The sequence below is a fragment of the Oncorhynchus kisutch genome, linkage group LG1, assembly GCF_002021735.2.
Source record: "Oncorhynchus kisutch isolate 150728-3 linkage group LG1, Okis_V2, whole genome shotgun sequence".
Lineage (NCBI taxonomy): Eukaryota > Metazoa > Chordata > Actinopteri > Salmoniformes > Salmonidae > Oncorhynchus > Oncorhynchus kisutch.
The window spans coordinates 34,799,440-34,871,162 of NC_034174.2; the positions used below are offsets into that span (position 1 = coordinate 34,799,440).

Here is a 71,723-nt window from a genome sequence, read left to right on the forward strand (position 1 = left end):
TGACATTTACTCCTGAGGTGCTGACTTGTTGCACCCTCGACAACTAGTGTGATTATTATTATTTGACCATGCTGGTCATTTATGAACATTTGAACATCTTGGCCATGCTCTGTTATAATCTCCACCCAGGACAGCCAGAAGAGGACTGGCCACCCCTCCTAGCCTGGTTTCTAGCTAGGTTTCTTCCTAGGTTTTGGCTTTTCTAGGGAGTTTTTCTTAGCCACCGTGCTTCTACACCTGCATTGCTTGCTGTTTGGGGTTTTAGGCTGGGTTTCTGTACAGCACTTTGATATTTCAGCTGATGCAAGAAGGGCTATATAAATACACTTGATTTGATGAGGCCATTGGTGATTTTAAAACAGCTAGAGTGCGATGTCTGATGGTTGAAGACTGAGGTTGGATCAATATTGTAGTCACTCCACAATAATGACTTAAATGTCAGTGAAAAGAATACAAATATACAAAACTTGCATCCTGTATGCAACAAGGCACAAAATTAATATTGCAACAAAAAAACAGCAAAGGAATACACTTCATGGCCAAAATGCAAAGCCTTGTGTTGGATTTGACCTCAACATAACACAATAATGAGTAACTGCCTCCTTATTTTCAAGCATTGTGGTGGCTACATCATGGAATGGGTATGCTTGACATCGGCAAATAGAGTTTTTCTGGATAAAAATGAAGGGGGTGGAGCTAAGCACAGGCAACAAATCAAATCAAATCAAATTTATTTATATAGCCCTTCGTACATCAGCTGATATCTCAAAGTGCTGTACAGAAACCCAGCCTAAAACCCCAAACAGCAAGCAATGCAGGTGGAGAAGCACAGTGGCTAGGAAAAACTCCCTAGAAAGGCCAATACCTAGGAAGAAACCTAGAGAGGAACCAGGCTATGTGGGGTGGCCAGTCCTCTTCTGGCTGTGCCGGGTGGAGATTATAACAGAACATGGTCAAGATGTTCAATGTTCATAAATGACCAGCATGGTCGAATAATAATAAGGCAGAACAGTTGAAACTAGAGCAGCAGCACAGTCAGGTGGAAGTTGAAACTGGAGCAGCAGCATGGCCAGGTAGACTGGGGACAGCAAGGAGTCATCATGTCAGGTAGTCCTGGGGCATGGTCCTAGGGCTCAGGTCAGTTGAAACTGGAACAGCAGCATGGCCAGGTGGACTGGGGACAGCAAGGAGTCATCATGTCAGGTAGTCCTGGGGCATGGTCCTAGGGCTCAGGTCCTCCGAGAGAGAGAAAGAAAGAGAGAAGGACTAGAGGAAAACAAACTAGAGGAAAACCTGCTTCAGTCTGCTTAACACCAGAGACTAGCAGGTGACTTCACATTTCAGCAGAAAAATAACCTACAACACAAGGCCAAATCTACCAAGAGGACAGTGAATGTTCCTGAGTGGCCAAGTTAGTTTTGGCTTAAATCTGCTTGAAAATCTATGGCAATACTTTTTTTTCTGCTTGAGAGTCTAGCCATGGTCCCCAACATCTTGACAGAGCTTGAAGAATTTTTTAAATAATAAATGGGCAAATATTGCACAATCCAGGTGTGTAAAGCTCTTATAGACTTACCCAAGAAGACTCACAGCTGTTATCACTGCCAAAGGTGTTTCTAACATGTATTGACTCATGGAGCTGAATACTTATGCAACGACTATATATATTTTTTTAAATTTCTATTCAACTTTTTTCTTTCAGTCTTTTTTGTAGATTTGTTGACAAAAAAATAATTAAATCTATTTATCTCTTTGCAACACAACAAAATGTGAAGAAGTCCAAGGGGTCTGAATACTTTTGCAAGGCACCCACAGAATCTGAGAAAATTGGAAAATAAAAAACCAGGTGTGAATTAAATATAAAAGACAAATGGAAAAATAAAGTAGAAATGACATTTTTAAAATACAAAAAGCAATTACTAATTGGACTTTATAGTAAAGAGAAAAATCAATACAAAAACAGAACACTAATAATGGCAAAGGATAGCACAGCACATGGTCTTGTTTTTTTCCTGAAGGAGCACAAAGAAATACACACACCTAGAGTGAAGTTATCCCATCTTTTTCCTTACCCTCCTTCCTCTACAAGTCTCTTATATTCTATGAGGGGAAAACCCAATCTGGGTTAGAGTGGGGGGGAATAGTCAACACTTCCATTTATCAGTTTAAATAATTGATACAAAAAGGATCACCTTAACACATCCATAGAAAGGGCTTGTCGTGAATCATGCTCAGCCTGAGGCTGAGCTGTTTGAGGGTGGTGGGGTGTCAGCAGGGGCGGTGGAAGGGCTAGAGTCTTGGACTGGGGGTGTAGGGGTTGGTTCAGGGGCAGAGTCATGTTTGGAAGGATCCTTTTCAGATGGCCCTCCCTGGGTCTCCTTGTCATCCTCCTGGGGGTAGAGTTCTGGGTATCTCTGCATACACTCCTGCATGCCCCTGAATTGCTCCAGGCACTCTGAGCCCTTCACCTCCTCCTTGCTGTAGTGGAAACAGGAGAAGGCCTCCTTAAACGATGCTCCACAGGGACCGCTGGCCATCCCTCCCAGACAGGGGCAGTTCCAGTTGATCTCCCCATTGGGTAGGATCAGACCTTGGGAGGAGACAGAGAAAAAGGGAAACAGATACTAATTATACCACAAAAAGAGTGCAACTCTATTAGGTTACTGGTTATCACAGAGGGCAGCAAGTTTGGCCAATGTCACAACAAACCCATGAAAACATGTAAGGCATGGGGCATGTCCTCATGTCAATCTAGTTAGCAATTGAGCTAATCTGGGCCTAATGTAATCCAATTGAGAAGCACTACTTCTCTCTACTCACCTCGTTCTTCATAGGGGTCATCAGGATCCTCCTCCACCAGCTCAGCGTTGCTCGGCGCTTCATGTTCCTCCTTAGTCACAAAGATGACACGGTCCTTACCTGGTGTGGAGAGGATAGGCAGATATCAGTGAGAATAGTCTCCGCTGACTCAAGTGGCATGAAGTGGATTGTGGACTGGAGTTAGTCAACCCTAATATGTCCAATCAAATACACTTATACACAGTCAAATGTGATGTAAATGAATGGCCAGCCAATTTATATTTCAGGTGATTTTAGCTGTGTAAACTTTCAGAAATTAAAACTTATTCAAACACAATTATACCAGTATTGTACTTGTCTTTGATTCGTCTAGAAACTATATCTGATAATGGTTGCGATTATACTATTCAGGAATGTATTATTTTTGTCATTTTCTCCCAGACAAAATGTAATTTCCATCACGTCATTAAACATCCATTTTGGAGAAGTCCTCCAATAGAATCTACAGGGTGACACATACCTTTTATTTTACTGTCAAATGTCCCGTGAACTTCTCCACCTGCCCCTCTGTATTTCCCTTCAGCTTGGTTTTCCCACTCAAACCACCATGTCTGCTCACCAGCATCAAAGTCAGATGTTTCAAGCTCTTTGGCTTGACAAAGGGAGCACTCTCTATACATGCACTCTTTCTTCAGGTTCTCTCAGCACAAACACTCAATAACTTTCTCAATGTTGCTGCAGCTGATCCCTTTGTGATACTGTAGTTTGTCAGCCATGAACTGGAGGTTGGCATGGGTTTTGCAGAGGCATGTGTCCCCCATCTTGGACTGCTGGCTTGACAACCCAAAAAGGACATATTTTGCAGAATTCACAGTGGGAAATTAAACTTCTGATCAAGGTTCTGAATTGTGCCATTCAAGAAGCGCTTCTGCTTTTTGTTCTTGTTCCTCGTTAGTGGGTCCTTTTCCCTGTTGCTCTGCTGTTGTCATCACGTTCATAGAATCTAGTAATTTTCTCTTCTGTGGCAGTGCCAATTCTGTTACACTGATTTTTCCTGGAGTATTGAAGACTTGGATGGCCTGTTTTCAAATTGTCATTGCTTTTGCTAAAAATCCAAATTCTGTTTGTGGCTTTGACCAAGCCATACTTTGCCTCAGTGTTTTTGAAGCAACTTGTTTGTCCTTGGCACTGGACATTTCTTTTATACTTTTGTTTTAACTCCGCAATGATGGCATTTTGAAACAATAAAATCCTTCAAGTTCTTCGGAGGTCTCTTCATTTGCTGTTTTGTCTTTGGGGAATCTTGTCTCTCCATTTTGTTAATACCTTTTTTTGTATTTCTCAGCTTTCCGTAAAGCATTATCAAGTTTGACGTTTGTCATACTAAGATCTCTGTATGCTTTTGAGCGACCTCTTACAACCTTTTTCCTTATAGCAAGTATTCGACTTCTCATTCCTGTTGCAGACGATGAGGAAGGGGTATCAAGGTCTGCATCAGCGGCAGGTAAGTTAGGGGCAGGTATGTTAGCCTCATGTTCTGGCTGCAAGTCATCTGGTGACTGAGGTGTGTTGCCTGATAAGTAGGTCTCCATTGCAACTGTTCTCTTTAAAGTCTGTCTTCTATTCCATTGGTTGCATTTTCATTACCTTCTCTTGTTTATTTGTTCTTGCTTTGTAAGCTCAGAGTGAGACTTCACTTCTCCCTTTTCTTCCAGTATCTCTCCCTGACTTTTTGCAGATGTTCCTGGTATCGTATATAATAATTTTCTATTTTGTTTCTATATGGTTTGTGACCTCTGTGCTGTTTTATGTGGTATCTTCTAAGAATAAAGTCAAACACTACTTAGTTTTCAACTTGTGCACACCGTGGAGCATTTTCTAGATTAAATTAATTTAAAACATTATTAAATAAGCTTAAAGAAAAAAAACAAGTAAAGTAAAAACAAGATCATGGATGTGTCATTTCCACCACACTTAAGTTTGTGATGGAAATGACTGATGGAAATGACACTTCTACAGTTTCTGAAGAAAATTGACAGACTGCTAGCATGCTTTGGTTAGTATTACAGCTAGCATATAGTTTATACTAAATACATAAAATATACATTTTTCTCCAACTTCTGGAAATCACATATGGAACAACTGTCCACTGCAGCCATGTGCTTCAGTGTCACTGTTTCCTTGGTAACCAAAGTAACATTCTATTGAAAAATACTTTATTAAATTAGGTATTTTGTCCTTAGTGGTGGAAATGACACCACTCCAAAAGGTATAAAACAACAACAATATAAAAGGGCATTCTCACAAATATTGATATAGATTTTATTTAATTGACTGTATTACATGACATTATATAAATGTGTAATTATTAATGTTCTCATAGAAAAACAGTAGAAGTTTAAAAATCGGTCAGGGACAAGGGTCTGACAAATTGAGGTATTGAGGTAAAATGCATCTGAAAAGTAGCTAAAATACTTGATAGAGAGGTGTTTTAAAAAGTATGGGGTGATTAGTGTGAACTTAACTTACAAATATTTGTTAGATTTTTTATAAAATCCCCAAAATTGACCCGAGGACATAGAAGTGCCCGTAGTTGTAGAATCACCCATTCATAAGTTATCACACCGAGAGCAGTCCGTCTACTTGTACTGAAACACACACACCATGTCTGAAATCAGCGACATAGATTTAGAAAATATATCTCTGGCTGAACCTGGTTCTACAAGCATTGGAGATAAAACAATGCCTCGTTCTAAGTAGAATCATAATTATAAAATACAATGATCGAGCAACGTTAGCTAGCTAACTACTGCATCTAACCAGTTTGAAGAGAAGCGGTAATTCATTCACACAGCACGTAACGTTACCTTCCTCCTTGACTGAGGACATTTCTTCGGTGTGGTGTCTACTGACGTGTAGTGCCCTTCAAGGTGTCCCTGCGGTGCCGAGTTTCCCGACTGATGTTATACTACTTTATCAATTACAAAAGGAGAATAATTTGGTATTGTATAGCTAGCTAGCTGTTTCACAACTACTTCATCGTTCACATAACCCACGTTTTTTGTGTCAGTGCATCTGAGGACGTAAGAACGAAGGACCCATTTTAGCTGCCCCTCTTAGTTCCTGACATAAATTCTTAGGGAATAAGTTGTAGTCCAAACACTTAAGACACACCCTCGTCATATGCCCTTGGGGGAATCGCCGCAGCCATATTTGTCGTCAGTCCAAATGATTAGCCAAGCAAGGGAAGTTTGCAACTTAAGCCCCTTAGCCCTCGTTTCTAATGGAGTTTGCGAGTGTACAATTATGTTCACGCCGGGCCTGAAACGCCCCTAATTCGATTCGCGATTATTGTAAATCCGCTAAAAAAAGTCCGCAAACGTTAATACGGAGTTAACATACGCGTGTAACTAAGGCCGATTTAAGCTTGATGCAATATGGCCTAACAGAGGCCAAATCAAGCTCTACCACATCACTGTGCGCCTCACAAATGTTGTAACAATGTGTAGGGCTCCATATAGCTCCGCACTGACATGATTGGTTGACGGTAGGTGGGGGCAGTGCGTCCTGTATAAACACAAACACCCTTGAAAACGTCCTTCACAACAGCTCTGCTTCTCGAAGTGCAAGAAGTATGAATGCCCTGACTTATGTCGAGGCCACATTGCAGTAAATACTGTATGGCAAATTCGATGCTTGAATGACCATACATTGGCTTTTAATGGCCATAAATTGTCAACCGATCATGTCAATGCAGAGCTATGTGGAGCCCTCCGCATTGTTAAAACGTTTGGGAGACGCACGGCGATGCGGTCACAACCCTCCATACAGAATCTTCGGGCCACATGGCCATATCAAGCATAGATCGGCTTTAATGTACAGGTATGACTTAAAATGCTGTCATACGGTCTCTGCGGAAGTCAGGGCATACTTAATGCGTTTCGTGGAGCAGAGCTGTTAAGGAAGTGGGTTTGTGTTTATACAGAACCTTCCGCCTCCACCTAACGTCAACCAATCATGTCAATGCGGAGCTATTCAGACCCTCGTTATAATATTTGGGAGGTGTACGGAGCTCGATTTGGCTCAGCAATTGCGTCACACCCTCTGTAACAGTTTTGCTTCCATCCCTTTCCTCGCCCCTACCTGGGCTCGAAATAGGGACCCTCTGCACACAGACAAGTTACCCATCTGTCCACAAAAGCTGCGGCTCTTGAAGAGCAAGGAAGGTCTCAGAGCGAGTGACGTCAACCGATTGAAACGCTATTAGCGCGCACCCCGCTAACAAGCTAGCCAATTTCACATCGGTTACACCTCGGAGCCTCAACACCAAGCATAAATCGGCTTTAAGGGACAGAGATCCACAGTCCCCTCCCCGATTTCATCGTGAGTGACAATAAACTTGACTGAAGTAGCTAGATACAAAAAGTTGGTTTACACCATAGACCATGAGTTTACACTTCTAGATATTGGAAAGTTATTTTCATCATGTGACACAAAGCTACTTTGCTCTAAGTGTGTTGTGATGGATTTATCCAGACAATATTTCAAGTTGTTAGTGTAATCTTTACAAAGAAAATACAACTTTTCCCTAAAATGAGTTTTTATTGAGAAAGATCTTTTTTTTCCCGGAAAACATTTGTTCGGAACAGCATACTATTATTTTTTTTTACATATTAAAAAAAAGTATTTTACACTGTTGATGGATTCAATGCATGGCATATATACAGAAAACCAAAATCCACGACATGTGAAAGTGTTTAACACAGTCATGCTCAAAGCAGACAAAAACACACAAAATAAATCTTTCCTCACCCAATCTTACCCAACAACGTGGGCAACAGGTATGAATGTGGCATATATACGATTACCTCTCCCTAAACGCACGTCCAGTTTCAACATTAAGGCCCTTCTGCTGAGTGGTTCACTTGATAAACTCTTCCACTGCTGCACACTTTTTGACAAAGCTGGACCACACAGAGCCCTACACTCTACCTGATCCTATATTGGATCACTGCTTTAAAACAGTCACGTCTGGCAGACAAACATGGTTATGTTCTAAATAGTTCTGAGCCTGGACCAAAACTTCCTTTGCTACTCAGTGAAATGAGTGGCCATCAGGTCAACACCCCAGATAAAGATTGTACCAAAGAGCCCAGCTGTGAAGGTATACTGTACACTCGTACTCATCTATATCCTCCGGGTAATAGAGATGATGGAAATTAATGTATATACTGTGTATACTGTATACTGTGTTGGGTTGTATGAAAGAGGTCCAATAAGAGAGGGACTGCCCTCATCCCAGTGTAGCACACATGATTGCATACATGAGCCACAGAGCTCTTCTCTCAGTCTGAAAAGGAACCCCCCCCCCTGTGGATCAGACCATTTTATATAGATATGAAACACTCCAGATGACTCTGAGAAGGCTAACCAGTCCCAGGCATCAGGCAAACTGAGTTGAGAGATTGATCTATGTGTTATGACTCAAAGGGGGTGCAGGCCAAGGGTTGTGAGCAGGCCATGGGTTGTGAATGTCAGGATGTAGTCAGTCCCACCACTTTGCTACACAAACCATTCTGTTCGAGCTGAACCTTCTCTAGGCCATGTCAGGGGGAGATGCCAGAAAGCACCCGGGAAATGACAGATTAATTATGCAGATTTAAAAAATCTAAATGGACATAAATTATGGGAATAATAATTATAGATGGAGATTTGGTGGGACTTGGTCTGATCTGTCCATGTGCATTAAGAGGGTTGTTTCGTCACAGGTGTTGGCAGCCAGGTGTCTGTCTAGAAGAGCAGGGCTCCCATGCTGCCCATTTCACTCTGCTCCTTGACAAAGATCTCAAAGTACTGGTAGATGATGGTGACGGCCAGCAGGATACCGGTTCCCGAGCCAATAGCACCCAGGAAGTCTGCCATGACAGAAAGGCCACCGATACAGAGACCACCAAAGGCAGCTGCTGTGGGGATGTACCTTGAACACACAGAGTAGTAAAGCACCAATCATTACCTGAAGAAAGTTTGGAATAGTGTAATAATAAACCGTGGTAAAGCTATGATGATGTGGATTGTTATGGCTAAAGGTTAGAGAGATGGCTGAGATTGTTCACCTGTTGAGTTCATGGACCATGGAGGTCTCTCTGTGTCCCCTCATAACCATCTGTTGCTCCTTTAGCTGCTTAGCCACCTGGGAGACAAAACACACTGTTTACATAACATCTACAGGTCCACTGACACACGCTGCCCACAAAAGCCCTGGAAATGTTTAGTTAATAAGATTTCTACATCAAAACAACTTGAGTAATTTGAATTAAATCGAATTAGTTGATGAATACATAGTCTAACAAATGTACAGCACATGTGGTAGCAGGACTTACATCTTTGGCAGATGAGCCAGACACCTCGATCCAGGTCTTGGAGAAGAAGGCACAGGAGCCCAGCATGAAGCAGATGTAGATGGCAGCATGGATTGGGTCATCTAGGACCGAGCCAAATGACTCCGGGGGAGAGAAGTAGTAACATAGCCCACCCACTGGGTAGGCACGGGCTGGACCACCTGAAGACGTATCCTACAAACACACACGTCTGGTCATCTCATATAGTCTGTGCCGCTGGATATGTTCATGTGACAAACATGTCAAATGTAGTTAAATTGAGTTTAGACATGGTAGTTCAGATATGGTAGAGCAGGGATAAAAAATAAAGGGTGTGTACTTACTGACCAGGTGCCCAGCAGGTTAACCAGGAAGTTACCACTGAATCGTGTGGAGAGCATCTGAGAGATCACGTACAGGTTGGACACGAGGGCAGACTGGAGGATGATGGGAATGTTGGAGGTGTAGAAGAGCTTGATGGGATAAGTGTTGTATTGGCCACGGTAACGGGCAGACTTGATGGGCAGATCCACCCTGAAGCCCTGTGGAGAGATGGGAGGAAGAGACGGACATGGTGAGATACAGTGTACATTTATAAAGTCTAAATGGACATTACTAAAAAGGTGAAGAAAAAAACTACCACATTGTGTTGTTTTTTGAGTAACTAATTATCTGACACTAACAAATGTGTTCAACTCCTTTAACTGGTTTTAGGACAGACAATGAAGGAAGAGCGTTACTGACCTGGAAGTATATGACTACACCAAAGACAAAGACAGTGGCGAGGAGGTTCATGAGGTTGGGCAGGTTCTGGCGGTAGAAGGCCTCTCTCAGGGCGCGCACCTTGTCTGTTCGCGTGGCCAGCAGGTGGAAGAGAGCAATGATAGCCCCCTCAAACTCTGTGCCTGAACACAAGACAAGATACTCAAACATCAGCCTCACATCTAGAGACCAACTGGCCATACTCCTGGGGCGTTTCAAGGCCAAGTCTGGATCTATAGGAGCCCTAGTTGTTCTTATATGAAATTACTACTTGGAAATTAGTAAGTCTGTCCTAAATGTACACCCAGACATGGCACATCAGTTTCAATGCCCCATACCTCTGCCAGTGTTGACGGTGGTGGGGCTAAAGGCCTTCCAGACGATGGTCTCACAGATGTTGGTGGCGATGAACAAAGAGATACCAGAACCCAGACCATAGCCCTTCTGCAGCAGCTCATCCAGCAGCAGCACGATCAGACCGGCCACAAACAGCTGGAGGGGGAGACAGATGGGTTAGAAAGACAGAGACAAACCACTCGCACTGGAGCCATATTTGACTTCCTTTAAATATACCTATTCTTCCTACATTCCATGAAGTAATCTGAGAGGGTTGGATTGATTCAAGAATATGATGTGAACCTTGCTCTATATTAGGACCAAGCCTGGATCTGATAGGGGAGATAAAGAGTAGGGCTAAGAATATGACTCAGAGGGGTGGGGAGGAGGGCCCACCTGGATGATGATGAGAAGACAGATCCCAGCGCCCATATCGGAGGGGTCTCCATACATGCCAGTCATCACATACACGATGGCCTGACCAATGGTGATGATCATACCAAACACTGTAGGAGATGGCAAGGGGTTAAAGAATCTATGGCTTCATTCACAGTAATGCTTGTGCTTGATAGAATCAAGTCAAAGATACTCAAACTAGGAACAGGAAGTGGGGCTTGTGGTCTTACATTTCTGTGCTCCATTGAAGAGGGCCCTGTCTTTGGGTGTGTCTCCCACCTCGATGATCTTAGCTCCAGCCAGGAGCTGCATGATGAGGCCTGAGGTGACGATCGGAGAGATACCCAGCTCCATCAGGGTACCTTGAGGGAGAGACCCAGGGGACGTTAACAGGAGAGCAGAGCCATAGAGATGTTCAGCCATTCATTCATAAATAACACCATTCAAGTTGGAGATAAAGTTATCCCTCCAATTGATCAAATCAACATTCATTAAACACTATCAATTCCCACACTGTTACTAATTAGTTGATATGTCCCTTGATTGACTTATCAATTCATTTATTCACCGGTTACTCTAATTTGATGTCTCTACACTGCAATAGTGACAACCCACCTCTGTTGGAGGCCAGAATCACTCTCATCCAGTAAAAGGGATCTGCAGAGTCTGATGACATGATGCCAAACAGGGGAATCTGGATGATAGACGTGACAGACATTCAGGTGTGAGGTTTTTATTTATTTAATTCTACTCGTTTAACATGCTAGAAAATATTGTGTGAACAAAAAGGCAGATATTTACCTGGCAGCACACAAGGAAAATGAAGAGAGTGATGGCTGTCCATAGTACCTTCTCTCTGAACTGGATCTGTTGAACAACAATTACAGCAAGACATGGAAGCAAATTGACAGCATTAACAACATAACACATACAGAGGTTATAAAGTTTAAAGTAAAACGATTCTTGTCATGAAGTAAATACTGTACCTTTCTTTCGGGTTTCTGGATTTCAGGTAATACAGCGCAGAAGGGCTTTATTACCTCCAGGAATTTGACTAAAAAACAGACAAAGGGAGGGATGTTATTGGTTCCCCATAATAAACAGAAATCAAGGGCAGTGAACCTATTTATAGGGGGACGTGGCATAGCGATACATGCATAACTAGAGGTTTGCATCTTTGGATATGAGCGAATTCACTATGAAAACAGATCGCACTATCAAAATAGTTAAATTCAACATTTTGCATACCAGCTAAAGGGTTTCAGTTAGCATTTGCTGCTTATGATATGGAGCTACTTATGGGGCAAACACTGACTGTTAGCTGTGCGTCGTCATCAGTAGTCTGGTTGTCTGCTTCAAGTTTAGCTAGCTATGTTAGCATAACCCCTGCAAGATAAACCTGCAAAGTTACCGAGCTCTGAGATATCAATGATCATGTAACAATGGTAGATATTAAAAAGTTATCAATGTAGCTGACTGGGCATTTAATAATACGAAGTAACTAACAAATATGTACAGCTGTTAGCTAGCTAGCTAATGTAATGTTAGCTAGTTAACTAGCTACTTGCTATCAACTGACACTGACAGCTAACGTTAGCGAGCTAAATTAGTTAACCTTAATTAGCTAGCTAACTTTAGTCTAACCGTTAGTTTCTTCACAAATAACAAAGCTAACCATTTCATTGCAGTCATTGTTGTTGAAGACATGAGTTCAAAATATGTTTAAACACAGAGTATTCGTCGTCAAACTAAATGTTAGCTAGCTAAATGCTTGCTAGCTAGCTAACGTTACAATGAAAATGGCCTCCATAAATAGAACCAATCATAAACAATTCTCATTGCTTGCATCTGATTCAAATGTTTCCTGTTTATGTGAAATCGTCCTTTAGCTAGCTACTTCATTCTAGGGGATACTCACTGCCCATGATGATGTCCCAAGCGTTACGTTGTTAGTGTATGGTCCCCGTGTCAGACAGTGGGTCTCTCCAGTTTTCGTTCTGACTACGGGCAAAAAGCTCTGCGCTTGGAAAGAAAGCACTTTAGAGACACGTCACCACTACACAGGCGCTTCAACACGTCAGTTCAACAGAAAGTGGGTGTATCTTTAGTTTCTAGAGTTAAAAGTAAACTGAAAACTATGCGGTAGGGTCAATATTTTCCTTCTGTCTGCCCAGGTCGTTGTAGCACAGTACTGGCCCTCAAAGCATATGGCTAGATGTGTGTCGGCCAGCTTTTTCATAACCCCACTGTCTCCATGAAAAATGTGATGACTTTGATAGATTCTTATTATGACGAAGAGACATAAAATACAAACATTGACACGCCGTTGGCAAGAAACAATAAAGATATTACTTCCTGCAAACAAATGTAAGCGAATGGGCACATAACCCATTCAAACCGTGCTGCATTATGGGGACACATTTTTTTCGACTTGCAACTACATGTCCACTGCAGGAGCTTTACAAAAAGAATGTGATCTAAGGTCATGAAGTTTTGACTGCAGTCGACTGCCAGTTTCTGCAGTTGCTCTTCACCAACTTCATCCTGTAGCCATTACCTGCATTGTGGGAGGTTCTATTGTCAACCGATCATTAGAGTGTGAACCGTGGAACCAACTTTGCTTTTCATGTATGTATACAGTCTTTCTCACCAATTGATTGTACAATGTACACATGTATATTTTCAGTTTATGATTGTGTGATATGGGTGTTGGCGACATGTTTATTTTGACATAATAAAGAAAAACTTTTATAAACAATGGGAACAATGCCTCAGATCCCCAAAATGTTCTACAGCTGCAACATCGACATCATCCTGACTGGTTGCATCACCGGCTGGTATGGCAACTGCTCGGCAACCGACCTCAAGGCGCTACAGAGGGTAGTGCGTACAGCCAAGCTTCCTGCCATCCAGGACCTCTATACCAGGCGGTGTCAGAGGAAGGCCCTAAAAATTGTCAGACTTCAGCCACCCTAGTCATAGACTGTTCTCTTTAATACAGCATTGCAAGTAGTACCGGAGCGCCAACTCTAGATCCATAAGGCTCCCTTAACAGCTTTTAACCCCAAGCCATAAGACTGCTGAACAGTTCATCAAATGGCTACCCAGACTACTCGCTGTTTATTATCTATTCATAGTCACTTTACCCGTACTTACATGTACATATAACCTCAATTACCACTACTATCTTGTACCCCCGCACATTGACTCGGTACCAGTACCCCTGTATATAGCCTCGTTATTTTATTGTGTTAATTTTTTTACTTTAGTTTATTGCGTAAATATTTTCTTAACTCTTATTTTTCTTGAAACGGCATTGTTTGTTAAGGGCTTGCAAGTAAGCATTTCACAGTAAGGTCTACACCTGTTGTATTCAGCGCATGTGACAAGTCAAAGTTGATTTGATGTTGCATCGACTGTTGGAAAACCACATCAGTGTCTGACTTTTGGCTGTCGCAGCTGCATCTCCCCCAGCTTCACTCCTCGACTTTCATCTACAGTCGGTTGCTTTCGCCTTACCAGTCAAACGAGCCCAATGGCCTGTGTGCAAGAGTATCAAAACCTTAATGTATCATGGGTAAATTGTGACTGACTGACTGATCTACAAATCATAATGAGTAGTTATTTATGATGCAAAGTTCTTTGTAGATCAGTCAGTCATTCTGCAGTCTCCTGCACTGTCTTCTGCAATGTCGAAGAAGCCCAATCACTAGCCATGTTCGAGAGGATCAAATACATAATGTATCATGGGTAGATTGTGACTGACTGACTGATCTACAAATAATAAGGAATAGTTATTTATGCTGCAAGATCAGTCAGCACTATTGGCTGCAATGCCGAACAAGCCCACTGTATTTCAATGAAGCACTCAGTTATGGGGAATTCAACGGTTCTGTTCATTCTAGTGTACTTCAACAAATGTGGTTTGTCTGGCAACAATCAGCTGGGGGGTTGCTTTTCTGAGAGCCTCAGAGTAGTCATCAAAGTCACCAACAGGCAACAGCACCACACTTCCATCCTCATTATTACAGCAGTACATCTTTTTTTTAATGTATTTTTTCACCTTTATTTAACCAGGTAGGCCAGTTGAGAACAAGTTCTCATTTACAACTGTGTCCTGGCCAAAATAAAGCAAAGCAGTGCTACAAAAACAACAACACAGAGTTACACATGGGATAAACAAACTTACAGTCAATAACACAATATAAAATCTGTGAAAATGTAGAAGAGTAGGGAGGTAAAGGCAATAAATAGGCCATGGAGGTGAAATAATTAAAATGTAGCATTAACACTGGAGTGATAGATGTGCAGATGATGATGTGCAAGTAGAGATACTGCGGTACAAAAGAGCAAGTAACAATATGGGGATGAGGTAGTTGGGTGTGCTATTTACAGATAGACTCTGTACAGGTACAGTGATCGGTAAGCTGCTCTGACAGCTGATGCTTAAAGTTAGTGAGGGAGACATAAGACTTCAGCTTCAGTGATTTTTGCAATTTGTTCCAGTCATTGGCAGCAGAGAACTGGAAGGAAAGGCGGGCAAAGGAAGTGTTGGCTTTGGGGGTGACCAGTGAAATATACCTGCTGGAGCGCATGCTACGGGTGGGTGTTGCTATGGTGACCAGTGAGCTGAGATGAGGCGGGGCTTTACCTAGCATAGACTTATAGATGACCTGGAGCCAGTGGGTTTGGCGACAGGTCACAGTGGTGGGTAGTATTTTGGGCATTGGTGACAAAACGGATGGCACTGTGATAGACTACATCCAATTTGCTGAGTAGAGTGTTAGAGGCTATTTTGTAAATGACATCGCTGAAGTCAAGGATCGGTAGGATAGTCGGTTCTACGAGGGTATGTTTGTGAAGGAAGGAGGCTTTGTTGCGAAATAGGAATCAGATTCTAGATTTAATTTTAGATTGGAGATGCTTAATGTGAGTCTGGAAGGAGAGTTTACAGTCTAGCCAGACACCTAGGTATTTGTAGTTGTCCACATATTATAAGTCAGAACCGTTCAGAGTAGTGATGCTAGTCGGGCAGGAGGGTGCGGGCAGCAATCGGTTGAAAAGCTGTTGGAGGCCTCGGAAGGAGTGTTGTATGGCATTGAAGCTCGTTTGGCACAGTGTTAGCACAGTGTCCAAAGAATAATCTAACAGATTCTAACCAAGCCATCTTTCAGTGGATAGACCTGGCAGTTTCAGGGTCAGTGACAGTGTGTAAATACAGTGGCCTGCTTCCCCCCCAAAATTACCAAGAAAACAGATACAAAATTATTTTTCTTTAGTCTCTGTGTTTCATACATTTCATTCAATTCGCAAGAGGCTGAATGTATTTCATCGGAGAAAGCATCCGAATGAACGAAACAGCGCCCCTCTGTCTCAGTATGTGTAGCGTATCTACATTATCTGATGCTTTTTGGTCAGAAAGAGTATGACATTGCTGCCGCCCATAGCATTGAATGCAAGGGAAGACGACAAGCATTTGGCTTCCCTTGATAAATAATAATAAAATCATAGCCAATCAGCATTGAGCTACACTGAGTGAGCTCATCTGTGAATGGTCCTGTTGCACAAACAAACAAAACAACATTTTAAGGGAAGCCAGTTTGGATTTTGCTTCAGACCAATCACATCACAAGCCAAACATCATTATTGACAGGAGAAATCTCATCTCTATATGTTGTTGTCCTCCGGTGGCTAGCTAGCGAGCTAAAATCGTCCATCTCCTAAATTAACCATGGATGGATATAAGGGTTTGGACTTGTGGTTTTACTTAATTCACCATATTGTCCAATGATTATAACAGGGATTCTGATCCAACCATAAATAAATTATATTGTACCCCTGGACTGAGAGGGTTGAAGTTCAACATGTAGCTAGACGTAGTATGCGAATGTTAACTAGCCGACCTGGCGCATTGTTGCACATGAAAGAAAGTTAGGCTAGCAAGCAATTTTTTTAACCAGGTAGCCTAGAAAAAATAAAAACCAAAAGCATGTACTGTATGACAGAGTCATAGACCGTTTAGGCAACATGAAAGAGGAGGATGGCATTTCTCTACAAGTATTGTGAGTCAACATGTTTTTTCTTCTTGCACGCACGCACACACACACACACACCGCACACACACACACCGTGCACACACACACACCGTGCACACACACACACACACAGAAATCAGTACCATCAACAGTCACATCATATTTAGCTTACTTTGATTGGACTAAATCGTTTTTTATATTTTTTAGTTGTATATATTAGACTAAGCATAGGTGATAAGATTATGATCAAATGTTGAAGTTGAAATGATGCTGGAATAGTGGATGCAGCTCCTGTTTTCTTTGCGACTTGCGGTAACTCTCTGTGGTTCTAAATCAATAGTCATTTAGTAGTCCGAAAATGTTGTAAACATTACCTTTCTTGACCATGTTGTAGGTCATGTAACTGTTTGTTACATGCAATATGTTTTGTGGACTTCACCGAACAGATGCTGCTCTCCGGTTTTGTAATGAAACAAAAGTCTGGTTGAATTTATTCTGCCACTGTGTCTTCTTATTGTCTTGGCCTGAGGCCTACAGTATATATCACAGTGTCGAGGCATATGAACTAACAGGTTACACATAGGTTGTAATATGGCTTTTTTACCCTGGATTGGCTTCCCCGGTGATTTTACCCAAACACCGCTAGCTACTGTTAAAATGCTTGATGTGTATATTATTATGGGTTATACATACAATACTGATGTTGTTTAAACATGAATAAATAAGCCCAATAATGCTTACAAACAATAATTGAATAATGGGACATTAGCAGTTAAAGGGAAATGTAACATTATTTTTGACTTTATATTCATCCTCTCCAGCACCACCCTAACATCAACATTTGTGAAAATTGTACAGTTTCTATGTTTTGTAGTAAAAAAATATAGAGCAAGATAAATGTTTCCAATGACATTATAAACCAATTAGTAAATTGGTCAAGATCACACGATACACACCGATGATGTCATTGGAAACACTTATCTTCCTCTACCGTTTTTACTACAAAACACAGAAACCAGTGGAGGCTATTGAGGGGAGGACGGCTCACAATAATTGCCAGAACGGAGCAAATGGAATGGCATCAAACACTTGGACAATATGTGTTTGATGTATTTGATACCATTCCACTGATTCCTCTCCAGCCATTACCACGAGCCCATCCTCCCCAATTAAGGTGCCACCAACCTCCTGTGGTAGAAACCCTCCATAGTCATATATGTTAATGTTGGAATGTTGTTGAAGATGATGAATATGAAGTTGAACAATGGTGAAGTTTCCCTTTAAAGAAGCAGATTGTCGTTGTTACTCCAAAAGTTACATTTGTTTCCATACAACTTTCTTCCTGAAGGCGTCTGCATACTAGGTAACTCGGCTAGGTGATAACTCGGCTAGGTGAAGTAAATGTCTTTGCCTCGCATGCTCCATTAAAAGACCTTCACTTGAAAAACTAGGGGGGGAAAACGGGGTTGGTCGAGCCAATGGCTAGCTGAATGTGCAAAGTTGACGAGAGGGAAGATGAATTACTTCCCGGTGTCTGTGATGCCTGCCATTTGGTGCGACGCAGACTAGGTGGAGATTGTGATGAAACAGAGAAGACACTGTCTGTCCTGCTGAGTTTTGATGCAATCTTTACCCAACAAAGTCAAGTTAGGATCTGTCAGTTATCCCGTGAGAGCTATTGTCCAGAACCCATTATGGTGTTTTAGGTGCTAAGCATATGGTCATGTTGCAGCAGTGTCTAGGAGGGCACATTCCTGTATGTGAGAAGTGTGCAGGAGGGCATGAGCAAAAATGAATGTGTAGTATCTGTGGGAAAGGTTGTGTGTGTTAACTGTTCGGGGGAACTATGGTGTTGGAGAGCAGAAGTGTCCGTTGAGAGAAAGGCAGGTCGAGGTTTCCAGGATAAGAGGTGTCTTATACTGAGGCAGTGAAGAGAGTAGGAGAGGAAGATGGGTCCAGGGCGAGGGATCTTAAGAGGTTACTTGTCAGTAGATCGAGGCCAATAGAGTGGTAGGAATAACATGTGCTTTGGTAAGGTTGGCTTCTTAGTGTTCATCTCCATGGTTATTAACTGTAACGCAGAAATGAAACATACATCTCAGAAAATAGATGTTGTGTTGGCAGCTGCAGACTAGTACTTTGGTGTACAAGCTTTTACTGCAGAGGAGTTACAAGATGTGTTGAACGATAGAGTCCCGTCCTCCCAGGCTCCCGGTCTGGTGTAAGATCAGGGCCATGTAGTGGAATACTGGTGAGGTTTTAATGGTTGTAGGGTTAGTTGGTAGGGCAATTTTTCTTCCCTTTTCCCCTCCCTTTTTTGTGTCTCAAAGTGTAATGAATTCACACTCCAGAACAGTTGGTGGAACACAGGGCTAGATAAGATTTATAGACGAATAACGAGCCTCACTTTCCAGTACAGTAGGTGGCGCTGTGTGCACTTTTCAGTTATTTGCGATCCGTCATTTAAAGAATAACAAGACCAATGGGAACAAATGAGTCATAGTGGGCAGCACCAGCAAGAAGGTGGGCAGGGCCAAGCATGAGCTAGCGAGATCCTTTTGGCGCGTTCTAGCCTCCTCTTTAAAATGCATGTGTGCAATAATTCATTTTGCCTTGACACTCCTTTTAAAACATTTGAATTTTTGCAAAGGGTAATGTTTTCAAAACTTAGTCCACTCTGTTCATAACAGATTATTATTTTGGAACAAAAAACAATTGAGAAAATGTGCAGAATGTCGGCCAAAATGCACCTTGTTCCATCTCCCACTGCAAGCCAGTGGGCTTCCTCTCTCTACCATATGTGGTATTGAGTGGAAACGCAAAGAGGATGCTTCACATTTATACATCCGGTGAAATATCTGTCTCATTGTTCTATCTATGACTAATCCATTGTTAGTTAGCTCAATGTTCTTGTTATATCTGTGACCACAAGCTAGTGAGCTCAGTGCAACAAACACTTAATCGAAGAATCCCAACTGTTGTCCAATCACCAACGAAGGGGTGTAGACTTCAGCTACCGAACTTCGGCTTGCCGCAGGAAAAAATGTGTGCGTGAACATCCAAATAAATCGTATTATTTTTAAAAATAAAATATACAGAAAAATGAGTATACATACAAGAAGTATGCAAACAGACAATGATAACATATGCTAGGGGGTACAACAAACTACAGATTATACAAAGACATTAAAAGATACACACAATTGATTGTTTTAACAGCTTTCTTTATAGAAGAATGTAGAATGGTCTTAATGTACTGTTCAAATTCCTTATAGAAAACACGGAAGTGTTCATTCATGAATTTACATTTATGAATATTACATTTTTCCATTAGCACAATTAGATTGATGAGGTAAAATTGTTTTTCTTTATCCTTATTATAGTTAAGGAAACGGAGCTGCACATTCTCCCATAAAAAACAAAAGTCATCAAGATTATTAGCAATTACAAAACTATGAATATCTTTCCGTCATTTCATTACATGTAGACAATGACAAAAATAAATGCAAAACTGTTTCTGGATGCTCAACCCAAAAAGTACAGTTAATGTTAATGTCTTTTTTGAGTTTCTTCATGTAATGATTCGCAGGGTAATACTTATGGATCATTCTGAAAGAGACCTCTTTGACCTTGTTAACGAGCAGGTATTTGTGTTGTAATAACCAGACTTTTTTCCAGCAGATATTATTGACAAATGTATTCCAGTAAGTTGTAACATAAGGAATGGACACAATATCAATTTGAAATAAAGCATGTATAGATCTGTTGTTCTGAGGGAGCACATCCAAAGAAACATTTGCCGAAGACCAAAACGAGCAACAACGTCACAAAATGTCGTCATAATACACTACAAGTCAAAAGTTTTAGAACACCTACTCATTGAAGGGGTTCTCTTTGCTTATTTGAGCTGTTTTGGGTCATTGTCCGTGTTTCTTGGCCCAAGCAATTCTCTTCTTATTGGTGTCCTTTAGTAGTGGTTTCTTTGCAGCAATTCAAGCATGAAGGCTTGATTCACACAGTCTCCTCTGAACAGTTGATGTTGAGATGTGTCTGTTACTTGAACTCTGTGAAGCATTTATCTGGGCTGCAATCTAAGGCTGGAAACTCTAATGAACTTATCCTCTGCAGCAGATGTAACTCTGGGTCTTCCATTCCAGTGGTGGTCCTCATGAGAGCCAGTTTCATCGTAGCGCTTGATGGTTTTTGCGACTGCACTTGAAGCAACTTTCAAAGTTCTTGAAATGTTCGATATTGACTGACCTTCATTACCTTAAAGTAATGATGGACTGTTGTTTCTCTTTGCTTATTTGAGCTGTTCTTGCCATAATATGGACTTGGTCTTTTGCCAAATAGGGCTTCTGACTACCTGGCATGATGACTCCTTGCTGTCCCCAGTCCACCTGGCCGTGCTGCTGCTCCAGTTTCAACTGTTCTGCCTGCGGCTATGGAATCCTGACCTGTTCACCGGACGCGCTACCTGTCCCAGACCTGCTGTTTTCAACTCTCTAGAGACAGCAGGAGTGGTAGAGATACTCTTAATGATCGGCTATGAAAAGCCAACTGACATGCTGGTGCTGACTTGCTGCATCCTCGACAACTACTGTGATTATTATTATTTGACCATGCTGGTCATTTATGAACATTTGAACATCTTGGCCATGTTCTGTTATAATCTCCACCCGCTTCCTCTCTAGGTTTCTTCCTAGGTTTTGGCCTTTTCTAGGGAGTTTTTCCTAGCCACCGTGCTTCTACACATGAATTGCTTGCTGTTTGGGGTTTTAGGCTGGGTTTCTGTACAGCACTTTGAGATATCAGCTGATGTACGAAGGGCTATATAAATAAATGTGATTTGATTTGATTTAAAAGGAATGAAATTCCACAAATTAACTTTTAAGAAGGCACACCTGTTAATTGAAATGCATTCCAGGTGACTACCTCATGAAGCTGGGTGAGAGAATGCCAAGAGTGTGCAAAGCTGTCATCAAGGCAAAGGGTGGCTACTTTAAAGAATCTCAAATATATTTGGATTTGTTTAACACTTTTTTGGTTCCATGATTCCATATGTGTAATTCCATATGTGTAATCTCATAGTTTTGATGTCTTCACTATTTTTCTGCAATGTAGAAAATAGTATATACAATAACTTTTTCAGGTGGGAAGCAAAAGGACGCCTTTATATGAATCATATCAATCAAGGACATCAGCAGTCCACATGTTTTCTGCCACCAGCAGGTGTCCCCATCACTCTACAATGCAAAGGGATTATGTTGTCAAATAGTACTAAATATATCCAGCAGGAGGCAGACTGGGTCTGTAATGTAATATTGTGGCTCAAACAGTTGCGAAATAGGAATATGTGAAATGTGGAAATGCGTATGTAGTTATGAAATGTGGAGTAGGTACAAACACCAAATGACACAAACAGTTGTGTGATGATTTCTTGGAATTACTTGTTATGTTCAAATGTGACAGGATATTTTAGTCAGAGAATGACCTATTTATTTTAACGGCTTGTAGTTTCCCAATATCAAGATGTATCTGGGTGAGTATGTAGTATTGTGCAATATATTGATATCATGCTACAGCTAATTGAACTGAACATTGTATTAACACACATATTTATTGACCATTGTATTACCATGTATATGTTGGGACATGCCTCACAAGGTAAGAAAGGGGCAACACTTTAACTTCTGCAGACATTTGAACGTAAATGCAAAAATATGCACAAAGCATTGTTTGTTCAGAGTGGTGACATAATCAGCCATGTTTGAGGATGTCGGGAGATGACGTGGAAAATGGCCACTAGGGGCAACAGAGAGAGCTGTTACATTCTAGTATGTTTTGGTTTTGCTAGGGCATTGTGGATAGAGAAGGCGGATTGGCGTAAGCACCTGCCCCTGATTCGCGGGAGCCAGACTTGTAACAGAAATTCTGGTGACCTTATTTGACCTTTTATACTGCTTTTGAGACACAGTTGGATCCCATCTTGGGGCGCTACTTGTTGAGTAATTAAAACACTAAACTATCACAATACAATAACTATTGGTCACTCTATTATGTTTCCTTGTCAGCCACCATTTCTCCTAACCATGACCTCTCCACCAACTGAGTAAGCACAACTGCATATGTCTGTTGTGGGAAATGGATAACACAATCTGTAGGCCTAAATATCTCCAAACCTAAAATAAAATGGAGCATACATATAAAATAAACAAGTAATTACAATGTGTTTACATGTGTGTGTGTCATTTCTTGTTGTTAGCCAACCATCTGTGGTTTTCTGCTTCATAAAAAGATGAGGTCTGGAACTCCCTCCAGGTCATCTCTTTTGCCATTCCTTGGCCTTGGTTGCCTGATATCTCATCCTGAATTTGACATACATTCATTATGGAGAACAAAAGTCAGTTTAGCCTGAGCGATTTGGGTGGGTAGCCAGGGAATGGCCTTGGTACATAAAAACGTATTTTGCAAAACAAACATATTTGCCTGCCACTCATAGGAACCCTATACATATGTGAGGGCTGTTGGGGCTGTGTCAGCTCCAGATGACAAAACCTGCACACACTCCTGGAGGGTTGGTTGCAGGTCTGCCAACTTCCTTTTGGTCATTTATTTATTTTAATCAGAGAAATATCCAATAAACCAAACTGTTGCTTTAACTGTGAATGTACTTTATTGCACACAATCCTCAAATAAAATAGAGCATACATAAAATAAACAATGTATTTACATTGGGTGTGTGTGAGTGAGAGAGAGAGGGAGGCATGTTTTTCAACTCAGAAAAAAAGCACACAGAATTTCCTCAAACTACAAATTAAGCAATACTCTTACAATATTATCAATCACACTTTGATTGGATAGAGTAATTATGTAGCTATTGATAATGGATATGTAGGCGTAAGATATCTCCAATCCTAAAATAAAATAATTACAATGTATTTACATTGGGGATAATGTGTGTGTAACAGAGAGAGAGAGTGTGTGTGCATTTGTGCTTTGTGATAGGCCCGGTGCATGCACTTCTGGGTGAGGCTGTCTGGGGTAGTGGTGGAGTCCATGGCAGATCTGAAAGAGAGATGCACAACGTGACAGTAAGTATACAGTTCAACAACATGTTTGTGTGCACATCTGTTGGTGAGAGTGAGCGTATGTGTATGTAATATCATTCTAAATTACCTGTATCCATCTGGGAATCCTCAAAAGATTCTCCCTTCACGGCCAGTGTAGTAGGAACCGGTGTAGCCAGTAAATTAAATACCACAGCAGAGGACTGCTGGACTGCTGGGGGTGGCAGATCTAAAAGAGAGGCATCATTTTCTTAACTGACAATAATCATACAACTAAAGAGACTGAATGAGTGTAAGGCCTAGATTCAATCAGATTAATCGTTAACCGGCGATAGCCGACACACGCATAGCTGATGTTTTGGCGGTGTAACTGAGTAGGATCTGTCAAATCAGGAAGAAGCTGCTGTTGATCACTGGCACGAAACTACACCCGTCCTACTCGCGTTACAAGTTCAGAATGAGAAAGTGCAGGTTATAGAGAAATAATGATGCTCAAATTCTAAATCATTCAACTAAATAATGAGGATTTCTATCAGCCTAAATGAGGTGGAGATTACATCTCAAATTCCAGTGTTCTAACTGGTAAACAGGGCTGCATGAGATTTCTGTTAATACGACTGTGCAGCCAACGGCAATGTCCGCTTTAGGTATAATGCCAGGAGCCGCTGGTGAATTTGACAGCTCTAACACAGTTTCATCTCAGACACCGCCAAAACAACTGCTATGCGGATGTCGGCTAAAGTCGATGTGATTGAATAGAGCCCAAAGTGAGGAAGAGTATGCGTGTGTGTATACAAGCATGTGATAATTACCTGAATCACCTGTCGTGGCCGGTGTAGCAGGTGCAGGAGCAGACGACTGCAGCTGTGAGAACTGTGGTTGAGCTAGTAGGGGTGTCAGATCTAAAAGAGAGGAACAATTTTCATAAGCTGGGTGAAGAAGTATGCAACTCTTTCTGTTTACAGTGTTCCCTATTGGAAATCAGACTAGCGTCACAAAGCCAACCAGTGGCAAGAAATATATTACATCCGGTTTGGATTCTGAAGTGAGACTGATGCCTGAAGGAATGATTTAATAGATCAATAAATCATCTGTTATCTGAACAAATGGCATTGTTCTCCCGAGTGGCGAAGCGGTCTAAAGCACTCCATCTCAGTGTTAGAGGCGTCACTACAGACACGCTGGTTTGAATCCAGGCTGTATCACAACCGACCGTGATTGGGAGTCCCATTGGGTGTCGCACAATTGGCCCAGCATCGTCCGGGTTTGGCGGATGTAGACTGTCATTGTAAATAAGAATGTGTTCTTAATAACTGACTTGCCTAGTTATATAAAGGTTCAAAAGTAATAATATCACTCTTCCTCATAGTGGTGATGAACTATTTTCAATACCACAATAAAACATTGGACTACAATAAATATATATATTTTTTACATATACATTTTATCTGTACTGATGTTGTTGTTTTCTTATCTCCCTTCATGTCTTCCTGGCAGGACTGGTTTCTTTGGCCTGTTCTTGTTTGTTGTAAGACAGCCACTGCTTAAACCAGGAAGTGAAAGTGGGAGTTAATATGAGACAGTTGTCAGAGAAACTGAGAGAGGAAGTGAAGGCAAGGCGTTGAGGGGTTGTGGTAGAGACAGGTGCAGTGAAGGTTAGATAGTGTGAGCATGGGGTACTTCATACACAGATACAAACACAGTCACGCAGACATGCTCGTATGAAAACACACATGCTATCACGTTTCAGGAGAAGTCCCAGATGCAGACTGTGTTGAAGTAACAAAAGTTTATTACTAGAACAGGGGGCAGGCAAAACGACAGGTCAAGGGCAGGTAGAGGTCAGTTATCCAGATCAGAGTCCGTAAGGTACAGAATGGCAGGCAGTCTCGGGGTCAGGGCATGCAGAGGTCAATAATCCAGGGTGGTGTGACAAGGTACAGAACGGCAGGCAGGCTCAGGGCAGGTAGAATGGTCAAAACCGGGAAAGCTAGAAAACAGGAACTAGAAAAAGACAGGAGCAAGGGGAAACCCGCTGGTAGGTTTGATAAACAAAACAAACTGGCAACAGACAAACAGAGAGCACAGGTATAAATACATTGGGGATAATGGGGGAAATGGGCAACACCTGGAGGGGGGTGGAGACAAGCACAAAGACAGTTGAAACAGACCATGGTGTGACACACGCATGCTCGCACACACGTAGGTACGCACGCAGGCAGGCAGGTACGCATGCAGGCACGCACGCGCATGCACACCACTCCATGCTGTGTCTTCACCAGAAGAAAGAATCTGTAGATACAGACAGTAACAATGTGTGTGAGTGAGAGAAAGAGAGAGAGAGAGCAAGAAAGCAATGGGAGCAGTAATCACAAGACCACCACAACCACAGGACTGAGCAGAGTGAGTCACTCCTCTCTTCTCTACTCTGCTGTCTTATCCTCTTCCTCTTGTTTCCTGTCTGTCTGCTGGCTCGCTGGAACACACCAAGAACAATCAAACAGCCCAGGACATGACTACTCAGATAACTCTCTCTTTCTTCTACCCGTCTTTCTATATTTTCCTTTTCTCTCTTTCCCTCCCCCTCTCTCTCTCTCTGATGGTGTCTCTGACTCTATTCTCCATTTTCTCTCTTTTCAAATTTTTTCTCTCTCTTTCTCTCCATGGAATGTAATATCCTCTGATGCTGGGTCAAACATATTTCTCTCATGTATTCCAATATCTGTCTACTCATATCCGATGAAATCATGGACACTCTTACTGACAGTTATGGTTGCTTTGCGTGATGTATTGTTGTCGCTACCTTCTTGCCCTTTGTGCTGTTGTCTGTGCCCAATAATGTTTGTAACATGTCTTGTGCTGCTACGATGTTCTGCTGCTGCCATGTTCTGCTGCCATACCATTCTGTGTTTTCATGTTGCAGCCATGCTATAATGTTGTCTAAGTTCTCTCTTTATGTAGTGTTGTGGTGTCTCTCTTGTCGTGATGTGTTTGTCCTATATACAGTTGAAGTCGGAAGTTTACATACACCTTAGCCAAATACATTTATACTCAGTTTTTCACAATTCCTGATATTTAATCCTAGTAAAAAGTCACTGTCTTAGGTCAGTTAGGATCACCACTTTATTTTAACAATGTGAAATGTCAGAATAATAGTAGAGAGAATGATTTATTTCAGCTTTTATTTCTTTCATCACATTCCCAGCGGGTCAGAAGTTTACATACACTTAATTCATTTTTGGTAGCATTGCCTTTAAATTGTTTAACTTGGGTCAAACATTTCAGGTAGCCTTCCACAAGCTTCCCACAATAAATTGGGTGAATTTTGGCCCATTCCTCCTGACAGAGCTGGTGTAACCTAGTAAAGTTTGTAGGCCTCCTTGCTCGCACATGCTTTTTCAGTTCTGCCCACACATTTTCTATAGGATTGGGGTCAGGGCTTTGTGATGGCGACTCCAATAACTTGACTTTGTTGTCCTTTAGCCATTTTGCCACAACTTTGGAACTTTGCTTAGGGTCATTGTCAATTTGGAAGACCCATTTGCAACCAAGCTTTAACTTCCTGAGTGATGTCTTGAGATGTTGCTTCAATATAGCCACATAATTTTCCCTCTTCATGATGCCATCTATTTTGTGAAGTGCACCAGTCCCTCCTGCAGCAAAGCACCCCACCCCTGTGCTTCACGGTTGGGATGGTGTTCTTCGGCTTGCAAGTCTCCCCTTTTTTCCTCCAAACATAATGATGGTCATTATGGCCAAACTGTTCTATTTTTGTTTCATCAGACCAGAGGACATTTCTCCAAAAAATACAATCTTGTCCCCATGTGCAGTTGCAAACCGTAGTCTGGCTTTTTTTTATGGCGGTTTTAGAGCAGTGGCCTCTTGCTTGCTGAACGGCCTTTCAGATTATGTCGATATAGGACTCGTTGTTACTGTGGATATAGATACTTTTGTACCTGTTTCCTCCAGCATCTTCACAAGGTCCTTTGCTGTTGTTCTGGGAATGATTTGCACTTTTCGCACCAAAGTACGTTCATCTCTAGGAGACAGAACACGTCCCCTTCCTGAGTGGTATGACAACTGCGTGGTCCCATGGTGTTTATACTTGCGTACTGATGTTTGTACAGATGAACGTGGTACCTTCAGGCGTTTTGAAATTGCTCCAAGGATGAACCAGACTTGTGGAGGTCTACAATTTTTTCTGAGGTCTTGGCTGATTTCTTTTGATTTTCCCATAATGTTAAGCAAAGAGGGACTGAGTTTAAAGGTAGGTCTTGAAATACATCCACAGGTACACCTCCTGACTCAAATGATTTCAGTTAGCCTATTAGAAACTTCTAAAGCCATTACATAATTTTCCAAGCTCTTTAAAGGCACAGTCAATTAGTGTATGTAAACGTCTGACCCACTGGAATTGTGATTCAGTGAATTATAAGTGAAATAATCTGTTTGTGAACAATTGTTGGAAAAATGACTTGTGTCATGCACACAGTAGATGTCCTAACCGACTTGCCAAAACTATAGTTGATAACAAGAAATTTGTGGAATGGTTGAAAAACTAGTTTTAATGACTCCAACCTAAGTGTACGTACATTTACAACTTCAACTGTATATATATAAAAAATATAAAAAATCCCAGCCCCCGTCCCCGCAGGAGGCCTTTGACCTTCTGGTAGGCCGTCATTGTAAATAGGAATTTTTGTTCTTAACTGACTTGCCTAGTTAAATATTTATTTTTACAAAAATGGTGTCTGTTCTTTACTTGACTTGGGTTATTACGTTTGCTTGCAGACTGATAGACAGAGACTTCTCTGTTTGACTGTGTACTGTACAGTACTGGGGGAATGGTAGGCCGCTGTAGTGTATTGTGTATACTGACATCTTCACAAGGTTTGCTGCTCTATGATTGGTTGGCCCTGCCAGTGGCCTGCCTGTAGCATCTGGACCCTGCTGTCTGTATCTACTGTAAACAGTATCATACTGTTGATAAATACAGTAAGTTACTGATAAAATTACAAAAATGGCTAACAGTGTAGTAAACACGGCTATCTGATAATAGTAGTTATCACAACAAAAGACGTGGTCTAACACAACAAAACATTTAAAAGATGTCTTACAACACAGCGCACCTGACAGAAAACAGAAAACCAGAATACAATTTGACAAAACATAACAGAAAATAGCTGCACATTTTACTGGGTGTAAATGACATCACTCAGTGGGATTTTTTGTCATTGTGTGTCTCATTGACAATTACTCTCACAAACCAATAATGACATCACCATAGTGTTCGTTGCCACTCACAACCTCAGGCGTTGTGTAATTTGCAGGAAACTACACTTAAATACCTACACCACCCACCTGTCTTACTTACACACACGTAGCTGAGTTGCTAAGGTGTGGGAAAGGAATCTGTTCTCTGACCTGTAGTGGGCCATGACGCAGACAAGAGGTTCACTTAAGCACTGACTGGAGATACTGTGGGTGTGCCATTTAAAGACATATTGTCCAGTCGGACAGAGTAGAGAACCACAATATGACTCACTCACAGAGCAGAAAGTCCCTCTCTCCACCACGTGGTTACTGTATTCAGTACAGTAATGGAGAGCTCACTCTACTATCTCCAATATCCTCTCTTTGCCTCCACTCATCCACTCACTCACAAACATGAAACAGTTCATTATTCTCTGAACACATTGTACCAAATCTATACACAAATCAAATCAAATCAAATGTATTTATATAGCCCTTCGTACATCAGCTGATATCTCAAAGTGCTGTACAGAAACCCAGCCTAAAACCCCAAACAGCAAGCAATGCAGGTGTAGAAGCACAGCATCTATAGCTATGCAAAACTCTATAAACATTTCGAATGACTCTTTAGCTCAATTGTCCAGAACAGTAGCCCATAACACCACATCGTAACACAATTACTGTAGAGACATGTCTTCTTCATTTCTCAGAAAGGCTCAGGGCCTGTGTTCTGACCTGTACTATTGTGGCTCAGGTTAAATGTATGAGTATCACACCCACTTAACCTGGGAACGTCAGCAGTATCTCTATACCATTTACTGTCTGTGGTGTTATACTGTAGATGCAGCAACAACATAACCCAGCTGCATTAAACACAGTGCTTCAGTACTGCTGTCCAGTCCACAGTCTTAATCCAGATTATTCCAGATTACGCACACAAAACTGGAGAAAGACAGCTCCCCCAACCCCTCCAGTTCTGTCTGTGTTATTTATATAAAGGCACAGATAGTCATACAGTTGGCTGCTGCAATAAAGAGTAGTGCATGTGTAACATCACTGATTCAAACAAAACATTTGTTGTATTATATTCATCTGAGGATTTTGAGCCCTGTCCTATCCTTATTTTGAGCCCTGTCCTATCCTTCTTTTGAGCCCTGTCCTATCCTTCTTTTGAGCCCTGTCCTATCCTTCTTTTGAGGCCTGTCCTATCCTTCTTTTGAGCCCTGTCCTATCCTTCTTTTGAGCCCTGTCCTATCCTTATTTTGAGCCATGTCCTATACTTATTTTGAGCCCTGTCCTATCCTTCTTTTTAGCCCTGTCCTATCCTTCTTTTTAGCCCTGTCCTATCCTTCTTTTGAGCCATGTCCTATCCTTCTTTTGAGCCCTGTCCTATCCTTCTTTTGAGCACTGTCTTATCCTTCTTTTGTGCACTGTCCTATCCTTCTTTTGAGCCATGTCCTATGCTTCTTTTTAGCCATGTCCTATGCTTCTTTTTTAGCCCTGTCCTATCCTTCTTTTGAGCAATGTCCTATCCTTCTTTTGAGCCCTGTCCTATCCTTATTTTGAGCCATGTCCTATCCTTATTTTGAGCCCTGTCCTATCCTTCTTTTGAGCCCTGTCCTATCCTTCTTTTGAGCCCTGTCCTATCCTTCTTTTGAGGCCTGTCTCCTATCCTTCTTTTGAGCCCTGTCCTATCCTTCTTTTGAGCCCTGTCCTATCCTTATTTTGAGCCATGTCCTATACTTATTTTGAGCCCTGTCCTATCCTTCTTTTTAGCCCTGTCCTATCCTTCTTTTTAGCCCTGTCCTATCCTTCTTTTGAGCCATGTCCTATCCTTCTTTTGAGCCCTGTCCTATCCTTCTTTTGAGCACTGTCTTATCCTTCTTTTGTGCACTGTCCTATCCTTCTTTTGAGCCATGTCCTATGCTTCTTTTTAGCCATGTCCTATGCTTCTTTTTTAGCCCTGTCCTATCCTTCTTTTGAGCAATGTCCTATCCTTCTTTTGAGCCCTGTCCTATCCTTATTTTGAGCCCTGTCCTATCCTTATTTTGAGCCCTGTCCTATCCTTCTTTTGAGCCCTGTCCTATCCTTCTTTTGAGCCCTGTCCTATCCTTCTTTTGAGGCCTGTCCTATCCTTCTTTTGAGCCCTGTCCTATCCTTCTTTTGAGCCCTGTCCTATCCTTATTTTGAGCCATGTCCTATACTTATTTTGAGCCCTGTCCTATCCTTCTTTTTAGCCCTGTCCTATCCTTCTTTTTAGCCCTGTCCTATCCTTCTTTTGAGCCCTGTCCTATCCTTCTTTTGAGCCCTGTCCTATCCTTCTTTTGAGCACTGTCTTATCCTTCTTTTGTGCACTGTCCTATCCTTCTTTTGTGCACTGTCCTATCCTTCTTTTGAGCCATGTCCTATGCTTCTTTTTAGCCATGTCCTATGCTTCTTTTTAGCCCTGTCCTATCCTTCTTTTGAGCAATGTCCTATCCTTCTTCTGAGCCCTGTCCTATCCTTATTTTGAGCCATGTCCTATCCTTATTTTGAGCCCTGTCCTATCCTTCTTTTGAGCCCTGTCCTATCCTTCTTTTGAGCCCTGTCCTATCCTTCTTTTGAGCCCTGTCCTATCCTTCTTTTGAGCCCTGTCCTATCCTTCTTTTGAGCCCTGTCCTATCCTTCTTTTGAGCCCTGTCCTATCCTTCTTTTGAGCCCTGTCCTATCCTTCTTTTGAGCCCTGTCCCATCCTTCTTTTGAGCCCTGTCCTATCCTTCTTTTGAGCCCTGTCCTATCCTTCTTTTGAGCCCTGTCCTATACTTCTTTTGAGCCCTGTCCTATCCTTCTTTTGAGCCATGTCCTATCCTTATTTTGAGCCCTGTCCTATCCTTCTTTTGAGCCCTGTCCTATCCTTATTTTTAGCCCTGTCCTATCCTTCTTTTGAGCCCTGTCCTATCCTTCTTTTTAGCCCTGTCCTATACTTCTTTTTAGCCCTGTCCTATCCTTCTTTTGAGCCCTGTCCTATCCTTCTTTTTAGCCCTGTCCTATCCTTCTTTTGAGCCCAGTCCTATCCTTCTTTTTAGCCCTGTCCTATCCTTCTTTTGAGCCCTGTCCTATCCTTCTTTTGAGCCCTGTCCTATCCTTCTTTTTAGCCCTGTCCTATCCTTCTTTTGAGCCCGTCCTATCCTTCTTTTTAGCCCTGTCCTATCCTTCTTTTGAGCCCTGTCCTATCCTTCTTTTGAGCCCTGTCCTATCCTTCTTTTGAGCCCTGTCCTATCCTTCTTTTGAGCCCTGTCCTATCCTTCTTTTGAGCCCTGTCCTATCCTTCTTTTGAGCCCTGTCCTATCCTTCTTTTTAGCCCTGTCCTATCCTTCTTTTGAGCAATGTCCTATCCTTCTTTTGAGCAATGTCCTATCCTTCTTTTGAGCCCTGTCCTATCCTTCTTTTGAGCCCTGTCCTATCCTTCTTTTGAGCCCTGTCCTATTCATCTTTTTAGCCCTGTCCTATTCATCTTTTTAGCAGTGGAAACACATTCTCTGGAGTGATCAATTACACTTCACCATCTGGCAGTCTGACGGACTAATCTGGGTTTGGTGGATTCCAGGAGAACACTACCTGCCTGCATGCATCACACCAACAATAACATTTGGTGGAGGAGGAATAATGGTCTGGGGATGTTTTTCATGGTTCAGTGCCTGACATCACTAATGCTCTTTTGGCTGAATGGAAGCAAGTTACCGCAGCAATGTTCCAATATCTAGTGGAAAGCCTTCCCAGAAGAGTGGAGGCTGTTATTACAGCAAAGGGAGTGTGGGGGGGACCAACTCCATATTAATGCCCATACTTTTGGTCATGTAGTGTATGTAGTACATTTTCACAACTCTTAGTGCAAGACTCTAAACCGGTCACACTTGTAACGGAGCCAATCTTTCAGTCAAAACCCATCATTGTGCTTTCATTTGAACTGTAAACATCTCTCACCACACAACCATTGATTCAACATATAAGTTTATTGTGAAATATAATGAGAACATTGGTTTAATCACCAAAACACAACATAACGATATATTTTCAATTGATTTGTTTTAATTACCAGTTAATCTAATAGCAAAAAAGTGCAATATGTGTTTCAAATCGCCCCTAGTAGTGCTGAAAGTAATATGCTACAGTACTGTCAATTACAGTAGATTACACAGTTTTCACATTAGGCAATACACTTACATAACCCAACAAAATGTACAGAAAATTCATTTCCATAATATCTATCCAATGTGTAATTAAAGGTAGGATCAATGAAGACATCCTCTACAATCATTCATGCAACAAAACATATTATTCATATATATAATTGCAACATTGGTGTACTGTCTGTAATCAAATGTAAGAAATTAAACTAATTAAACTAATGAAAATAAAACACCACATTTAGCATGCATTAATTTGCATCAAGCCTGTCTTGAGGATTTAGCCAAAAATGGTCATCTACATCACAGTGAATGTTCTCATTGTTCATGCACCGTGAGAAAAAACTTTTGGCATTGCGAATCCAAGCTTGACATGGGTCTGTAATAATGTCGTCACATGCCTCATCCATGGCCAGAAGGAGGGTGGCAATCGTACACCTTCCACCTCTAAGCTGAAAAACAAATCCTCAATACTGCTGAAAAAAGGAGAGTATAGGGTCATGAAACGAGGATGGGCCCGAAACCATGCCGGAACCACCTCTACATGGTGGAACCTAACTTAGTACCACACAATGACATAGGTGACCTTTTCACCTTGACACCTTGCTCAATTTAATTGAGAAACACAATGAGGTGTGCAACATTGTAGGATCCAAGTAATGGCCTATGTTCTACCACACCATCTTCAGAGATAGCTGCACACATGGAGATGTTTTCCTAAGTTGTCAAGGCACTTGGACGGTCACCCATTGGCCGATAAGGTTCCACCCACGGTGCCGAGTTTTGGCCAGGTTGAATACCGCTTCTTCAACAAAGATATACTTGTGATGGTTCACAGCAGCATCAAACACCAGCACCCTCTAAAAATATATTTTGGTTAGTTATTTTTACAGTATAATTCCAATATGATATTGCGAATTAGCATTTGTATCAAATAGTAACAGTAATACAGTATACAGTGCTGTATCTGAACATACTCGGCCCGCAGTTGTTTCACTCGTTCGTTGTTTCTCTCAAAAGGCACCAGGTAAATGTGTTTCAGAGATACCTGGTGGGCGATTGTTGGTAGGCTGATGGATGCCACATTGACAAAGGTGTCATTGTTCTCCTCAATGGCGTGCTTTATTTCGGACAGCCGCATGTCATTCCTGGCCCTCACCATTTCCACCCCTGCTGGTTGGTCAGCACACGGCCATGGCCACCACCAAGGGGTCTTCTGTCAATTCTAAGGGTAGAACTGAGTATACAGTCAATAGATAATACTGTAAGAATACTGTAACATGTTTTGTGAATTTACATGCATTACAACATGTAATTTACTGTCAATATAATGGTAAAGCATAATGCAGATCGGTTTTCTTGCCAAAATGTTCTCATGATGGAATTGACAGTTGATCTTTTCAGATTGGGGTGAACTAATCTGGCAGCCTCTGCCATGGTAAGGCCTCTGTTTTCCACATGGTCAATGACGATGGCCCGGACTTCATTAGACACAACAGTTCCCTGCCATCTGCCCCCCTCTCTCTGTTGTCCACCTCTTTAAACACACATCCATCAAAGCCATAAGCATTGGGTAAGTGGCAGTCAAGGGCAGCTATGCTGATTGGGGCTTTAATGAGAAAGTTGTGATTAGTTCAAATGCATGGTGTGTGTTGGTACCTAGCAGAGTCTAGTTATGGTACAGTTCTACACCTTTAGAAAAAAGGGTTCCAAAAGGGTTCTTTACGGAGTGATAAGGTTCTATAAATAACTGTTTTTATCCGATTCTTTTTTGGGGGGAGATGAGGGTTCTTTGTAAGGCAAAGGGTTCTACCTAGAACCTTTTTCATCCTTTTTTTCAAAGAAAGGGTTTCTTTTATCGCTTTGGTACTATTTTCACAACTCTCTGTTTTTTCACAACTTTAATCACTTTTTCAATTGACTTAGTACAACATACCTAATCACAAAGGAACTTTTCACCAAACCTAATCAGTGTTTCATCTAGAAATATCTTTCATATAAAGTAATTGCCTTTCACAATGCAATGCTCACAAATCTTTTCCTATGATTCTCTTCTCATTTGTTTAAATACATTTGACCATAACTTAATCCAACTGCACTTAATGGTTAATCACTTAACCGTTTGGTAAACCTATAGATTTTAAACTGGTTTGTCTACTAGATATACTATATCTCTCAGCACATATCAGAGCTGCAGGCTAAGGTTAAATCTAGACTTGGTTTCCTCTATTGTAATCGCTCCACATTCACCCCAGCTGCCAAACTAACACTGATTCAGATGACCATCCTACCCATGCGATGTGATTTATAGATTGGCAGGTAAGGTGCTCTATAGCGGCTGGATGTTCTTTACCATTCGGCCATCAGATTTTCCACCAATGCTCCTTATAGGACACGTCACTGCACTCGATACTCCTTTGTAAACTAGTCATCTCTTTATACCTGTCACAAGATGTTTGTACCATGTTTCGTGCTGCTACCATGTTGTGTAAGGACCAACACTGGGAGATGAGAAGCAAGTACAGGGAGTGAACATTTAATGGATAATAGACAAGAAACAAACAAGGACAGTGTCTGAACAGGGGAAAAATAAACGACATTAATGCTGACATGGGGAACAAACTGAGGAGCAGACCGATATAGAGGGGCAATCAACAAAGTAAAGGAGTCTAGGTAAGTCCAATGAGCGCTGATGCATGTAATGATGGTGACAGGTGTGCGTAATGAAGGGCAGAGAGGGGAAGCGGGAGCAGGCGTGACAGTACCCCCCCTCTAGGGGCACCACCCTGCATCCCACCTGGGCGAGCCTGACGGGCCGGCTGAGGCATGGCATTGGACTAGCCGGCTGAGGCATAGAAGCCCGACGAGCTGGCTGAGGCGCGGGAGCCCGTGGAGCCGGCTGAGGCGTGGGAGCCCGTGGAGCCGGCTGAGGCGTGGGAGCCCGTGGAGCCGGCTGAGGCGTGGGAGCCCGACGAGCTGGCTGAGGCGTGGGAGCCCGACGAGCCGGCTGAGGCGTGGGAGCCCGACAACCTGGCTGAGGCATGACGTGGGATGGGAGCCTGCCGAGCCAACTGAGGCAAGGAAACCTCTCGAGCCAGCTACGGCATGGAAGTCAGATGTGCCAGCTGAGACATCCCCGGTTCCATTGCCGGTGGCACCAGGACCTGACGTCACCAACAAAAACAAAAAACAAGAACTCCCCGATGCTTCAAATAGTGGTGTCAGCATTCTGTAAGGACTGACACTGGGAGATGAGAAGCAAGTACAGGGAGTGAACATTTAATGGATAATAGACAAGAAACAAATAAGGACAGCATCTGGACAGGGCAAAACGTAACGACGTCAATGTTGACACAGGGAACAAACTGAGGAGCAGACAGATATAAATGGGCAATCAACAAAGTTAAGGAGTCCAGGTGAGTCCAATGATCGCTGATGAGTGTAATGATGGTGACAGGTGTGTGCAATGAAGGGCAGTCTGGCACCCTCGAGCCCCAGAGAGGGGAAGCGGGAGCAGGCGTGACGTTGTGCTGCTGCCATGTTTTGTTGCTACCATGTTGTTGTCATGTGGTGTTGCTACCATGCCTTGTTGTCTTAGTTCTCTCTTTATGAAGTGTTGTGGTGTCTCTCTTGTCGTGGAGGTGTTTGGTAGGCCTTCATTATAAATAAGAATTTGTTCTTAACTGAGTTGCCTAGTTAAATAAAGGTACAAAAAAATACAGAAATGAAATGTGTTTGTAAAGTGTAAACATCTAAACTACATGTATGATACATGATTGCTAATTGATTCCACATAGCGGTAACCACAATTGGTCACCATATGAAAGGGTGTGTGTGTGAACACTTTCTTTCAAAAGGCACCAGGTAAATGTGAATACTTTCCTTCAGGAAGTAGGAAGAAATCAAAGAGCTTGTGAACAAAGGGCCCGTCAGAGTTCAAAGTGAATACAGTACATGTATTGGCTTTTTATCGTGAATGATTTGAATGTTAGATTGTGTATGTGTGTATGAGAAAGATAACGAATGAAAATATTGTAATATAAAGTGTGATGGTGTGTTTTCAGTGGATATATTGTGTTATACTGTAGGTGTTATAAAGTTATTTTTGGGCTACCTCAGTTCTCTAAAGGAGATACTGTGTTCCGTACCAGTAGAACAGAGATAATTGTGTACCTATCTAAATGAGATACTGTGTTCCTTACCAGTAGAACAGAGCTCATCGTATACATCCCTATCAGATCAACCTTTGACCCTTCACTCTGAGTGCTGCAGAACAGGGAAAACTGCAGTCAGCGCTTATGTCTGACCTTCAGTCTTATGCAAGCATCAACCACAGCGACTGCCAGAAGTCAAGTGCATTCATTCTCTCTCTCTCTCTCTCTGTCTCTCTCTCTCTCTCTCTGTCTCTCTCTCTCTCTATCTCTCTCTCTCTCTCTCTGTCTCCCTCTCTCTCTCTCTCTCTCTCTCTCTCTCTCTCTCTCTCTCTCTCTCTCTCTCTCTCATATTTCACTATAAATCCTTTGTTAATATGAACAAACATATAAACAAGTAAATGTTGCAATCTGAAGAAATAAATTGGGTCATCGCATATTTTCACAACCGCCACAGGTTACCTCGTTCAGGTGAAATATTACTTTAGCATTGTCCTTGATAAGTAATTCATTATCAAAACACAATGACAAATGCATCAATTTACTCAAAATAAAATATAAATTCAGCCCTGATCTCTTGTATTGTCTATCAATAATTGGAGGGTCATCTTACTAACCTTCACACTACACTGTTTTAGAATCAATCAGCGGTCTATTTGGTTGTTATATGTATCATGGTGGGGTTTTGATGGTCAGGTGTATGTGATGAGGCAAAGTCATAAGACAAAAGTGCCCTAATATTGAAGTGGACCAGGGGCAATAGGGGCAGAGGACAGTGTGTTCTTGAGCTGTAAAGAACACCCCCATTCACGCAGTGATCATAGCCGGCCAGATCTCAGCTGATATCCAGGGCCCATTGGACCCATTCTAAGGTAATATAAGCACCTGTTCAGATACAGCACAGTGCTCCTGTCTTACAATTTCCAACACAACACCTTTGGTTGTCTCTCAGCTATAGGTACCTCCATGGTTCGCACTGATGACATCAACAATTCTGATGCAGGCAGACCTGCGCAGTACGTGGTGCTTTCTTTGTGATGTGCTATTTCACGTGTGCATGGCCTTTGTACTCTGTGTGTCACGTCTTGCCAGTGCTTAAAGGTCACTTTGCTGAAAGTTCTGTTTCTACAGCTCGTTCAAAAGCGCATTCATAGTTTACGATGAGCACAGCACACCCACTGGGCACAGACCTCAATTCAACGTCTATTCCATGTTGGTTCAAAGTATTTTTGTAATAGTAATGGTTTTTTGTGTGTGCTTTTGCTGTGATTGAGTGGGCCTGGCAGGGCTGGCTGCCCAGTGGGTGGCAGGGCCTGGTTCCCCTGACTTGAACACAATCACACAAACAAAACACAATGCTGATGGTACAAGTCTGAATGGTAATGATGATAGACGATAAAAGGCGGCCTGTGGTGAATGGACATCAGCCCAGACAAGAATCTACAGGACCTTCGATCCTGTTACCTACGATATACCCAATTCTCTGGCACTCAACACACAGACAGACAGTCCATGTCCCATTGTGTATTTCATTAGCCTCTTACAAATACAAGGTTAGTTGTGGTTGATCATTTAAAGCAAACAGCAGAAGGTTAAACCATGTACCACGTTAAATAATGATACTGTACATCACTTACACCAGCAGCTTTAGCCAAAATACACATGGAATAAACAAAACATACAGTCAATAATACAGTAGGAAAAAAAAGAAGGAAAAAAATATATACAGTGAGTGCAAATGAGGTAAGATAAGGGAGTTAAGGCAATAAATAGGCCATGGTGGCGAAGTAATTACAAAATAGCAATTCAACACTGGAAGGGTAGATGTGCAGAAGATGTAGAGCAAGTAGAGATACTGGAGTGCAAAGGAGCAAGATAAATAAATAAATACAGTATGGGGGTGAGGTAGTCGGATGGGTTGTTTACAGATTGGCTATGTACAGGTGCAGTGATCTGTGAGCTGCTCTGACAGCTGGTGCTTAAAGCTAGTGAGGGAGATATGAGTCTCCAGCTTCAGTGATTTTTGCAGTTCGTTCCAGTCATTGGCAACAGAGAACTGAAAGGAAAGGTGGCAAATTGATGAATTGGCTTTGGGGGTGACCAGTGAGATATACCTGCTGGAGCTGGAGCGCCAGGATGGTGAATTTTATGTGGGTATGTTTGGCAGCATGAGTGAAGGATGCTTTGTTGCGAAATAGGAGGACGATTTTAGATTTTGGATTGGAGATGTTTAATGTGAGTTTGGAAGGAGAGTTTACAGTCTAACCAGACACCTAGTTATTTGTAGTTATCCACATATTCTAAGTCAGACGGGCGGGCAGGTGCGGGCAGTGATCGGTTGAAGAGCATGCATTTAGTTTTACTTGCATTTAAGAGCAGTTGGAGGCCACGGAAGGAGTGTTGTATGGCATTGAAGCTCATCTGGAGGTTAGTTAACACAGTGTCCAACGAAGGGCCAGAAGTATACAGAATGGTGTCGTCTGCATAGAGGTGGATCAGAGAATCACCAGCAGCAAGAGCGACATCATTGATGTATACAGAGAAGAGAGTCGGCCCGAGAATTTAACCCTGTGGCACCCCCATAGAGACTGCCAGAGGTCCGGACAACAGGCCTTCCAATTTGACACACTGAACTCTGTCAGAGAAGTAGTTGGTAAACCAGACGAGGCAATCATTTGAGAAACCAAGGCTGTTGAGTCTGCCTATAAGAATGTGGTGATTGAGAGAGTCGAAAACCTTGGCCAGGTCGATGAATACGGTTGCACAGTAATGTCTCTTATCGATGGCAGTTATGATATCATTTAGGACCTTGAGCGTGGCTCAGGTACACCCATGACCAGCTCTGAAACCAGATTGCATAGCGGAGAAGATACGGTGGAATTCGAAAGGGTCGGTAATCTGTTTGTTAACTTGGCTTTTGTAGACCGTGGAAAGGCAGGGTAGGTCTGTAGCAGTTTGGGTCTAGAGTGTCTCCCCCTTTGAAGAGGGGGATGATCGCAGCAGCTTTCCAATCTTTGGGAATCTCAGACGATACGAAAGAGAGGTTGATCAGGCTAGTGATAGGGGTTGCAACAATTTCGGCAGATAATCTTAGAAAGAGAGGGTCCAGATTGTCTAGCCCGGCTGATTTGTAGGGGTCCAGATTTTGCAGCTCTTTCAGAACATCAGCTATCTGGATTTTGGTGAATGAGAAATCGGGGAGGCTTGGGTGAGTTGCTGTGGGGAGTGCAGGGCAGTTGACCGAGGTAGGGGTAGCCAGGTGGAAAGCATGGCCAGCCGTAGAAAAATGCTTATTGAATTTCTCAATTATAGCGGTGACTGTGGTGACAGTGTTTCCTATCCTCAGTGCAGTGGGCAGCTGGGAGGAGGTGTTCTTATTCTCCATGGACTTTACAGTGTTACAGAACTTTGGCGCCAGTAGGTCTTAGCAGACAGCATTATTAATGTTATCAGTAGCCTACATTATGAATGGCCTAATACAATGACTATCCTCATTAGAGCCTGATAAAGCTCTTAAAACCTAATGAACTGTAAAGTTTCTGGCCAATCGGGACAGTATAATATAGTAGTTAGACCAAGAGGCAGTTTATCGAGGTCAGCCCAACTGTGAGGCAAAGTGTTACTGTTGTAGTATGAACAAGGCAAGAGCAAGACCATCATCTGTCTAGAAAAGCTTTGAGAAAATAATACCCACGAGAAGGATGGCATGAGATTTGAACAGATTTGTGTGTACTGGAATTTAAGTTCTGCTGCAACTGAAGTGAAATCTCAGCTCTTTTCTGTTCTGTCCTTTTTCGAGGTCTTTCCTAAAAATGCTGAACTGTTTGGTTAACTGGAACACGCCAACCCCTCCATGCCTACTGGTGATGTTGCCATGGAGACTTGTCTCTGTTACGGAACGGATTCAGTTACTATGGCAACCTGAAAATCCCCCACACACAATGCTCTAATCCACATCTTGTCGGTGTTCATTTTGGCACTTAATTTTTTTTTTGGTCTAGTCTTAGTCATTTTGACTAAAATATCGTTAAGTCTTAGTCACATTTTTGTCATTTGAATAATGATTTAATCTAGTCATTGTCAAAATGACGAAAACATTATTAACATTAACATTATTTCAGCTTTTATTTCTTTCATCACATTCCTAGTGGGTCAGAAGGTTACATACACTTAATTCGTATTTGGTAGCATTGCCTTTAAATTGTTTAACTTGGGTCAAACGTTTTGGGGAGCCTTCCACAACCTTCCCACAATAAGTTGGGTGAATTTTGGCCCATTCCTCCTGACAGAGCTGGTGTAACTGAGTCAGGTTTGTAGGCCTCCTTGCTCGCACACACTTTTTCAGTTCTGCCCACAAATGTACTATAGGATTGAGGTCAGGGCTTTGTGATGACCACTCCAATACTTTGACTTTGGTGTCCTTAAGTCAATTTGCCACAACTGTGGAAGTATGCTTGGGGTCATTGTCCATTTGGAAGAGCCATTTGCGACTAAGCTTCAGGGAGACTTGGCTACGTTGGCTACAGAACATATGAAATGCAGTGGGAAAAGCGTGAGGGTTGTATGAGATTACATATTCAAAGACAGCCTACTTTTCTATAGCCTACTCATTGAAGAGATAAACATAGCTAGACTGTTGTTTTATTATTAAATTCATTGCTGCTATTGTTTTTAATTTTGTAAAGCAGCATGTTTTTTAACCAGGCAAATGGTAGCTAACTAGAAAGCTGGTGGTGAGATAGTTAGGTGAAGCAAGAGTCACATGCACAGGCTCAGCCTGTCTGCTGCTCTGCCCACACGAATCGATTGCTCCACCGCAGCTTACCAGCTGATGTAGGCTGTGTTTGCCTGGTGTGACCCGTCTTTCCCACTGCTGAACACATTTTTTCTCTTCTAATTTTAGTCAACTGAAATAAATAATAATGTTTCTTTAGTTATAGTTTTTTTCTGGGTCTATTTAGCCTTAAAAATAGAAAATGTTTGATAAAAAAAAAATTGTTAACAAAATTAACCCTCCATCACATCAGTCATTTATCAAAGCCAGAGCTCATGTGACGAACAGGGATTACAGATTTATTGACCATGTTTAGATTTGTGCAAAACAGATGATCATTCCTCATGCTGTTGTATATGAATATTTATCATACTATTTAATCCCTCCCTGTCCATCTCTATTTCCTCCCTCTCCATATGTTCCCTTGATGAAACACAGTGTCCTCACATCACAGGTGCAGAGCTTTGGTTAAAAGCGCCTGCTAAATAGCATATATTATTATTATTATTATTATATTATATTATCAAATGCACGCACCCACACAGTCACCCACACAGTCACCCACACTTATACACACATACCCCTCCACCCCCAAACATAGTAGAAAAGTACACACCAAATCCCGGTCAGTAAGAGAAAGAAAGCCACAGAGTTTCTGAAGAGGCTTATGAAAGGGGCCTATAATTACAGAGCACCAGAACGAGTAGCTTGGAACACGGATTTACAAAAGGACTGCATGAGGAACAGAGGCAGAGCAGTGAAGCGCTTCAAACTGCAAGCCTGGGCGACTGATAAGAGATTAACTATGGTCAAGTTCAGTTTTAGTATCGACCTTGATAACGATAACAAATTACACAAATTTCCTAGAAAAGACTAGAGGCAGGGTATATGCACAAGAGTGTGAAATTGACCACATATGAAATAGCTGATCTCTGCCTTTCTTATGATGATAAATCAGTTCATAGCTGATGTTGGTGTTGGTCCAATGTCTGGTAGTGGTGTGAGTTGTCAGTTTTCTGCTTGGTAATGAAGATGAATGAATGACATTTCCAGTAATTAGAGGATTTCCTTGTTGAAGTATTGACTCGGCAGTTCTAGCTGACGTCAGTTATTGGGCGTACAGAAAGATGGATTGTTATTGAAACTGTCCTTGAACGCAATCCGACTTACTACTCTAAGTTGTGACGTAAGAGGCAGGGCTAACAATTTGGAAATCTGCTGTACAATTATGGATGTGTTTATGATTAATTTTGTAGCTTCCCCCTTACGATCCTTCAAAGCAGGGACCAAGAGACTGAAAAACAGCTTCTATCTCAAGGCCATCAGACTGTTAAACAGCCAACACTAACATTGAGTGGCTGCTGCCAACACACTGACTCAACTCCAGCCACTTTAATAATGGGAATTGATGGAAATTGATGTAAAATATATCACTAGCCACTTTAAACAATGCTACTCAATATAATGTTTACATACCCTACATTATTCATCTCATATGTATATACTGTACTCGATACCATCTACTGCATCTTGCCTATGCCGTTCTGTACCATCACTCATTCATATATCTTTATGTACATATTCTTTATCCCTTTACACTCTGTGTTGTCTGTTCACACTGCTATGCTTTATCTTGGCCAGATCACAGTTGTAAATGAGAACTTGTTCTCAAAAAGCCTACCTGGTTAAATAAAGGTGAAATAAAATAAAAACAAAATAAAAGTGTATAAGGTAGTAGTTTTGGAATTGTTAGGTTAGATTACTCGTTGGTTATTACTGCATTGTCGGAACTAGAAGCACAAGCATTTCGCTACACTCGCATTAACATCTGCTAACCATATGTATGTGACAAATACATTTTATTTTATTTGACTTTGAGTCTTACTGTAAGCAGATATGAGTGCAAGGCTTGGTACAGTACACAGCAGAGGCCTTAGTATCAGTGTATCATGGGTGAATGAATGGATGGCACACACATCGTGTCTGTGTATGTGGGTCGTCTGACTGCAGGCCCTGATTGAGTGAGCCACTCAGCTCATACCGGTTGGGATCGGATCATGGTGGACATAGGGGTGGGCAGGAGTCTGCGTGACTTTCCCCCAGGCGCCGTGTGCCCTTCATGGTGCATAATCAAGCCGCCCTCCACAGCCTGGGCCTCCATCAGCCCAGTAAACATCAAGCCCACACGTCAGACTCCACAGACGTCATCGGCCTATCTAGACCTCAGCATTCTCTCTCTCAACCTCAATGTGTCACATTAATTACATCCTCAACATGGACCTCGATCTGCTCCTTGATGATGGATCAAATATACTGTCTCTCTCAGCCTCCATCATTCAACTTCACTACATCCACAATCTCTCCCTCTAAAGACATCTGGATAAGAGCGTCTGCTAAATAACAAAAATGTCATGTAAAATGAGCCCATCAGTCTATAATAATCCAAGTACAAATCATATCCGGTGTCTCTAAACCGACACTCCACTTTAACAACACATCACTTCTCAGTTTACAGCTCCACTACTGATAAAGGCCTCTAAGCCTCTTTATGTATCCTGTCACTTCGCCCCTTCAACTATCTCACACATGCATCAGGTGAGCCATGCCTGTAGTGTAAAGCAGCATTCCTCACATACTTTCCACATTGTCAAGCTGTGGTATTTCCCTACCCAGTTCAGCATTTTCCAATCCTGGTAAGGCAAAGGCTCTGCTGCCACTCGGAAACAACGGCTTCCAATACGAGGGTCAGAGGGTACATGTAAACCCAAAATGTTACTTAGGGAGATTGCCACTCCCTGGTGTGTTGTTATGTGTTAATAACAATTAGACTACGTTACCCAGTAGGATATGCGGGGGGTTGAAGAATGCCTTGCATGGCTAAACATGGAGTTTTCTAGCTGAAGTATATGTTATTTAAAAGGAGTTAAACCTACGCCCCAGTTTGTCATTATATAAGGAACAAACATAACATGGTGTCAGATTGGTAGTCGCTATGACGAGACAGAGATAAGAAAGGAGTAACTCTGCAAATTTCCGCATCGAAAATTGAACATTCTACCACAAGTCAAGTGACGTGAGTAGTCGAAGATGCTAGCTTGCAAGAGCGAGGACAACGGGCCGCAGCAGCGAGAGTGAGGCTGCATTGGAATCTGTTGACGAGCAAGTTGATGAGCAACATACGTAAGAGAAATTGACACTGTTCCTGTTTTCCGTCATGGATAGACTTAGTCCTCCTACTCCTATGCAGTTAATAGGCAATTTAGCTGACAATTGGAAACGTTTCAAGCAGAGATTCAATATCTACCTAGCAGCCAGTGGTGTAGGGGGAGATGATGACAAATTGAAAGCTTCCTTAACATTGACTGTGCTAATGGCTAAATTTGAGGAGTACTTTGTACCAAGCCAGAACGTCATGTTTGAGAGATACAAGTTTTTCTCTCATGATCAGAAACAAGGAGTCAGTTTGGACCCGTATTTGGCTGAGCTGAACACACTGAGAAAAACTTGTGAATTTGAAAATCTGAAAGACTCACTAGTGAAAGACAGGATAGTCTGTGGCATACTTGATAATGGACTCAATGAGAGATTGCTGCGTGAGCAAGATTTAACTGTGGATAAAGCAGTGAATATGTGTCGAGCAGCTGAAACCACCAGAGCACAAGCTAAAGAGCTGCACAGGGAAGAGATGTCTGTACATGATATAAAAAGAGAGGAGCACCACACACAACACCTTACAAAACAAAAACAAGCAAAAGAGAGAAATCAAAACACTTCATGTGGAAAATGTGGATTTATCCACAAGCCAAAGAAATGCCCTGCACATGGCAAATCATGTAACAACTGTAACGACGCATGGAAAGGATGGACGTCATCACAAAAATGGATGAACATACAGACTGGTTAAGCTCACTGGTTATTGTGGTGAAAAAGAACGGCGATCTCAGGATATGTCTAGACCCGAGACATCTCAACAAAGCAATCAAGAGAGAGCATTTCAAGTTGCCAACCAGAGAAGAGATAATGTCAGTAAGCTTGATGCCTCATCAGGATTCTGGCAAATGAAGCTAGATGATGCAAGCTCAAGGCTATGTACATTCAACACACCTGAGGGCAGGTACAGATTTCTTTGTCTACCATATGGGATTCTCTCAGCACTAGCACTCAGCACTAATGTGAAAAGACAATCCATATGATCTTCGAGCACATTCCAGGACTGGAGACTATGACGGATGACATCATCGTCTGGGGGTCCACAAAAGAAGAACACGATGCGAGAGTGAGACAAGTGCTGGACCTGACACGGAACGTCAACCTAAAACTAAACAAGGACAAATGCGAGTTTGGTGTGAAAACACTTACCTTCGTCAGAGACGTACTTTCAGAGGACGGAGTCAAACCAGACCCGAGGAAAACATCAGCCATCAACAACATGGAGCGCCTGAAGAACAAGGACGATTTGAGACGCTTCATGGGCATGATCACCTACCGTACAAAGTTCATACCTCAACTGTCAGCACAGTCCGCTCCACTCAGATGTCTTTTGGAAATGAAAAATGTATGGGAATGGTCCCATGAACAGGAAAACTGCTTCAAAACCTAAAGAAGACAATCACAGAAGAGCCAGTGCTCAGGTTCTATGATCCAGAGAAAAGCACAAGGATTTCTGCAGACGCGTCACAGTTTGGCCTGGGAGCAGTTCTTCTGCAACAGCATGACGATACATGGCAACCCGTCGCTTATGCGTCCAGAGCCTTGACAGGCGCAGAGATAAGGTATGCACAAATAGGGAAAGAACTACTGGCGAGCTCATACGCTTGCGAAAGGTTTCACCAATACGTCTACGGACGAGACTTCGAAGTAGAAACCGACCACAAGCCATTGGTGTCAATCATGTCTAAGACTCTGAATGATTATCCAACTGAGAATCCAGGGAATGTTGATCAGACTGCAAAAGTATGATGTGAAGATGATCTATACCCCGGGAAAGTTCATGTTCGCCGCCGACACTCTTTCTCGAGCAGTCGAGAAGAAGGAGCTTCGACACACAGAAAAACACTGAGATTCAAGCCTACGTCGACCTGATCGTAGCATCACTTCCTGCGTCTTCTGAGAGAATGGAGCAGATCAAAAGAGAGACCGCAGCTGACCAAACAATGACAGAGTTGAAAGAAATAACACTGATAGGATGACCCGCACAGAAAAACAACTGTCCGAGGAGAATACAGGATTACTGGATGTGCAGAGTAGAGCTCACCAATGTGGATGACATAGTGTTCAAAGGCAATAAGATTGTCATTCCCATGACACTACGCAAAGAAATGCTACAGAAAATAGACGAGGGCCACTTGGGTGAGGAAAAATGCAAACGACGAGCACGAGAATTAGTGTACTGGCCAAGAATGAACCAGTAAATCAGCCAGACCTGCTTCATCTGAACTGTGTTTGACCTACAGGCCAAAGCAGCAAGCAGAGCCGCTAATGCCTCATCCAGTACACAACAGACCCTACTACAAAGTTGGAGTTGACCTTTTTGACTGCAATGGCAAAAGTCACATTGTTGTTACCGACTACTACTCAAACTACCCTGAAGTAGCAACACTGCCAACTACCTCCAGCAAAGCTGTAATCACCTACCTGAAGACATGGGGTTGCGTCTGAACTGTACTCAGACAATGGCCCACAGTTCTCAAGTTCCGAATTTCGATCGTTCACTAAGGACTGGGGATTCCCACACAACACCTCCAGCCCCAACTACCCAAGGTCCAATGGCTTAGCAGAGAGTTCAGTCAAAATTGTCAAAGGTCTGATGAAAAAGGCACACGATGGAAAGGAGGATTTCCTAAAAATCTGAACTACTGCAGCGCACCGCTGCAGAACGGACTTTCACCTGCACAAATGTTGATGGGACGTCGCATCAGAACCAACCTACCCATCCATGAGGACTTGCTAACACCCAGAGGTGCTCACAAAGTCAAACTCGCAAAGGAAAAACAGAAAGACAAACAAAAACAGCGACACAACAAAAGTGCAAGACACTTACCTGAACTGAAACCTGGAGATCATGTACGACTCCGAGACATCACTACAGGAACCTGGATGCAGCAAGGGTGTGTGCAGAGAGAAGTTGCAACGCGATCCTATGAGATCCAAACGGAGCATGGATCACAACTGAGACGAAACAGAGTGGATCTAAGGCTTCAGCCATTCACACAAGGGACTGAGGATCATCAGGAGGATACTGCTGAAGCGTCAAATGCCTTTAGAAATGGACAATTCCATCAGAAGACCCTGACTGACAATGAACGCTGTCCAACTGTTTCAGGAAGTACTTCAGCAGAACGACCAAAAAGGACTGTCAGAGCCCCTAAAAGGCTTATTGAGAATTGCTGGAAAAAAGGGGCACCTGGACTGAATGTTTTGTTAATGTGAAAAGAAAAGAAAAGAGCCACAATATAGTATTGTTGGACAGACTATATTTAGTTGAAAAAAAAAAAAATTGGGGGGGGAAGAAAATGGCATGTTATGCAGGTTGAGTAAACAAATGTGATATGACATGTGTAGTTGCATTAAAAAGTAGTTTTCTTTTAATTAAAGGAAAGAAGATGTGTTGGTATGTGTTAATAACATTTAGACTACGCTACCTAGCAGGCTTTGCGGGGGGTTGAAGAATGTCTTGCATGGCTAAACATGGAGTTTTCTAGCTGAAGTATATGTTCATTAAAAGTAGTAAACCTACACCCCATTTTGTCATTATATAAGGAACAAACATAACACCTGGTTCTACCAGCCTACTACTTTACACAATACCAAATGTTTTCCGCTCTTGTAGTTTTTCTGGATTGCGGAGGATAATCTGAGCCCTAACGCCAGGGTCATAAACGTGCTACAACAGGTGTGGCAGTCACAGACGTCTCAGCCAGACTGAAAACAAAGAAAAACACCTCAACTGCATAACAGGATAAACTTTCAAATAGTGTGACGCATGTAACGAAAAGTGTCCTTAATTTGTCCTTTGTGCACTCATAGACCCCAAGACCAGTCCATCGACAGGCAAAGGGACATTCTCTAAATCATATAAACTCCATTTAGTTAATTGTTTTAATTGAGTTGTGAACTGCCATTGCCCTTGGCTGTGAAAGAGGTGTAACTGGGTGGACAGGGTGAAGGAGTGACATCAGATTCAGTCCTCTTTATTCTCTCCATGAACCACACCTGTGTAGAAGAAGTGACTCATTTTCCCACAGGATGGCTTATTTAAACAGACTTCCTCCCTGCAAGTGTGGTGTGCCATGGTGACACAAGAGTATTTCAGTGGTCAATTTAACAGCCCTGTCATTTCTATTTACTGTCTTTCCTCTCACAACCCCCCCACCTTATTTTACAACCCCCCCACCTTATTTTACCCCCCCCCCACACACCTTATTTTACAACCCCCCCCACACACACCTTATTTTACACCCCCCCCACACCTTATTTTACAACCCCCCCCCACCTTATTTTACACCCCCCCCACCTTATTTTACACTCCCCCCCACCTTATTTTACACCCCCCCCACACCTTATTTTACACCCCCCCCACCCTATTTTACACCCCCCCCACCTTATTTTACACCCCCCCACCTTATTTTACACTCCCCCCACCTTATTTTACACCCCCCCCACCTTATTTTACAACCCCCCCACCTTATTCCCCCCCCCCCCCACCTTTCCCCCCCCCCACCTTATTTTACACCCCCCCCCACACACCTTATTTTACACCCCCCCACCTTATTTTACACCCCCCCCACACACCTTATTTTACAACCCCCCCACACACACACCTTATTTTACAACCCCCCCCCCCACCACACACACCTTATTTTACAACCCCCCCACACACACACCTTATTTTACAACCCCCCCCCCCCTGCCACACACACCTTATTTTACACCCCCCCACCTTATTTTACAACACCCTGTGCCCCTCCCATCCCTTTCCTAGAAGTATTATGCACTCAATGACAGGAAAGTGCTTTTCCACAAAGAAATGTCTTTATTTTACTTCCAACATACAACATACTGTTGACACACAGGTATACAAGAGAGGTATCTTGCAAAAAAACTAGATTCACTAATGTCATCAGAACAGAACATTTAGAACAGTAATATGGAATGTAGGAATTATTTTCTCCATTTTGTTTCTCATTTTTTTTGTTTAGTTTATTTTTAAGAAATATTTCAAATAAATAAAGATTCTATATACACTTTCTCTATATAGTATTTATTGTCCTAATCAATATATTCTCTTCTTCAGTCACCATTTCAGGAATGACAAACAGAGAAAGTTACAAAGTATTGATGTTTACCCCTTATTACCCCCTACTTTAAATGTCTATGATTTAGGGACAAAACAGTACGGGGGGGGGGGGGGGTATGGTGGAAATATGAAATGTCAGCCATAGGAGAGCGAGGAGATCACTCGTTACAAAGCTGCCAGCCCCGTTCAGTCTGTACAGAAGTAACCCCCACTCGTGTGTGCTGTGCTGTTGGGGGAATATCAGTCCAAACTCCATCCACAAACACCTCATGTCACCTTACAGTTTAATAAGCACCAAGTCTGACTCCCAGAACTACACTTAAGCATTACATCTCTCTCTCAGAGAGACCATACAGTAAAGAAAACAGTCTGTAACAGAGGAGCAGAGAGGTGGAAACGAGAGGAAAGGACAGAACGATACAGGAGTCCTTGAGCCTGTTAATAGACCAGAGTCTCAGTCACAATCTCTCCCACCACATAGAAAAGAAAGAAAGGAAGAAAGAGAGAGAACAGCCACAGAGACAAGATGCAAACGAGTGCACAAGTGGTTCTGTCCCGTGTTGGTTCAGGGGGAGGGTGGGGAGTGCAGAACCGACTCCAGCGTGGCCTCTCCCCCGGGCCAGAAACTCCCTGGTTGTCCCCTACAGTAGGTGGGGGGTCAGACCCCCAGCCGTGTGGTGGCCATTAGGACCAGGCCATTGTCGGAGGAGGGTAAAGCAGGGCTACAGCTACAGCTCAGTGCTGTTATTCCCAGGTTAGGTTCGAGTTTCCCAGAGTGGAGGCTCAGTCTTTAGTCGGCGCTGTGCTCCTCCAGCTGGGATATGATGGTGATGAGGTTTTGCAGACCGAAGATGTAGCCGCTGTCCTGACCCTCATGCACAACACTGTCCTCCCCGTAATGGCGACACGTCGTATGAGCAAAGTCTATCATCCTCACATCCACTGCCGGGCTGCTGGCCTCCCCTGCTGCACCACGGGACGAGCGACCGACGCTACCGTTACTGCTACCGTTACTGCTCCCTCCAGCACTGCTGCCAGCTGCCGAGCCACGGGTGAACCCAAACGCCCCCTCTTCCTCTTCCTCATCTGAGAGCTCATCCTCATCACCCTCCTCTCCTCCGCGGTGGCGTCGAGTGGGGGCGCGAGGGCGGGGGGGCTCCCCATCATAGATGATGAGGAGGGAGGAGGAGTAGAAGCGGTAAGACTCGCAGGACTCCAGGGTTTCCTGCATCTCCCGGAGCTTCCGCAGCACCGGGAAGAGCAGCTCGCGCCGCAGACGCTGCCCATCGTGGAAGAACTGGAAAAGGGCCTCTTTGAAGCCCGGCAGGCTCAGCTTCCTCCCGTGGTACTTGTTCATGAACATCAGCTGGCCTGAGTCTGACTGGTACACCTGCATGCCACAAAGCCGGACACCGATGGAGGCGGAAGTGCTCTGTTGACATTTGCGGATCTGGTTGGCCTTCTTCTCCTCTGACGCATCGTCACCATGCTGCCGCGTGCCCATCTTCAGGTCCAGCACGCACGGCACTGCGTGACGCCACGTCAGGTTCTCCAACAGGATGAATTTGTATTGGTTGCGATGTTTGGAGTTCTCCTTCATCCTTTGGAGGTGCTGCTGGTGGCATTTCAGACTCCAGGGGTTGTGTTTGATCTGCTTCCGATCTAGGCTGTAGCGGAGAACCTCAGCCTGCTGCTGCACCTCCGCACCGTTATAACTACACACACAGAGAGGAAAGAGAGGTTAGATATCTGCCAATCACCATACAGTACATATTTGCTGTATAGAATCTATGAATCTATGTTGGTGTTTGGATATATTTGTATATACAGTATGTGTACCGATGTAACAGTGTATGTGCTCACCTTTTGCTCTTGTTCTCTTTAGTGCTCTGTCTGACCCGGTCTTTGCTGTAGTTGTCATTATCTAGCAATAGGGACGATGATTTCTTGTTGCACCATTTGATCATCTTACTCTTAGGCTCGCATTCAGCTGAGGGGTCCTTGTTTTCCATGTTCTCTGGTTCATTGTGGAGGGGGTAAGCGATGAGACACAGGTTGCCCTCTTCATCTTCCTCAAAGCTGACTGACACCACACCTGAGAGAGGGAGAGATGGAGGGAAGCGGGAAAGAGAACGATAGGAAGGCGGTTAGTACCTGGCATTGGATTTTTTTATTTTATAATGCTATGATGAAGCCAAAACCACCCAGTAACTGGTTAGTCATAGGCAGTTCTTACCAACTGGGTCCTGCTTCCAGCCAAATACACTCTGTAAAGAGAAAGACAAACACAAACAAACACAGGCTTTCCTATTGAGGGAGCAGAGAGAGCGGGTAGGGGGGCAAGGAGGCAGCAGAGAGAGAGCGGGTAGGGGGGGCAAGGAGGCAGCAGAGAGAGAGAGCGGGTAGGGGGGCAAGGAGGCAGCAGAGAGAGAGAGAGGGTAGGGGGGCAAGTAGGCAGCAGAGAGAGAGAGCGGGTAGGGGGGCAAGTAGGCAGCAGAGAGCGAGAGCGGGTAGGGGGGCAAGTAGGCAGCAGAGAGAGAGCGGGTAGGGGGGCAAGTAGGCAGCAGAGAGAGAGAGCGGGTAGGGGGCAAGTAGGCAGCAGAGAGAGAGCGGGTAGGGGGGCAAGTAGGCAGCAGAGAGAGAGAGAGCGGGTAGGGGGCAAGGAGGCATCAGAGAGAGAGAGCGGGTAGGGGGGCAAGGAGGCAGCAGAGAGAGAGAGCGGGTAGGGGGGCAAGTAGGCAGCAGAGAGAGAGAGCGGGTAGGGGGGCAAGTAGGCAGCAGAGAGAGAGAGCGGGTAGGGGGGCAAGTAGGCAGCAGAGAGAGAGAGCGGGTAGGGGGGGCAAGTAGGCATCAGAGAGAGAGAGCGGGTAGGGGGGGCAAGTAGGCAGCAGAGAGAGCGAGAGCGGGTAAGGGGGCAAGTAGGCAGCAGAGAGAGAGAGCGGGTAGGGGGGCAAGTAGGCAGCAGAGAGAGAGAGCGGGTAGGGGGGCAAGGAGGCAGCAGAGAGAGAGAGCGGGTAGGGGGGCAAGTAGGCAGCAGAGAGAGTGGGTAGGGGGGCAAGTAGGCATCAGAGAGAGAGAGAGCGGGTAGGGGGGCAAGTAGGCAGCAGAGAGAGAGAGAGAGCGGGTAGGGGGGCAAGTAGGCAGCAGAGAGAGAGAGCGGGTAGGGGGGCAAGGAGGCAGCAGAGAGCGAGAGCGGGTAGGGGGGCAAGGAGGCAGCAGAGAGAGAGAGCGGGTAGGGGGGCAAGTAGGCAGCAGAGAGAGAGAGCGGGTAGGGGGGCAAGGAGGCAGCAGCAACAACAATGTATGTGTTCCCAAGTACTTCAAATGTGTACGTGAGAATGAACCCAAGAAGCAAAGAGATATACAAACACCACAGGAGGCTCGAATGTATGACATTCAGTCCAACCTTTATTGAGAAACTACCAAACCCACCCAAAACCACACATTAACTGATACACATAGTGTTACAATGTTTCAAGGCAACCCAAAGGAAACGACAGCAAAGATACACTGTATAAACTCAAAAACAACCACAATAACAACACACCTGAATTATATTTCATAAAGATACAACACTTCCATCAAGTCGGGCATTTTGCGAGCACCGTCTCTCTATTTTTCCATTCAGGTTTGACTTGCCTTTTTATACAGCATTTCAAGGCAATAATCCAAACACACTAATAAATTAAAAAGGGAAGGGATGGATGGAGTGGTGGGAAGGACAGGATGGTGGGGAGGAGGGTGGTGGGAAGGACAGGGTGGTGGGGAGGAGGGTGGTGGGAAGGACAAGGTGGTGGGAAGGACAGGGTGGTGGGGAGGAGGGTGGTGGGAAGGACAGGGTGGTGGGGAGGAGGGTGGTGGGAAGGACAGGGTGGTGGGGAGGAGGGTGGTGGGAAGGACAGGGTGGTGGGGAGGAGGGTGGTGGGAACGACAGGGTGGTGGGGAGGAGGGTGGTGGGAAGGACAGGGTGGTGTGAAGGAGGGTGGTGGGAAGGACAGGGTGGTGGGGAGGAGGGTGGTGGGAACGACAGGGTGGTGGGGAGGAGGGTGGTGGGAAGGACAGGGTGGTGTGAAGGAGGGTGGTGGGAAGGACAGGGTGGTGTGAAGGAGGGTGGTGGGAAGGACAGGGTGGTGGGGAGGAGGGAAGGACAGGGTGGTGGGGAGGAGGGTGGTGGGAAGGACAGGGTGGTGGGAAGGCCAGGGTGGTGGGGAGGAGGGTGGTGGGAAGGAGGGGGGTGGTGTCTCCAGAACACTTTCATAGAAAACTGTACACACTTACTTATTCCTGGGATCATTTATGATGCGTTCCCCAAACATGCACACACCCCTACCCCACTCTATCTAATAAACCCCTGTAGAAGGGCCTGTGTATTGCAAACCTCTCTGCAGGCTGGGGGAAGGGGGCAGTGGGTGTCAAGACAGGAAGAGCAAACATCACAGCTGCAGGGGCTGACAGATAAATTAGAGAGAGAGAAAGAGGGATTGGGAGATGGAGAGAGATAGGGAGGAGGATGGATATTCAGCATCCCATTGAATATAAACATGATAATAAGACTAACAACAAAAGCAAATCCCAGCCTTTCTGAAATACAAACAAAAACATCCCTGGTTTACACTGGAGGGAAGGTTCTCTGCAGCATCAAGACAGACCCTTCATTAGGGCCTATGTGTATGAGGTGATAACGGGTGTGTTGGCCAGTGACATGGAGGACAATGGGACCCAGTGCTTATCTCTCCTCTGCAGCTCCCGCCTTTAGTGATGTCATGCACAGTGATGGTACTACCCTGCAGCAGTTAACCCTCTACTGGCCAGGCCTGTTTCAACTGTCAGAGCTGCACTGTCAGCTGGGCATGTGAGGTGTTTAAGTGCCTGCGACTCGTGTGTTTTGTGAGTACGCGAGTGTGTGAACGTGACTGTATATGGGCCAACATACGTTTGTAAGAGTGTGAGAGTGTGTGTAAAAGTGTTTTGAGCAGAAGTGAATGTGTTTGTTATGTAATATTCTCAGTGTCACCAGACGTCTGTGCTCTTCTTTCTACAGCTTCATCTCCCATCCAAATCACACTGGGTTTTTTTATAGTTCCACGACGCATTGCTGCGGAGTCAGATACCACGCTGGTGCCTCAACTCTGTCACATGGCCAGGGTAGGAGTGACTTGATAGAAAGTGTGTGTGAGATGTGCGTGTAGGCCGATCTGTGAGTGCAAGTGTCAGGAGACACCGTATGTAGCATCACGGTCAATGAAAAACAACACAGAGTGAGATCTTCCACCCAAGGTGTGTGAGAGTGTTTGTGTGTGTATTCGTTAACCACACATTTTTTTTATTGAACCTTTATTTAACTATCCATGACAGGCTGATGTCCAGTCAGACACCGCTATCTCTCCCACTCAGCATTCCGTCTCTGATGATCAGCCCCATTATTATTGAGTATGCTGGGAACTGGATCCTTCCTCCAGGAACTTTAGCCCTCTTTGGAGATGCAGGCAGGTACAGGGCTACTGGGCTTTTATCCCTACTGTCAGGAGAGGGCCTGGGGCCGACTATGGTCTGATCAGAGAAGATAGTGATACTGTTGGTCCTCTGTGATATTTCAAAGGTGATCGAATCCAATGGAACAAAATATAATATAAAACACATTAAATCCTGTTTGTGTGACTGACACCCAACCAAGGACACCTTGGGTTGTCTCTGTCTAATGCAGAATGCCTGGCTCACACCTATCCATCAGGGGATAAAGATCCTGTCATACACACCCCCACCACCATTACATAACCTGACACTGCAGAGCCCTGATGTATCATGCAGTCACATACTGTCTGTCCCCAACCCCCCACTTAAGCACCACCATGAAACGAATCCCTTTGTGCTGCTATGGTACTGCCATCTCCAGTGACCGTCTGTAATCCTAAATGCAGCTAATGTTACAAAACACTGCAGCTGACCATATCAGTGGAGAAACCAGGGAGAGATTAAGAGGTGGATGTAGAAAGATAGAGAGAGAAGATGGGAGATGGGGAGAGAAATGTGGGGCAGTAGCAGTGGCGCACACAGCATAATGGATGTTATTCAGATGATGGTAGCGTTATATTGTAGGTTTAGGTTGGATCAGGGAATAAGCTTACCTCTGTACTGGGGGGTGAACTTCCTCATTTCGGGGGGCAGGCTCTTGTAGAACTGGTGTTCTCGGGGGATGAGGGGCTTGCAGATGGTCTGGTCGCCGAAACGCAGTACGCAAGAGTGGCCCCCCACCTGGTGCACAAAGGGCTCAAGCATCACCCCTTTCCCGGGATAGGGGAGCGTCCCGTCTGCCTGCATAAGGGCTTCTAGAGCAGGACTCATCCTCACTCCGCATCGGACAGCTAAACTAGAGGGGCCCACGATGAGGCTGCTCGGGCTGCCTATCTTCTGGCTGTACCGCTCTTTTTCGCTGGGGGGCGTTAGAGGACACCTGCTCGGACAGCAGAGACCACAGCAGGAAAAAGAAAGGGTGCAGCAGGAAGGAGAAGACAAAAAACGTTTAGTTCCCCGTGCTATCCTGGTCCGAAAGCAGAGTAGTATAGTCCAGGTTCGGGTTAAGGTAATATCCCTGTGTACGTAGTGCTAGTAAATCATTATTTTCGACAGGTCTGGGGCTGTAGGTTGTGTGTGAGAGCGAGTGTAGATTGTTCCTGACTCTGTCTGTCGCCGATACTGAACTGGGGTCTGTACTGAGCTCAGATCAAGAAAAATATAAAAACAGGTCGGCCCCGCCTCATACCCGCTTCAACCTATCAGAGCTCAGCAGCTGTTGTTGGGTGGGAACTAAGCACTGAGATCAGGAACAAGCAAACAAAGGAAGGAGAGCACTGGAGAGAGAGAGAGAGAGAGAGAGAGAGAGAGAGAGAGAGAGAGAGAGAGAGAGAGAGAGAGAGAGAGAGAGAGAGAGAGAGAGAGAGAGAGAGAGAGAGAGAGAGAGAGAGAGAGAGAGAGAGAGAGAGAGAGAGAGAGAGAGAGAGAGAGAGAGAGAGAGAGAGAGAGAGAGAGAGAGAGAGAGAGAGAGAGAGAGAGAGAGAGAGAGAAAAATATGAAATACATAGGCCAGTACGTTAATATCTGTTGAACTGGTTGCTGCTTATGAAACATTCTATTTAGCATTCCGATGCCACTGCAGAAGAGAATTTGAATCTGGGAGAGAGAGACCCACATGAAAAAATACTATAATATTATATACTTTAATGTAGTATTTACTGTGGTGTTTTTGTTGACTGTAGTATTTACTGAAGGGGGAGTTTCTCCTTGAGGAAACCCTACTGGAGAAATACCAACAGATTTTCTGCAGATAGCAAGGACTTGGTTCTGAATGGTGGTGTAAAGTACTTAAGTAAAAATCATTTGAAGTGCTACTTAAGTAGTTTTTGGGGGTATCTGTACTTTACTAATGATATATTTTACAACTTTTACTTGACTACATTCCTCAAGAAAATAATGTGCTTTTTACTCCATACATTTTCCCCGACACCCAAAAATTCTAGTTACATTTTCAATGCTTAGCAGGACAGGAAGATGGTCCAATTCACACACTCACCAAGAGAACTTCTCTGGCATCTCTACTGCTTCTGATTTGATGGACTCACTAAACACAAATCAAATCAAATTTTATTAGTCACATGTGCCCAATACAACAGATGTAGTAGACCTTACAGTGATATGCTTACTTACGAGCCCCTAACCAACAATGCAGTTTCAAAAAATACAGATAAGAATAAGAGATAAAAGTAACAAGTAATTAAAGAGCAGCAGTAAAAAAAATATATATATATATATATATACAGGAGGGTGCCGGTACAAAGTCAATGTGTGTGTGTGGGGGGGGGGGGCTTCCTCTGACACCACCTGGTGTAGAGGTCCTGGATGGCAGGAAGCTTATATACTGGGCCATTCGCACGAAACCTTTATTTAACTAGGCAAGCCAGTTAAGAATAAATATCTTATTTACAATGACGGCTTAGGAACAGTGGGTTAACTGCCTTGCTCAGAAAGAGAGATTTTTTTTACCTTGTCAGCTCAGGGATTCAATCTAGCAACCTTTCGGTTACTGGCCCAATGCTCTAACCACTAGGCTACCTGTCGCCACTAGGCTACCTGCCGCAGTGCCTTGTGGTCAGAGGCCGAGCAGTTGCCATAACAGGCAGTGGTGCAACCAGTGGTGCAGCTGAAGATGCAGCTGAAGAACCTTTTGAGGATCTGAGGACCCATGCCAAATCTCTCCTGGGGGGGAATAGGTTTTGTCGTGCCCGCTTCATGAATGTCATGGTGTGCATGGACCATGTTAGTTTGTTGGTGATGTGGACACCAAGGAACTTGAAGCTCTCAACATGCTCTACTGCAGCCCCGTCAATGAGAATGGGGTTGTGCTCGGTCCTCTTTTTCCTGTAGTCTACAATCCTCTCCTTTGTCTTGATCACGTTGAGGGAGAGGTTGTTGTCCTGGCACCACATGGCCAGATCTCTGACCTCCTCCCTATAAGCTGTCTCGTTGTTGTCGGTGATCAGGCCTACCACTGTTGTGTCATTGGCAAATTTAATGATAGTATTGGACTCGTGCCTGGCCGTGCAGTTATGAGTGAACAGGGAGTACAGGAGGGGGCTGAGCACGCATCCCTGAGGGGCCCCCGTGTTGAGGATCAGCGTGGCGGATGTGTTGTTACCTACCCTTACCACCTGGGGGCGGCCTTTCAGGAAGTCCAGGATCCAGTTGCAGAGGGAGGTGTTATGTCCCAAGGTCCTTAGCTTATTGATGAGCTTTGAGGGCACTATGGTGTTGAACGCTGAGCTGTAGTCAAACCTCACATAGGTTTTTAATTTGTCCAGGTGGGAAAGGGCAGTGTGGAGTGCAATAGAGACTGCATAATCTGTGGATCTGTTGGGGCGGTATGCAAATTGGAGTGGGTCTAGGGTTTCTGGGATGATGGTGTTGATGTGAGCTATGACCAGCCTTTTAATGCACTTCATGGCTACATCCGTGAGTGCTACGGGTCGGTAGTCATTTAGGCAGGTTACCTTGTTCTTGGGTACAGGCACTATGGTGGTCTGCTTAAAACATGTTGGTATTACAGACTCGGACAGGGAGAGGTTGAAAATGTCAGTGAAGACACTTGCTAGTTGGTCAGCGCATGCTCGCAGTACATGTCCTGGTAATCCGTCTGGCCCTGCGGCCTGGTGAATGTTGACCTGTCTAAAGGTCTTACTCACATTGGCTGTGGAGAGCGTGATCTCACAGTCTTCCGGTACAGCTGATGCTCTCATGCATGTTTCAGTGTTATTTGCCTCAAAGCGAGCATAGAAGTAGTTTAGCTCATCCGGTAGGCTCGTGTCACTGGACAGCTCTCGGCTGCACTTCCCTTTGTAGTCTGTAATGGTTTGCAGGCCCTGCCACAGCCGATGTGCGTCAGAGCCGGTGTTGTACCACTCGATCTTAGTCCTGTGCTGACGCTTTGCCTGTTTGATGGTTCGTCAGAGGGCATAGTAGGATTTCTTATAAGCTTCCGCCACTTGAAAGTGGCAGCTCTACCCTTTAGCTCAGTGCGGATGCTGCCTGTAATCCATGGCTTCTGGTTGGGGGTATGTACGTACAGTCACTGTGGGGACGACACCATTAATGCACTTATTGATGAAGCCAATAACAGATGTGGTGTACTTCTCAATGCCATTGTAGGAATCCCGGAACATATTCTAGTCTGTTCTAGCAAAACAGTCCTGTAGCTTAGCATCTGCTTCATCTGACCACTTTTTATTGATCTAGTCACTGGTGCTTCCTGCTTTAATTTTTGCTTGTAAGCAGGAATTATGGTCAGATTTGCCAAATGGAGGGAAAGAGAGAGCTTTATATGCATCTCTGTGTATGGAGTAAAGGTGGTCCAGAGTTCTTTTCCATCTGGTTGCACATTTAGCATGCTGATAGAAATTAGGTAAAACTGATTTAAGTTTCCCTGCATTAAAGTTCCCGGCTACTAGGAGCGCCTCCTCTGGGTGAGCGTTTTCTTGTTTGCTTATGGCAGAATACAGCTCATTCAATGCTACCTTAGTGCCAGCCTCTGGCTGTGGTGCGATGTAAACAGCTACAAAGAATACAGATGAAAACTCTCTCAGTAGGTAGTGTGGTCTACAGCTGATCATGAGAAACTCTACCTCAGGCAAGTAATAGCTTGAGACTTCCTTAAATATCGTGCACCAGCTGTTGTTTACAAAAATACATAGACCGCCACCCCTCATCGTATAACCAGTATGTTGATCAAATCAAATCAAATGTATTTATATAGCCCTTCGTACATCAGCTGATATCTCAAAGTGCTGTACAGAAACCCAGCCTAAAACCCCAAACAGCAAGCAATGCAGGTGTAGAAGCACGGTGGCTAGGAAAAACTCCCTAGAAAGGCCAAAACCTAGGAAGAAACCTAGAGAGGAACCAGGCTATGAGGGGTGGCCAGTCCTCTTCTGGCTGTGCCGCGTGGAGATTATAACAGATCATGGCCAAGATGTTCAAATGTTCATAAATGACCAGCATGGTCAAATAATAATAATCACAGGCAGAACAGTCGAAACTGGAGCAGCAGCACGGCCAGGTGGACTGGGGACAGCAAGGAGTCATCATGCCAGGTAGTCCTGAGGCATGGTCCTAGGGCTCAGGTCCTCCGAGAGAGAGAAGGAAAGAGAGAATTAGAGAGAGCATACTTAAATTCACACAGGACACCAGATAAGACAGGAGAAGTACTCCAGATATAAAAAACTGACCCTAGCCCCCCCGACACATAAACTACTGCAGCATAAATACTGGAGGCTGAGACAGGAGGGGTCAGGAGACACTGTGGCCCCATCCGATGATACCCCCAGACAGGGCCAAACAGGAAGGATATAACCCCACCCACATTGCCAAAGCACAGCCCCCACACCACTAGAGGGATATCTTCAACCACCAACTTACCATCCTGAGACAAGGCCGAGTATAGCCCACAAAGATCTCCGCCACGGCACAACCCAAGGGGGGGCGCCAACCCAGACAGGAAGATCACATCAGTGACTCAACCCACTCAAGTGACGCACCCCTCCTAGGGAAGGCATGAAAGAGCACCATATGTTGATATTGTCATCATTCAGCCACGACTCCGTGAAGCATAAGATGTTACAGTTTTTAATGTCCCGTTGGTAGTTTAATCTTCCCAGTAACTCGTTCATTTGATTGTCCAAAGATTGCATGTTTGTTAGCAGAATTGGGGGAAGTGGGGCTTTATTCGATCGCCTCCGTCTTCTCAGAAGGCAGCCCGCTCTCTGGCCTCTTTTTCTCCGCCTCCTCTTCACGTAGATCACTGGGGTCGGGGCCTGTTCTCGAGGGAGCTCTATATTCTCCGCCTCGGGCTCGTCAGAGTCGTGAACGAAGAAAAAGGATTCTGCTAGTCCGTGTTGAGTAATAGCAGTCCTGATGTCTATAAGTTATTTTCGGTCATTAGAGACGGTAGCGGTAACATTATGTACAAAAGAGTAAAAAAACAAGTTACAAACAATGCAGATAAACAAACAAAATAAACACAATCAGTTGGGGGCACGTAAAATGTCTGCCTTTTGCTCCGGCACCATCAAAATGCTTTGTTTGTAAATTATGTCTGAGTGTTGGAGTATGCCCCTGGCAATCCACAAGTACATTTTCTTTTTTTATGGTGCGATCAGGTTTGCTTAAAATTAGGAATTTGAAATTATTTTAACTTATCTTTGATACTTAAGTATATAGTAGCAATTACATTTATTTTTGATACGTAAGTATATCTAAAATCAAATACTTTAAAACTTCTACTCAAGAAGAATTATATTGGATGACTTTTTCTTGAGTCATTTTCTATTAAGATATCATTACTTTACTCAAGTATGACAGTTGGGTACTTTTCCACCACTGGTAATGAACAGCATTCAGTATTTCTGCTCCTTTTTATAACCTGTAGAGAACACAATATATTGTCTATACTTGGCATGTATGTTTCTCACTTGTGGTGGTTCAAATTGGGACATGGGGAGGGGAATGGGCAGGGTATATGCAAATTAAATACTGTAGTATTTATTCTAGTTTAAAAATTGTATTGTTTTCGCAGACTGCAGTGTTTTTGCTGACATGTATGTAGTATTTACTCTAGTATTCTACAGTATACAAAAAAATCTATACTAAGTACTACACATGATCGAGGGATAGTACATTGTGTGTGGTATAGTATTGTACAGTATACTACAGTTTACCACATACTTCTATAGTAAGTTGTAGTATTCTATAGTAAACTGTAGTTTTTCATGTGGGGAGGAACACAGAGAGGGAAATTGAAATAGATTTTCTAAGCAGTTTGCCATCCATTTAACCTGTTTGCCTTGTTATTCTTATCAGCTGATAAAGAGCAGAAAGAGATAGTTGTAGAGGGAAAGAGAAACTGGCAGAAGGAGGGAGACAGAAACTGATAGTGAAGAGAAGGGCTCTGCATGGTTGTCTTTCCTCAATTTGGGCTTGAAGAGCGCTAGTCTGAATATAAAACAACGAGAATGGTTCCCCCTCTCACCAAAAATAATTGCAGACAGACAGTAGACAGAGCAAAACCCCCAGACAAACACACTGACAAACAAATGGTGCCATAGCCACAAATAGCAAGTGTTATGACGTTGCCCTGTTGGGTGAGGTTTATGACCCCCCCCCCCATAAATACCTTTCCACCTTTCCTCCTTTTCTCTCCACTCTACAGAATGGACTCTTGGAAAGCCCTGTGTTACCACAGAGAAAGTATGGTAACATCAAAAGGTTGGGGAATGGAACAATATTGCCCTTTCTCAACCAGTTGAAAGTATCCATTTGTACTTAAAGAATATGATGTCAGATCAGTTGTTGTCTGGGACATTATATCTGATCATAGGACGACATACATTGTATCTTGGAAAATCTACACATTCTAGTTATCAGATCCGCATGGAATTGTTGTGCAATTTAAATGTTTAAATATGAAACTATATGTGAGAAGATGAAATGTGATTTTAGCTTCTAAATGAGAGAATTGTTTTCATAAGTAAACTTACGCTCATTCAGTGGCCAAGCCCAAGTGAACAGGGATGAAACACAGCCTTCCCTTCCCCAGTACAAAAGCCCCGGTGACCCAATTCACAGTGGACTAAACAAACCCCGGCGTGAGTTGTGGTTGTGAATGGTTGAATGACTACTCTATCTAACGAAATTTACATGACACCAGATCACATGGAGGTGACGATCACCATGCTGGAATGGTGAATTTCGACTAGACCAGCCAGAATACAGCACGAGCTGATTATGGCAACTTGAACTTTGAACTATTATTCACTAAAGTAGAAGTGATCCATCCTAAACGTCATGTTATCAGCTGCAATTGTAAACATATGTGGCCTAGGAAAGGACAGACAATCTCCTATGAACGACAGGGTACATTAACGTATCCGCTCAACAACACTACGACCAAAAATATTCTTCAAAGGACAATGGCGATCTCTGCTGGATAAACCAGTCTTCCATCTTCGACCCATCTATCGAAGCATAGCTCAGAGTAAATATATATCTTGCATTTTCCTTTTCCAAATGGGCTGTTATTAGAATGCATAAGATTCTGTATTTATGGTAGCATAACTTCTCAAGGTCCGATAGAGACCCAATCCCTTTGTCCCTCAGTCTTCCCGCTCTTTCATTCAAACCCAACCCCCTTCCTTTGTGTAACCAGCCGCCATATCAGGTTAGCCCACTAGGGGCTTTTCATTACATGATTAGTAATCAATGATCTATCATACACATACATATAATTTAATCATAGTCAGAGACACGACACAGGCATTACCATAGTGATATTTAAACTATGTGCTCTTCCTGTCAGCATTGTCACCTGTGTGTGTGTGTGAGAGAGCAAGCAAGCGAACAACGGATCTGCAAAAATCACATTAGGCAACTTCACATATCCTTCTAAAAAGAACAACATTTTCCACAGGTAAACAATCACGTCAAAAGCAGCTTTATAGACCTCCATAAATACACACACACCTGTGTAATGTACGGATGTACAGTGCCTTGCGAAAGTATTCGGCCCCCTTGAACTTTGCGACCTTTTGCCACATTTCAGGCTTAAAACATAAAACTTTTTTCTTGTGAAGAATCAACAACAAGTGGGACACAATTCATGAAGTGGAACGACATTTATTGGATATTTCAAACTTTAACAACTCAAAAACTGAAAAATTGGGCGTGCAAAATTATTCAGCCCCTTTACTTTCAGTGCAGCAAACTCTCTCCAGAAGTTCAGTGAGGATCTCTGAATGATCCAATGTTGACCTAAATGACTAATGATGATAAATACAATCCACCTGTGTGTAATCAAGTCTCCGTATAAATGCACCTGCACTGTGATAGTCTCAGAGGTCCGTTAAAAGCGCAGAGAGCATCATGAAGAACAAGGAACACACCAGGCAGGTCCGAGATACTGTTGTGAAGAAGTTTAAAGCCGGATTTGGATACAAAAAGATTTCCCAAGCTTTAAACATCCCAAGGAGCACTGTGCAAGCGATAATATTGAAATGGAAGGAGTATCAGACCACTGCAAATCTACCAAGACCTGGCCGTCCCTCTAAACTTTCAGCTCATACAAGGAGAAGACTGATCAGAGATGCAGCCAAGAGGCCCATGATCACTCTGGATGAACTGCAGAGATGTACATCTGAGGTGGGAGACTCTGTCCATAGGACAACAATCAGTCGTATATTGCACAAATCTGGCCTTTATGGAAGAGTGGCAAGAAGAAAGCCATTTCTTAAAGATATCCATAAAAAGTGTCGTTTAAAGTTTGCCACAAGCCACCTGGGAGACACACCAAACATGTGGAAGAAGGTGCTCTGGTCAGATGAAACCAAAATTTAACTTTTTGGCAACAATGCAAAACATTATGTTTGGTGTAAAAGCAACAGAGCTCATCACCCTGAACACACCATCCCCACTGTCAAACATGGTGGTGGCAGCATCATGGTTTGGGCCTGCTTTTCTTCAGCAGGGACAGGGAAGATGGTTAAAATTGATGGGAAGATGGATGGAGCCAAATACAGGACCATTCTGGAAGAAAATCTGATGGAGTCTGCAAAAGACCTGAGACTGGGATGGAGATTTGTCTTCCAACAAGACAATGATCCAAAACATAAAGCAAAATCTACAATGGAATGGTTCAAAAATAAACATATCCAGGTGTTAGAATGGCCAAGTCAAAGTCCAGACCTGAATCCAATCGAGAATCTGTGGAAAGAACTGAAAACTGCTGTTCACAAATGCTCTCCATCCAACCTCACTGAGCTCGAGCTGTTTTGCAAGGAGGAATGGGAAAACAATGTCAGTCTCTCGATGTGCAAAACTGATAGAGACATACCCCAAGCGACTTACAGCTGTAATCACAGCAAAAGGTGACGCTACAAAATATTAACTTAAGGGGGCTGAATCATTTTGCACACCCAATTTTTCAGTTTTTGATTTGTTAAAAAACGTTTGAAATATCCAATAAATGTCGTTCCACTTCATGATTGTGTCCCACTTGTTGTTGATTCTTCACAAAAAAATACAGTTTTATGTTTTATGTTTGAAGCCTGAAATGTGGCAAAAGGTCGCAAAGTTCAAGGGGGCCGAATACTTTCGCAAGGCACTGTATTTGTGTCCTGAGAGACTGAGGAAGATAATGTAGATAACCACACACACACCTAATAGTCAGAGGAGGAGGTCCTGGCTTTCCCAGTGATTTTACCAATGCACCTCTACTGGTTGTGATAGCGCATTCGATGCAACAACAGCCCACGTGGTGGAAAAAAAGGTGTTCGCGAGGAATGTCCAGGATATTTTGGTATCTCATTCATTACGCCGATGAAGATAGTTGTGTCTGGATCCATGTTTGATATAATATCCCTAGCAAATTGATGTTGATTATATGTTGTTTTTGATTTACAGCAGGATCTCGTTAGATTTAACAGAGCAAGCATAGAGGTAATGAGTTCATGTTTTCATTATGTTTTTGTAGAATAAAAAATATGAGCTGGCGCACACCCAGAAAAATTATTTTGTGTGGAGGTGCTAATGGCGAATAAACTATAAACTATAAAAATAAAGAGTCACACACTCCATATATAAACTCCCAGTAATTTATTGGGTATTTACGTTTCGGCATCACTGTGCTTTCTTCACTGACCCTGAAGAAGGCACAGTTTATATGTTTTTGTTCATCGGATTGTACGCAGTCTCCTGTGTGCACTTGTGTAGGGTTGCGCAACACCTAACTCTATTCCTATGAATTATTCTGCATATATTGACAACAAATTATATAGCCTAGTGGGATTATTCACTATATGATCTGGTAATGAAATAACATGACAAATACATTTTGTTTTCCATGTTTCACAGGCAATTTTAAACAACACAAGGGGCCTGAAGAAGCCTACTTGAACTTGAATTTGGAACTCTGGAATAGGCCTACCTATTTGGTGCTTGAAAACTTATTGTAATTGTTATAATTAAGTTCTCCTGTTCCCTTCTAATTTACATGTGATTTCTTTTTCAATCTGTTTTTGTGAGAAATGTGGCCTATGTGGCCACTTTCGTTTGTTTCCTACAGCTTCAGTTGAAGGGTGTTGCAATTCTGTTGCTGTAAAACCAAGTGTGGTTATTATGAGGTTGTGCGGTTAATCTAATGTTGGCTTCAACTTGGCATTCCATACGAATCCTTCCATTAGAAAAGGAACCTGATTTTTGGTCACTTTCTCATAAAAACAGCGATGGTGAGATTCAAATGGTGATATTAATGCTACCACTATTCATGGATTTATTATGTGTCCCTGTGTCGGCCACATAGGCTACAGAAATATTGCCGTGCATGCATCCAATTTATTTAGTCAGGCAAGTCCACATTATTCTCACACATTTTAGAATGTAATAATAATGATATAAATTATTCAATTGTATAACATTGAGGTCCTTGAAAATGACAATTAGGTACTTGAAAAAGTCCCTGAAAGTCCTTGAATTAGACTTGCCAATGTCTGTATGAACTCTGCTTAATGATGTATAGTCCTAGACCTATGTTGTTGTATAGCTGGAGTTATGGGCCAATTTACATATATTCACTTTTATCCCTCTAAGTACACGTGGAACTGCATGAAAATACTTTTTATTTTTGTTTCAAACCATTTAAAAATATGTATCCCAATGTCACACATTGGCCCCATTATTTATAGAAAGACCCATATACAGTATACTGTCCACAGCAGCACGTGTATGGGAGTGAAAGGTGAGAGCAGACATAACCCATGACTTATTACCCCTAGAGCTCCTACACACACGAACACGTCACTGCACAGCTATTTCCAGGTCTCTCCAGAGATGTTCGATCGGGTTCAAGTCCGGCCTGTAGCTGGGCCACTCAAGGACATTCAGAGACTTGTCCCGAAGCCAATCCTGCTTTGTCTTGGCTGTGTGCTTAGGATTGTTGTTCTGTTGGAAGGTGAACCTTCACCCCATTCTGAGGTCCTGAGCACTCTGGAGCAGGTTTTCATCAAGGATCTCTCTGTACTTTGCTCTGTTCATCTTTCCCTCGGTCCTGACTAGTCTCCCAGTACCTGCCTCTGTAAAACATCCCCACAGCATGATGCTGCCACCACTATGCTTCACCGTAGGGATGGTGCCAGGTTTCCTCCAGATGTGACACTTGGCATTCAGGCTAAAGAGTTGGTTTCATCAGGACAGAGAATCTTGTTTCTCATGGTCTGAGAGTCTTTAGGTGCCTTTCGGCAAACTCCAAGCGGGCTGTCATGTGCCATTTACTGAGGAGTGGGTTCAGTCTGGCCACTCTTCCATAAAGGCCTGATTGGTGGAGTGCTGCAGAGATAGTTGTCCTTTTGGAATGTTCTCCCATCTCCAGAAACTCCATCGGGTTCTTGGTCACCTCCCTCACCAAGGCCTTTCTCCCCCGATTGCTCAGTTTGGCCGGGCGGCCAGTTCTAGGAAGAGTCTTGGTGGCTCCAAACTACTTACATTTAAGAATGATTGAGGCCACTGTGTTCTAGGGGACCTTCAATACAGAAGTTTTTTGGTAACCCTCCCCAGATCTTTGCCTCGACACAATCCTATGTCGGAGCTCTACGGACAATTCCTGGTTTCTGCTCTGACATGCACTGTTAACTGTGGGACCTTACATAGAAAGTTGTGTGCCTTTCCAAATCATGTCCAATCAATTGAATTTACTCCAATCAAGTTGTAGAAACATCTCAAGGATTATCAATGGAAATAGGATGCACCCGAGCTCAATTTTGAGTCTCATAGCAAAGGGTCTGAATACTTATGTAAATAAGGTATTTGAATTTGAACTTGAACTTAAAACCTGTTTTCGCTTTGTCATTATGCTGTATTGTGTGTAGATTGATGATACTTTTAAAAATGTATTTAATCGATTTTAGAATAAGGTAGTAACGTAACAAAATGTGGATTATGTGAAGGGGTATGAATACTTTCCGAAGGCACTGTCAGTCAAGCATACAATGTAATACATTACAAAACAATACAATGCACTACAAAAGTGTTTGCTTTTGAAAGTGTATTTTATGTGTGATGCACAAATGCTCAGGTGTTTATATTTAAGTAGTGGTTTTTGAACGAATTGCAAAAATTGCTGAATTTGGTCCCAATAGTTTATATGTATATATATTTAACCTTTATTTAACCAGGCAAGTCAGTTAAGAACTAATTCTTATTTTCAATGACAGCCTAGGAACAGTGGGTTAACTGCCTGTTCAGGGGCAGAACGACAGATTTGTACCTTGTCAGCTCGGGTGTTTGAACTTGCAACCTTCCGGTTACTAGTCCAACGCTCTAACCACTAGGCTACCCTGCCACCCCAGGGCCCCCTGTCCACTTGACACAATTTCACACACCTACGCACTGCCAAGCCCCTGTCAACCACACACATCATGATTACGCAATACAACCTTCATCCTTATTGACTGACCCCCGAGCTGGGATGTCGGGCAGGGGGGCTCAGTGTTTGTTTACACAAGGTCATACAATCAGGACCACAGCTCTTGGGCGAGTGGAGGGGTTCGGACTCTGAGTTGGACCCCTTCCATACAGTACTATGCATACACACACCTCCCCCCACACACATAAACATACACACCCCTCCCCTACACGTAAACATAGTTACACAAACACACACCTTGAGCTCTGTGCCCCGCCTACCTGCTCCACATAGCAGCTGGCCAGGTTCTCTAGCCACATCCTACTGGGATCAAAAGTAATGAGGTATTCACATGCCTCTCGGTTACGGGGGGTCAGAGAGAGAAGCGGGGGGGGGGGGGTCTGTCTGGGAGGGGCTGACCGTATATATCATCCTAAAAGGGGCGAAAAGGTGATGTTCCTTCCCTAATTCATCACTGCCTTTAATATCACTGCCTCTCCATATCACTGTATTGAGTATATCTGCCTGGATCGCTATCCTTCTTGCATCTTCACCTGTTGCATCTCATCTACTGGTGTCTCCTTCTCATCTTCTTATATCCTCCAAATCAGCTGTGTCCAATCTTAGTAGGTTCTCAGGTAGAGCCCAGAACAATGAAGAGGCTGTGTGGGGAGAGAGCTCACAGCCTACACACAGTTCAACCAGCTCCCAACTCCTCCACTACTTAGCCCTCTCACAGAGATACAGACAGAGACACAGATGCACAGGAACTCACATGCTGTCCACACTTGTCGCAAACAATGATAAACAGACACACACATTCTCTACACAAACAGCTAAAAACAGATGGAACTATAATTAGGTACCAGACTCAGAGTCCACATTCACACCACACACACGTGCACACAGACACACACACCTTACAAAAAAAAAACATGTCAAATTTGCATATTTTAACATTTACAGTTCACATGTTAACACCACATGTTCACATGTGAGGAGAATAACATGTTTTCACTATGTTGTTTGACGTGAAAATCTCATTTTTATTAAAAACATTTATGTCAAAATCACATTTGCCATTTCACATGTAGAAAAAACTCCATGTGAAAATCTGAATTTCACATGGGAAAACTGAAATCTGTTTTACTTCATTTTTACCAGCATGTCACTTGTGCGTCTAAAGGCGACAAAACTGTACTTCACACACACAAATTCATGCAAGGCTCTCCCTCGCCTTCCCTTTGGCAAATCTGACCATAAGTATATCCTACTGATTCCTGCTTATGAGCAAATGCTCAAACAGGAATTACCAGTGACGTGCCCAATAAGGAAATGGTCCGATGCTAAGCTACAGGATTGTTTCACTAGCACAGACTGGAATATGTTCCAGGATTCATTAATAAGTGCATCGACGACGTCATCCCCACAGTGCCCGTATGCACATATCCCAACCAGAAGCCATGAATTACAGGCAACATCTGCAGCTAAAGGCTAGAGCTTCTGCTTTCAAGGAGCTGAACACTAATCCGTACATTTATAAGAATCCTGCTATGACCTCCGATGAACCATCAAACAGGCAAAGCGTCAATACAGGACTAAGACCGAATCCTACTACGCAAACTATCATGGATTACAAAGGGAAACACAGCCGCAAGCTGCCCAGTGACATAATCCTACCAGACAAGCTAAATGAGAGCACCAGCTCTTCTGGATGACTGTGTGATCTTGCTCTCAGTAGCCAATGTGAGTAAGACCTTAAAACAGGTTAACATTCACAAGGCCGCAGGGCTGGACACAATACCTATAATGCGTACTCAGAGCATGCGCTGACCAGCTGGCAAGTGTCTTCAATGACATTTTCAACTTCTCTCTGAACCTGTTTGTAATACCTACAGCTGAAGTCGGAAGTTTTCATACACTTAGGCTGGAGTCATTAAAACTAGTTTTTCAAACACTCCACATATTTCTTGTAAACAAACTATAGTTTTGGCAAGTCGTTAATTAAGGACATCTACTTTGTGCATGACACAAGTCATTTTTCCAACAATTGTTTATAGACAGATTATTTCACTTATAATTCATTGTATCACAATTCCAATGGGTCAGAAGTTAACATACACTAAGTTGACTGTGCCTTTAAACAGCTTGGAAAATTCCCCAAATGTATGTCATGGCTTTAGAAGCTTCTAATAGGATAATTAACATAATATGAGTCAATTGGAGGTTTACCTGTGAATGTATTTCAAGGCCTACTTTCAAACTCAGTGCCTCTTTGCTTGACATCATGGGAAAATCAAAAGAAATCAGCCAAGAC

The 71,723-nt window shown here is 43.3% G+C and overlaps 3 protein-coding genes and 1 long non-coding RNA gene across 5 annotated transcripts; all 4 read right to left on the reverse strand.

Moving 5' to 3' along the window:
• Window positions 1-1,733: 1,733 nt before the first annotated feature.
• On the reverse strand, window positions 1,734-6,312 carry LOC109895559 (mitochondrial intermembrane space import and assembly protein 40-A). The gene is made up of 3 exons (XM_020489338.2): window positions 5,667-6,312; window positions 2,821-2,919; window positions 1,734-2,590 (listed from the first exon to the last, which is right to left on the reverse strand). Exons 1-3 carry the CDS (start codon window positions 5,686-5,688, stop codon window positions 2,232-2,234), a joined length of 480 nt encoding a protein of 159 aa, XP_020344927.1. The 5' UTR covers window positions 5,689-6,312; the 3' UTR covers window positions 1,734-2,231.
• A 1,069-nt stretch (window positions 6,313-7,381) lies between these two features.
• Window positions 7,382-13,117, reverse strand: LOC109895551 (protein transport protein Sec61 subunit alpha). Its single transcript, XM_020489325.2, has 12 exons — window positions 12,589-13,117; window positions 11,657-11,724; window positions 11,472-11,537; window positions 11,286-11,364; window positions 10,901-11,032; window positions 10,671-10,780; window positions 10,277-10,430; window positions 9,921-10,081; window positions 9,521-9,718; window positions 9,180-9,371; window positions 8,913-8,989; window positions 7,382-8,776 (listed from the first exon to the last, which is right to left on the reverse strand). Exons 1-12 carry the CDS (start codon window positions 12,593-12,595, stop codon window positions 8,590-8,592), a joined length of 1,431 nt encoding a protein of 476 aa, XP_020344914.1. The 5' UTR covers window positions 12,596-13,117; the 3' UTR covers window positions 7,382-8,589.
• A 10,245-nt stretch (window positions 13,118-23,362) lies between these two features.
• LOC109903942 (uncharacterized) lies at window positions 23,363-25,319 on the reverse strand. Of its 2 annotated transcripts, XR_004211501.1 has the most exons (4): window positions 25,217-25,319; window positions 24,588-24,677; window positions 23,885-24,004; window positions 23,363-23,773 (listed from the first exon to the last, which is right to left on the reverse strand). It is a non-coding gene; the product is annotated as an uncharacterized LOC109903942 (long non-coding RNA). The 2 variants fall into 2 exon arrangements; XR_002257099.2 differs by lacking the exon at window positions 25,217-25,319 and having other exon boundaries at window positions 24,588-24,930.
• Window positions 25,320-50,128: 24,809 nt separating this feature from the next.
• Window positions 50,129-57,228, reverse strand: LOC109895545 (inositol hexakisphosphate kinase 2). The gene is made up of 3 exons (XM_020489313.2): window positions 56,541-57,228; window positions 52,279-52,510; window positions 50,129-52,130 (listed from the first exon to the last, which is right to left on the reverse strand). The coding sequence occupies exons 1-3, from the start codon at window positions 56,755-56,757 to the stop codon at window positions 51,206-51,208; spliced, it is 1,374 nt and encodes a 457-aa protein (XP_020344902.1). The 5' UTR covers window positions 56,758-57,228; the 3' UTR covers window positions 50,129-51,205.
• Window positions 57,229-71,723: the final 14,495 nt, after the last annotated feature.

What these genes read in the sequence shown, in the direction of transcription:
- LOC109895559 (XM_020489338.2), bottom strand. Translation starts at nt 5,688, where the DNA reads ATGTCCTCAGTCAAGGAGGAAG. An exon ending in GTCCTCAGTCAAGGAGGAAG is followed by an intron (nt 2,920 to 5,666) that starts GTAACGTTACGT and finishes TCTCCACACCAG; the next exon opens with GTAAGGACCGTGTCATCTTT. An exon ending in TGACCCCTATGAAGAACGAG is followed by an intron (nt 2,591 to 2,820) that starts GTGAGTAGAGAG and finishes TCTCCTCCCAAG; the next exon opens with GTCTGATCCTACCCAATGGG.
- LOC109895551 (XM_020489325.2), bottom strand. An exon ending in TCCAGAAACCCGAAAGAAAG is followed by an intron (nt 11,538 to 11,656) that starts GTACAGTATTTA and finishes GTTGTTCAACAG; the next exon opens with ATCCAGTTCAGAGAGAAGGT. An exon ending in ATGGTCCATGAACTCAACAG is followed by an intron (nt 8,777 to 8,912) that starts GTGAACAATCTC and finishes TGTGTGTTCAAG; the next exon opens with GTACATCCCCACAGCAGCTG.
- LOC109895545 (XM_020489313.2), bottom strand. Translation starts at nt 56,757, where the DNA reads ATGAGTCCTGCTCTAGAAGCCCTTATGCAGGCAGACGGGACGCTCCCC. An exon ending in GTTCACCCCCCAGTACAGAG is followed by an intron (nt 52,511 to 56,540) that starts GTAAGCTTATTC and finishes TCCCTCTCTCAG; the next exon opens with GTGTGGTGTCAGTCAGCTTT. An exon ending in AAAGAGAACAAGAGCAAAAG is followed by an intron (nt 52,131 to 52,278) that starts GTGAGCACATAC and finishes CTGTGTGTGTAG; the next exon opens with TTATAACGGTGCGGAGGTGC.